Source organism: Genypterus blacodes, unplaced genomic scaffold (assembly GCF_046128005.1).
Source record: "Genypterus blacodes isolate CSIRO-AG114 ecotype Tasmania unplaced genomic scaffold, CSIRO-AGI_Gbla_v1 ptg000357l_1, whole genome shotgun sequence".
In the NCBI taxonomy this organism is placed as follows: domain Eukaryota; kingdom Metazoa; phylum Chordata; class Actinopteri; order Ophidiiformes; family Ophidiidae; genus Genypterus; species Genypterus blacodes.
Genome location: NW_027467141.1, coordinates 1 through 71,669, shown reverse-complemented (window position 1 = coordinate 71,669; position 71,669 = coordinate 1). Strand labels below are relative to the sequence as shown.

Sequence of the window (71,669 nt, the reverse complement as noted above, 5' to 3'; positions counted from 1 at the left end):
AATACATTCAGAGATCCTGAGCATGTACAGGTCCCACACGTCAACATTACAGACTTGTGGGTGGCACATACAGCCCCATACATGATGTATACGTGTGCTTTGCTTATATAACCTCAATTCTTACCTCTGTGTTGTAAAGAGCAGAGGCCTGACTCTCCCTCAGTTGCATATAGGCCTAGTAGATAAGCGTTGGGCCGTGTACGACGTTAGCATGCTGTGTCCAAGCGGTCATATGCCAGATGCCACTTATCTGTCATATTCATTACATATTTTTTGTGCCACATCTGAGAAAAGAACAGGTGTCTTCTCTGTCATGCTGCTAAAAGAGGGAGCCGGCTTTTGTTTGTATTTTTTGTTGGCGGAGCTTTCAGTATTATCAAGTTTCTCCTATTTGAAAGGAGTCTAAAGCTTGTGTGAATAGGGAAACGGCGCTTTAGTCCAGATAATACGCCGACACCTATCCAACGCCTTTTGTTGATGCATTTTTTAAATGAAGCACCTCAGGGGAGACATTTGGTTGGAGCAAAGCTGTTTAATCAGACAGACCTCATTAAGGGCAGCTGCTCAGTAAGCACTCGCCTCAGACCTGAGCTGTCCCCTGGTTGATCCTTCTAAGTATGCATATGGAGCCTCCAATGCAGTTAAGCGAGCGCCTGTGAATATACAGCCTCCTCTCGATCTCAGCGGGCAGATGCGGGAAAGAGCTGGCCCAGAGCAAATAGAGTCGACTAAAATAGCTGCTCGCCAGATGGCCTGATCGAACCTACGACAGCCTTCACACGGGGGCGAGACTCTGACCGACGCTCCTCGCCGAGCGGTAGACACGGCTACGGAGAAACGGGATCCTCTCCTAGAAATAAAAGGCTGAAGTTAAGTGATTCATCTTCAAGTAGAACTAAGCGGGCCCTGAAAGCAGCATTCAGCCACTGAGTCACGCTGTGGAGGGGGTGACCTCAGATCAGATGACGGGGGCTGGAGTCGTCGCGCATCCTCGCTCTGCGCCAAGGTGACACCGAACAAGAGCTCTCAAGGCCCCCTTGTCTGTCTGATTCATCCAGCCTCCCCTGCTCCTGCCCCCTCCCTGCGGTTGCCGGGTCCGTCCTCCCACACAGGCGGCGCATCTGCCTCTGCTATTGTCTGCCTCTCCGACTGTCTCTGCAGCGTTTTGTTCTGTCACTCTCTCTGTCAGATCATTTCCTTCTCTGTGGCTACAGTTACATCCACCCAGGAGAAAGCACTCAGAGGCTGCGTGTCTCTGCCAAGGCTCCTGTTTGGCGACGAGACCAAACAGTCAATCATTTAGATTGATCAACAGTGACTCAGAGTTATGTGCTGTCTGATAATATTGACAGAGGTTAAAGTAAGCCGGGCTCCTGACTGCTGAGTGATGTCTAAATATCCAAATCATTGACGGTGTCTCAGATAAAAATGACTGCAGCACCGACGCCAAAACCTCCACAAGCTCCTGAACCAACTGGACCTGAACCTCGGACATGCAGTGTAAATAAGCATCTTCCCAGGAGCGTGCGTGTCTCAGTCAGGCTTTGTGTGGTTCATCTGTGGTACATCTTGGTCCATATCTGAACGGGTTAGGGTCCGCGTCCGGGTTAGGGCTAGATTTCCCATGATCAGAACCATAACAGCTCAGGATCTATATGGATTCAGGGTACCACCGTCGGTTCTCTTAATCAAGTGGAGTTTATTTGTATAGCCAAATATCACATAGTCAGTAAAAGGAAGAAACCCTTAGGATTCCAAGATTCCACGAGAGATTCCCTCTCCACCGCAGCCACAGCCGTTAGAGAACAGACCGAGATACCAAAAACATTTACAGTGCTTTATAAATAAGCACAGGTTGTAGGATACTCACTTGTGATTGGTCCCTGTGTCCTCTCAGTCAGCCTCAGTTAGTAGCACATTCTTGCTAAAATGTAATGCTGCTGCTGTTGGCACATCAACCAGGAAGTGGCAGTCGGTAGCAAATAGTGATGGACAGCTCAGTTCTCCAGCTGTGTTATTGGTGAAACCTCTGGAAAAGGTTTGACAGACAGAGAGCGCCAGCGTTTGTTGTAAACGGTGTAAAAGTTGAAAGTGTCCTGAGCGCAGTGGTTTTACTGAACCAGCACAAGCAGAATCAAAGTCCAAACAGCTTGAAAGCTTCAGTGCACACAAGGAGGAAGTAGACAGACTTGTTTTTATTAGGAGACCACACAGGGGTTAGAGTTTTATTGTCTCCATCTTCTCGTACTTTGTACTGTTTTAAAACGGAAAACGCTGAATGAAAGATATTTTATGATTTGACTGGAGGAAATATTATAAAAGTAGAATTCCATTTTTCGGTGGGACATTCTTATCCATCAGATGATAATGATGTCATTCATTAGGGTTTTAGAAAGTCTATGTACTCCCTGAAAGTAGCAGCACCGCCATAAGAGTCTATCGTACATAGAAAACAAATGTACGAGACAAGAATGGATACAAACATCTGTGATACTATCTTGTGTTGAATGTGGTAAAAGTCTGTAAAGTAAAGTTTACTGGAGCAAAGTAGCAGCAGCAGCTCAGTATTCTTAGAGACACTGTGGTTACTCTCTGGCTCTGCCGATGGAGTGTAAAGATAGCCTCTTTCTCTGTCTGACTCTTCTTCAGTCTTTCTCTACGTCTGTCCCTCTCATCCCCCCTCACACACACACCTTCTATCTGTACCTGTCTGTGCGTCCTCCTCCCTCCATCTCCCTCCCCCAGTGTGACTCGGGTGGGGGGGCCTTCTCGATTTCCCTTCTGCCTAGAAAAATCAATATTGGGAGGCGGCCTGAAAGACCTTTCACAGGAGTATTACAGCACAGCCCGGTGCTCCGATAAGCCTCCTGTTACGTCCTCCCGGGACGGGGCTGGCCGGGCCTGCACTCCCCACCTGGGGGGGAAGGCATTCTCTGATGGCCGCAGGGAAGAGCGCCATAAAGGGCAAGACGTGGATCACAAGTCTATTGGTGTGGGCTATTAGTAACCCTAGAGCCTCTGACCTGTGACTAGGGTCCTGTGCTGATTCCCACACACACACTCATGACCAGAGTGGGAGGGGACTCCAAAGGCACACAAGAAAAGTGGACGAGTTTATGACGATAAAGAGCTTTGTCACGCTTTGCTCTCTGTTGTTGTTGTTGTTAATGTATGCTGCGACACAGTAGAGTGAGGAGCAGCATTCATGACGGCCTTTCACACTTTTTGCTTGTAATGACTCTGTTGTTGCCCGCCCGCCCGCCCACACACACACACACACACACACACACACCAGCACTGGCCCAAGCACACACACACACACTAACAAACCTGGACGCCCACGCAGTGCTCACACCCACATACCATTCTTGTCCGTGTGATTCACGATGACACAAATGTGAGAAAAATGTGTGCATGAACAAACAGCACATGGATTCGCCAGAGTGACACATGCTGACACATGTTGTCCCGGTGACGTCTGAGAAGCTTCAAAACACACTGCAGTAAACACTTAGAGCTTCAGGGGGATGATGATTAATTCACTTTGATTGGATTCATGAATCTTTCATTCTACTGTTTTTCTACTTTTTCACTAAATAAATAGTGACGATGGCTTAAAATGTGACAGAAAAGATGCAACAAGTCTGAAATCTGTGCTTTTATAGCTGAGATATCACAATAAAAATGATTAGAAATCAAATCTGGCCATAGGAAAGAAGACACAAGTAAATTTCTGTGTAATTTTATATCAAAAGTATTTAAAATAGATGTGTGTAATAAATAGATGCATGTATTTAAGTGTAGCTAACTCTTTATCTAGTTAGCTTTGATCAAACTAACTTAACTGTTACCAACAAATAAGTATCTTAAATCCGTATTCGTCTCATAATAAAGAATTTACATCTTTATAGATAGAGAGTTTAAGTCTTAAAAATAACTTAACTTCAGTAACTTTAATGGTTTGGGTGTTTTTAGATGTAGAAAGCAACCACAATCAAAAATCGTTAGCTTTGAATCTAGCTAACTGTTAGCTGCTAAGGTGACACTGCTTCCATACTTTGCTTGTAGTTTAACGATGCAGTGGTAAACTCACACACTAACACACACTGGAGAAGTTTAACTAAGTGTTTACTTCATCTCTGTTTCTGTATTTTCAATAATATGCGCAAAAAACATAGAAGATTTTGTACAAGGTCAACATTTCCAGGCAGGATTCACATATATAAAGAATCATTACCTCCTTTAAAATGGCTTAAATGTTAAGAGAGCCGTGCGTCCTTGGTGGAAGAATACTGGAGGAGGAGACAGAGTTGATATTTATCACTGCGACTAACAGGCCTTAATTCATTCAACCAAAGGTCAGTAGCTCAGATCACATGTATTCAATCAGCATCAGTCTCTTATCATGTACGTGGTATTCCACAAACATTTGCTCTTTGTGTGATTCCTTGTCTGGATGGTAGCGGTTGAGGAATTCCACCACAAAACGGCTGCATGAGTTGTCAGCACTTAAATCCCTGTTTAATGCTCTGCTCTCTGTCAGCCCGCAGCTTATGGGACATCCACAATTATCTAAACCAGATTTGGAGAAACGCTGAAGCACATACTGTATCACTGACCAAGGAGCAGAGTGAAAACAACAACCCATGCCCCCCCCACGCCGCCCCTTTCTTCCTTTTTTGAACAGATTCATGTACATAAGGGACAGATCCATCAGTTGCCCTTGCACAAGAGCCAACACACTGCAGTCCAAGTTCAGCTGGCCTACAATCACGTAAACAAGAGGGCTCTGTTTGCCAAATGGTCTTCCTGCAGCAGTGTGTGCAGCTGGGAGTTGTCTGGGTGAAGGGACGGGAGGGTGAAAGCTCCTGGATGTGAGGTAGAAACTGAGGAGGTTATGAGCCTCCGGGCCGTGTTTATGCTCGAGGGGGCGCAGAGGCCCGTCTGCCACTTCAGGCCGTTTACTGCACAGAACTAAGGCCCTCAGTCAGCAGCCAGCTGGGGATGGATCGCACATATTCATGTGGACTGATCCCTGGTGTTATCTCTGCTGAACAAAGCCAGGATTAATCCAGCCAATACCCGGATAAGGACTTATCAAGCGTTATCAAGGGGGAAAGAATAGACTTGTTGAGCATGAATGGTTCATCTATGCTGCTTTCTTCATACTTTTGGCCACTTTACAGTACTACACACTACTACAGGACAGACTGGATACTTACTCTGGGTTAGTCTGAGTGAAATGCTTGATCTTAGGTCTGATGAGTACGTGCAGGAAGGGTTGATCCAGGCTTTCAGCACAGCACTGAGATAATGCTGCTCACCACATCGAGACCATCGGGGAGACAACACACATAAACCACTCATATAATGTAAACACATCTCTGCAGGTAAAAGGGTTCAGGTCAAAGGTTTAGATACCTTAGTGGCCTGATGATGGCCAAAGGGTCAGAGGCCAACTGACTAAAGGGAGACAAGATTGCTCATCTCTGCAAGAAATAACATGACCCCAATAAGCTCAGGAAGAGGGTGAGCTATAAACAGAACAACCAGGTGCGTCTCCACAGATGTAACTGATGAAGTCGGCGGTCTTTCCTCCGTTCCTCGATGTGAGAGGAGGCGGATGGAGCTTCAGGGGTAAAGGGAGCCCTGTGCAAAGTGGAGCTGCCAGAATGAACACTGCTGTCATAAACCTGAAGGAAACATTACTCTGCTTTATTTTATGAGCTGTCAAAAGAAGCGAGAGAGAGAGAGAGAGAGAGAGAGAGAGAGAGAGAGAGAGAGAGAGGGAGAGAGAGAGGGAGAGAGAGACAATCATCTTCAGAATTTGAGTTTGTTCTCAGACTGCTGAAAGATTTCTGTCTACACCTGGTAGTTATTGCAAAACACTTCCAAGCAAATGGAGAAGACTTGATGCTTCAGTGATTTTACTCATTTCTATTGCATGAAGGTGTAGCGACGCGTGAAGTTTCACCTGAGATGTGTCAGTTCAAGTGCAGCAGGGACAAATCGCAACCTGAAGGAACGTTTTGATGTTAATATCGATGACGTCCTGTACAAAGTCTCCCTCCAGCTCGGCGCCATCAGCTTACATCCTGCACCAAACACTTGTGTCAGCAAATAATCAACCACATCCATGAAGATTTGAAGTGCTCGCATGTCACAATCAGCCAATCCACAGCATCCACACATCATTAACATGTTGTTAGTGGAAGAAATGTAAAGTCAGGGTTTCTTCAAATCCGATAATTCTCATTGCGTTGGAGCCTAACTGAGCCATTCTCAACTTCGGTTCTTAAGAAATCCACTTTAAATCCACTGTAACATAATTATGTCCAAGGGAAAATTTGGAAACCTTAATCGGCCAAAATCTCCCACAACGATCTTCTGTCCTTTGACAAAGCCTCTCCAATCTAATTTTGCATCACTGACCTATTCCTTTTTCTGTCCGCAGCTTTATTTCATTAATTCAATTGGATTATTATTGGATTGTATTTCGGAAATTGTGCCCTGGGATAATGTTTCACCTTCAGCAGCAGAGATGCTTTGCACCGTATTGTTTTCCAGGCATGTGTGTCTCAAAGCTCCCAGTATCAGGTTGCTATTAGTCCAAGTGCATCAGATTAACTCACCTGCTGCCCGACTCATTATTCAGTCCTATTCAGTCTCCTCTTGTAGTAATCTGTGTTCGGCTTGGTCAAGAACCAGACAACTGATAGACGGAGCTGCTGACACTAAACCTGAGCCTGTGACTAAAGTCTGGTTAGAGCCATGTCCATGTTCCTAGACCTCGTGTCAAATGACTTTATTGTGCAGTTGGGTGCTGTGCTGTGTAGAACACTGAGAGCTGATGACCTGTGTGTGTGTGTTTGTGTGTGTGTGTGTGTGTGGAGTCAATGCAACGATAACATGCCGGAATTAAACGATTTACAACTGCATAATTTACTGTGGCTTCTATTCACACTGATCTCCATCAGATTCTTTTATTAAAGCAAGAAAATAACACATTCTGTGCCTCAGTATGCGGTGAGATATCAGCACATCTGTGATCTGTGTCTTCATAAATACCTGCTCGGGGGAACCTGGAGAGGTTTTTTATGGCGGTGTTCTTTGGGGAGTAATGGAAGTTGTTATGGCCAAAGATCTGAGTTACCAGATTTTAAGAGGAAAACATTTTTCTTTCATTATCTCAGACACGTAACTCAGACACATGATCCTCATTCTGGGCAGCTTCATTGACGAGTTGTCTTTGGAGGATGCATTGATTTAGAGATGTGATGATTGATCAGTTGCACAGCTCGGAAAAATCTGTAGCACCGGGAGAGTAAAGTTGTCAAACGGAGAATTGATGTTTTGTGGAGAACAACTCTGGCCTTTCACCCGTTTGTGTGCTGTTGTGATTGACACACATTGATCCTCCCTCCTGTATGAAACGTGCTGGAGAGATACAGTTGCCTTAAGAAATCTGCAGAAGCTATCTTAGCTTAGCCTAGCTTAGCGGGGGATCCGGTGCCATCTTTGCATTTGCCATTTAGCAAAATAATCAGCGGAGTGGATTATAATCAACTAATCATGACATAATCACGACTCACTGACACTGATCTTTGAAGTAGCTGTGATGTTCTGCCTGTGATCCTGGAGCCCTCGTGTTGACCTGCTTTCTCTGTTTGATGGCATAAACCTACAGTTTGAAACTTGCAGCTCTCTCTCCCAGGGGCCTCCTGTAAGTGTAGCCATCTGACGTGTCTGCAGCTATTTGGCCAGGAGCAAAGTGTTAAGAGCGAGCACGCCCTGCGTTTGATTCCCCGCTAAGATAGGCCCGGTGGGATTCCTCCCTCCCACTGCTGCTCGACCGGTTCCTGTTGTCTGAAAAACAGAACCTCCACCAAGCAGATAAAAGAAACAAACCCAGGAACGGTTGGATACGTGTACTTTATTCATATCTCATATATGTTTGTTTACATTTATACAAAAATACAGAATACAGTAGCGTTTTGACCCAGAATACCAACCGGGCAATAATTACATTTTCTCTTTGGCACCCAGACGTATTTCCTGCCTAGAGCCATTTGATTTCTCCACTGAAGTGGAACAGATTGGATCAATGAAGTCAGAAAGTGCTGTTCAGCATGCAATTAACCTCATTTATGTAGGAACAGCATTTCAGAGCAGTCGTTCTCTTCACTAAAGCATGAAGTGCTTGGTCGCTGGCCTCCATGCATCCATCCAGACTGTGTTTGTGGCTCTGATATAGACAGGAAAATGGGAGACCGTGTTTTCTCGTTCACAGCTTAGACCTGTTGCAGCTCACGATATTCATAGACTATGTGTAAAAAAAGAAGAAGCAGTTTTTGACGTATACATTGTTAGTTTGTGGCTACGCTCGCCTGGTTCACCGTCTGAATACTGGGCACTGCACATTATAGAGAAGCTCAACCTAAAGTCCATTGAAGTGAAAGTCTCAGGTCTAAACTGCCACAGATCAAACGTCCCAATGCTGCTCAACAATGCACCTTTGACTGAATACATCTTGAACCCAGCAGTCCTTTACCACGCTGTGACTTTGTGGCGCTGCTGTCCAAAGGTTCTGTTTCCATGGAATAATACAATATGTTGCCAATGATAACACAGGGTGATAAAATCATCTTGCAGTTCAACACAATAAACAACACTTTACCACACCAAGAATGTCAGCTATTCATGCTGCAGGGTAACGTTGCTCTGAGCTATCTGAACTATAGGAACACCAATGTGGTATACTTCAAACACAGATTCATTTTTGTACAATAAATATTCTCTCGTCTCCTCATAGAAAAGTCCCACAGCGTCGTCCCTCACACACACACACACACACACATGAAACAAGCAGACTTACCAACTGAACTCTTTTCCTAAACGTACGCAACATGCGTACAGAAATGATTCTGGCGCGTCTTTGTCATACTGAAGTACTGCTTTTCCACTAAATTACCTTCTGAATTGCAAATGGACGCGTGTCAGCCTAAACTGTCTCGGTCTGCAGTTGATTGTCACTGATAGCAGGTTGAGTCCATTACCGGGCCAGACGCATCGATCCCGTCGGGCCGCTGTGGCGATCGTTTCTAACGTCTCTGCTTTGTGCTACCACACAAACATTTACACACGGAGTCACACTAACCTAACAAGGCACGAGACCAAGAATGCAAACGGTACAACGGAAGAGCACAGACATGTTAGGAACACTCGGAGCAGGAGAGACAGGAGGAGACGTTTGTGTCTGATGGCGGAGCGATGGCGGCCGCTGCGCCCGGCCCAGGCATCAGAGAGCAGAACACACTTCTGCTCACTGATCCTGGGTAAGAGCATCAGATTACTCTCCATTACTTATCTACTTCACAGACTTGCTGTATGTAGTGTGAAAGTCAGTTTAAACCGGTGGTATTCCTCTTCAAAGCCCGTAGATCAGATAAGATCTGCTACCTCTGCAGCGGTGCACCTACAGCTCCAGCTTATCAGATCTGAGAGTGATTAAATGGAGGGAGGGAGGAAGGGAGGGTTCAACGTTTCACTCTGCCAACCAGCCAACTGTAACTACATGCTGTGTATACTGTGTGTGTTGGCTGAACAGTGAGCCATGTGGACGTCTGTGTCAGCTGCTTCTTTACGAGTCACCTGCTGAAAGTTGCACCTTTTGTGCTACAGTTCTGCATGTGAAGTCTCCCTGGTGTGTTACGGCCAAACGTTAAGGCAAAACCTGCATGATATTGGCGTGTGGTGAACGGGGAGAGAGACGCTTCCTCAGGTGCGTTTGTGTCCAGCTTTTCACTTAGTGTGGTGTGGCGGAGAACACGAGGCGGGCCACGGTCTTGATGAACGCACTGAGCCGCTCTCTGTCTGTCTGTCTGTCTGTCTGTCTGTCTGTCTGTTCAAGCACAACACTGACGTCAGACAAAGGCAAGAATGAACCCGGTGTGTGAGGAGGCCGAGCTGTTGGAGCCGCTCCGGCACAGCAGAGCCGTCGGGGCTTGAGGTTGATTTGTAGCTCTTCTCGTTCCCCCCTCAAGAACTACTACTTCTCTACACATGTCCTACTTTTTTAAACTTTCCATCCGTGAAGGAAAGACCGTCGATAATGTGAAACGGTTCTGATCTCGTAAAGCAAATGCCAAACGTGACAGGAGAACTCAGCGGGAGAGAGGGAGGGAGGGAGGGAGGGAAGGAGGCCTGTGGTTGACCTGAGGCCTGTGGTTGACCTGTATGTGCTCTGATGACGGGTCTGACCCACTCATTCACTTTATGTATACCTGGATACACAGAAGTCATCCCTGATACTCATTAGTAGAATGTCAATGCTGAGTTTAATGTAAATTAGTCAAAGCAGCAGTTTGTTTATATACACGTTTCTCCTTGTGATGCATTCACACAACCACATTACCCAAGTCATACACCAATAACACCATCGTACAAGGAAAGAGCATTTGTTCAGGAATGTGTGTTTGGGTTTATGAAGGTCCCAAAGGGTTAACATGTGTCACGGTACAGGCTGTTGTCTAAATGTGAGCCATTAGCAAAGGTGCTCTTAAATGAAAACTCCAAACACATCAGCTCTATCAACAGCAGCAGCTCAGCGCCGCCACCAATAAATAAATACATCATTCACTCCCAGTGGGTATATGGCTAAACCAGATAATGTGACTAATATCTTAGAACTACAATGATCTACAATGTTAAATATTCTTCGAGAAAGCCCCAGAACAAGAGGAAACTGTGAGAATATGGTCAACCGGAGGTAGTAATTCATGCCTCAGTCCATACCAGAGATAACCAAATGTCAGTCTCTCTCTCTCTCTCTGCTTCGCTGTTGTAGGTGTGTGAGTGTCGGGGCCCGGAACGCGGGCGGATCGTAACGGCGTGCCGACGGGGGGGAAGCACTCCGGAGGCATACTTTTCCCAAAGAGTTAGTTTGGTTTACACAGCAGATTGCGGCGGATGGGGCTGTGTAAAGCCAGAGAGGTCCAGGAGGAGGGAGACGGACGGGGGTTCGTGTCACATTTTCTCTGCTGAATTTCACCGCCTTTTTCAAGAACACAGGGTTAATGCATGGGGAGGAGGCTCAATTTAACCAGAGATGTCTTCCCTCATGCCAGCGCCACATTGAATCTGGAGGGCAGTCAAAACAGGCCTTTCACCTCTGACGTCTCACTGCAGGGTTCAGCTGTGTGTTTGTTTTGATCACCTTTGGACACCAGGAGGAGAAAAGAGCAGAGGCCTGAGAGAGGGAGGGGGGAGAGAGGGGAGAGAGAGAGAGAGAGAGAGAGAGAGAGGAGGAGGGTTTTAGAGAGGCCAGGATTTCTCTGTGGTCGTGTAATTTGGTGCGGTTGTGTAGAACCTCACCGATTATGCTGAAGAACATTGAAGGGTGGACGCTTTACACTGTTTGGATCACGTTCAGCTTGTTCCTGTAATTGGACAGAGAGAGGATGTTACAGTGGTCCAACAGTGAACCCCATCAGCCATCCCTCATCTCCATAACGCAGTCTCATGTACGTGCGTCTCAATGTGGACATGAACGTGTCAAACACACGACGTCTTACTTCTCTGATATTTGAGCGTCTAGCGGAGGTGTCCCTTCTGTCCCTGTGAAGAGTCCACCTTCTCCAGGATTCTGTTGAAGATCCTCCTGGTTCCTTCGTGATCTGACCTGCGAGGGGGGACGAGTCCATATGTAAAGATCAGAGGAATCAAAGCAGCCCTCAGCAGAAATCACAATCGTGCCCCTGCATCTGTACAGCAGCTCCACGAGGTTAAAAGGCTTTGGGCCGCCGTCGTAAATTCCGCTGAACAAAGCGTTTGTCTTCTGACAATAAAAAGTGTGCTTTAACAGTCCTAACTCAGGAGCGTCTCAGCGGGGAGTGTCTCGCCCGGGGCGGCTGGTGTCAAAGGTCAACTCACCTTCCACACAAGAAGGAATATGACGGCTAGGAGCGGAATGAGGAGTAAGGAGAGAAGGCTTCGCTCCAGCACCTCAGGCAGGAACCTCTGATGTTCATTATCTGAGACAGAGCAGACACAAGCACTTCTGTTAACACGGCCGCCTCACTTAGACGGGGAAATGTTTGTCACAGATTCAGAGGCAAACGAGGCTTTCACACAAATAATGAGCTGAAGGAATGTGGACGAGTTTGGACGGACGATAAATAACACAGAGCAGCAGATGTCAGCTTTGATGTCAATTATTGGTATCAGGCTGATTGTTACGCTGATGAAGAGTGCAGATAAGCAGCCGGCCCAAATCAATGCTGTGTATTCAGCTCTGCCTCTGAAGTCAAACTCATTCATCATGCTTCCAGCTCTTGTGTCATGTCTATAGCTTTTATAATCATTATTGTGTTTTCACAAGCTGGTGGCGGCTCGAGGAGCTCGGTGGGCTCGCTGAGAGAAGAAAAGCTTTCTGAAGCAGGCGAGATAAGACATGAGGAAGAGGAATTTGCCCTGCAGTGTGTCAGTAATGATGTGAGGGTAGCTACAGGGAAACACTCGCTCCAGAATGTGGCACAATCCTGTGACTTGCACATTTCCATTTTAACACACCAGCTGGGCCTGTTGAGCAACGTGATGGCACTTACATGATTTGCAGTGTGGCGATGATGGGTCGCATTCTACTTCACTGGTGGTAAACGGTGATTCTGGGGGAGGAAGCAGGAGAGATGAGGGTGAGGAGTTTGGAGGTCACTGGAAGGGGGAGAAGCAGCAGATGAGATGAGGGAGGAGCGCCGCTGCCGCTGCCGCTCGGTGATGAAACCGTCTCATTGTCAGGTGTTAAAAAGTCGCCTCAACGCCGCCTCCCCCCCACCCACCCCATCGCCACACAAAAGATCCGATCCAACCACTGTGGCAAAGAAAAGCCAAAGCGCTTGGGAAGATTGGAAGATTGCTCTGTAATCAACACGTACACAATCGGGTTTCGGGCCTTTTCTTCCTTTCACATGCGCTACCTGGGGACATCTTCCCTCGCTGGGTGACTCAGCCTGCGTCTCAATGGACCGTCTACGCTCTGAGGCTGCTGGAGTTTTTTTTATCTCCCTAAGTTCTTGTGAAGAAATAATGGTTCCTGGATTAAAAGCTTCTCAAAAACTGCCACAAGAGATCTGTCCTAAATAGGGTCGCTTCACAATAGTCAAAGGCTGGCAGGGGCTTTAGGAGCAGGAGTGAGTTTGTGACTGGAATGTTGCTGGTTTGAATCTGTGGACCAGAGGGAGGAAACGTGACCCGCGCTCCTCAGCTGCACCTCCCGCTGTGAAAGCTGCTGCTCCTCCTCGTCTTCGCTGCTCCACTACAAATGTTGCTGCTTGTGTTGCTGGTGAAAAAGCATTTCCAGCGAGTGTTCTCAGGACTATTAAAAGCTCTTTAAGAAGTCATCAATCACCCCAGAATGCCTGTTTGGCAGATGTTCAGATGATCTTATTCTCCAAACCGTTTTGATCTTCTTTTTTTTTTCCAGCCTCAGACTTTGGGATCGTAACGTGCGGTGACATTACTCATGTGAGAACGCTTCAGAGCCAAACATGCGGTTGCAATAAAGGCGCCCCGGGCCGTCTGATCGACACCCTCAGCACTCGCCTCATTTAGCCTGCGGGAGGAGCCTTTGACCCTTTGACCCTTTGACCCCTGTCATGTTCACATATAAATATGAAACGGGTGGAAAGAAATCCAACACGATTCCAAAACATACTTTGACCTCCAGAGAAAGCTGGCCTGGTGTTTAGGTTTGTGCAGCGGCAGACAGAGATAAGCTGATGGCTGCACGTTATTGATCCCTGTGGGGACGTTCAGGCTGGACATGTGACCCAGCTGAGAGGAGCAGAGGAGTCTAACTCTGGCCTGTCTCAGCCTGTGGTGTCACCTTCATCACACGCTCCTCTGCCTCAGCACTCAAACAACACAAAGTACCTCCATCTGCACTTTGACTTGAGGAGCATTTGAATCCACAGTGAGCTTCAGGTGATTCATCTCGGGTCAGACTGAGTCACAGCAGGAGTGTTGGCCTGTTTGATCACCGGACTTGTTTCCGTGTTTTGCTTCTAACAATGGAGCGATGCGGTCATGTTCTGCTGAGTCTGTAATGATGTCATGATGTTTCCTGTCATGGGCGACTGAGGCCGAGGCACAGGAAGACAAAGAGCCTGATGGAACACTGACCTGGTGTATATTCTCCTGTTACTGTGTACGGAGCGGTGGGACAGAGCGGCGGATCGCAGTCGTCTGAGTCTTCTCTTTGCTGTGCAGCTATAAAGAAGTCTTTGACAAAGTCAAAGTACTGAGCTGTGGGCCATCGCTCCTTCCTGTAGTGGCACTGGAAATCACTCATGGCCGGCTCCTGTCAAAACAACAGCCGCACACACACACACACACACACACACACCGTCACATTCTGTTTCCATAGCGACTGTAGAGAGTGAAGCAGGTGGACGGTAGCTTGATGGACTCACCACTGTCCGGCCCATGGAGAACCGCAGCTCCTCCAGCATGACGATGAATATGCTAATATCTTTTCTATTGGATGAAATGTTGCCAAACTTATCTGATAAAACTTTTAAACCCTCCTCCAAGTAGTAAACGTTTAATTTTACCCAACACATTCCTCCCTGCAAGCAGAAAGAACACACACACACACACACACACACAGGACAGAATTAGTGTAAGAATAAAACAGACAGTTGAACAGCAAAACGCCCCGATCGCCGTGACAGTGAACGCATCGTGATGATGGCAGTGAACGCCTCATCGCGGCGACACTGCACCGCTCTGACAATTGGCCTGATTGTGTTTGTGCGGTTAATGTGAGGTCACTGGGGCCGATCTGTGACTCTCTCATGGCGACAGCTGACTCATCATGTGTGTTAATAAAGACACACGTGTGTGTGTAACGGTGTGAACGCTGCTTCAGGAAAAAGGTCGCCGGAATCAATCTGCTTATTCTTTGACAGAGCTTTAGAGGGGCGGAGTCATGATCAGACTGAAGGCGTCGGAGCTCACTTACCTCTTCTTTTGGAATGTATTGAACACTTATGATGTAATCTTTAGGAATATTTTGTTTCTGTTAAAAACAAAGAAAAGAGAGAAATGCAGAGAGAATTACACTCAAATCTTCACAGAGCAGCGAGACATGATGAAGCAGGATGAAGGCACTGGGACTTTCCTCATGAGAAAAAAAGACGTGTTGACTTTGGTGTGAGGCTTTTTAAAACATATCATCTCTTAAACACGCCACGGGCCTGACTGCTCCACACTGTGAGCGAAGGAGCTGCTCTCACCCGTGAAGCTCCAGTTAATCAGTTACCAACCTGTCAGTTAATGTTCTGCACAATTTCAAGACATTGCTACTTCCCTGCAGGCGCTTTGTTTTTGGAAAACTTCCAGCTCCTTCTCAGAGGGAATTATTGACTTTTCGCGTGGCTGGAATCATTGAATTTTGTAACATTTGCTTCTTTGGAAGTTCCCACTTTCCTTCCTTCCTTCCCACTCCCGTCTGTTCCCGTTCCATTTCCCTCTTGCACCAAAATTCCCTAAAACTGTTGATACAAGACCCCGAACTAAACTACACTGTCCTTCAAACAGAGGAGTCCGTGTTTCTGAGTGTTTTCTTCTACTTAGAACTCTTGTTGTCATAGTAGTGCTGTATGTCTTGTGTTCATACTGAATGTGTGGCCGTCCTGCAGGCCTCTTACCAGAGTAGAGAGTTTAGAGATGTCATCAGTCACTGGGTTGATGTCAAACGCACTTGAATGTATCCCAAGCGTGATGAACAGCAGCAAATGGACACAGACACGTATCCAAATCTGCAGGGATGACACAGGAGAACACGAGATGTTTTCAAATCCTCAATGACGCATTGACTTCCATGAAATAGCAACAGTGTAATCTGCGTCAAATGAAAGAATGTGACGCTGCAGTTCAGACACTCTGACGCACAGCAGCGGCTCTGTGTGAAACTTTGTTTCACTGTGAAATCTGTGGACATGAGGCAGCAGACGACGAACAAGCAGCAGCTGTGATCTGCCGCCTCTGCGTTGAGCCCGAACCACATGAAAGTGGACTGAAGTGCGCTGTTCCCCCACTCAATACCCCTTACAATACCTTACAGGCCACATGCATGCAGCGTACGGCGACATTAACACGCAGCGTTTAACAGATTTATTCACGCATAATCAAGTCAGGCGGCGTCCCGTGCTTCCATTTGAGCTCCAAACACCGAACACGTTACGCTGGAAACACGGGACTTGATTGCCAAATTTCTGCCTCCTTCGCAGTTTAATCACAGTTTTAACATAAACAAAGGAGTGAGTGAGTAAGAGAGCGAGGATAAACAACGTTACCAATGGACGACTTCATCAGCGAAGGAGGATGAATGAAGAAGTGGATAAATTAAAGAGTGACTCAACTCATGACCCAATCAGTGAACATGAGAACAAGCCCAGTCCTCTCCGCTCCGTCTCTCTCCTAAGTGATTGATGCGTCCGTTGGCTTTAAACCGGTTTATTTGGCACCGGGAATGAGAAGCTGTAACATGGGTCCATGATCACACAGGGAGTGAGACGCTGTCACATGGGTCCATGATCACACAGGGAGTGAGACGCTGTCACATGGGTCCATGATCACACAGGGAGTGAGAAGCTGTCACATGGGTCCATGATCACACAGGGAGTGAGACGCTGTCACATGGGTCCATGATCACACACAGACCTCACTGCACATTCACATCTCCTCACTATCAAAACTCCTCACATTACCTGAAACATTCCACCTTAAACAGCTTCAGCCTGTCTGTAACAATAAAGGATGTCGTTGTAGTTTAATTGTTTAACGGATGTTTTAAACTCTATTGGAGGCGCTCTGCTCTGTCACACGTTGAGCCGGTTAGGGTTAGTTACTCTTTTCCTCTCCGCCGCCCTGTTTTCAGTAAAGAAGGTCAGAATGAAAGAGCTTTGGCTGAGATGAAGCGTCTGGCCTTCTCCCTTATTGAAGCCGGTCTAATAGAGCCCACATTCATTTGGCTGACCTCCCACTGTACCTCTCCTATGTGCCAATCGCGGCTCGTTATGCAATTTTTACCCACAGTTCTCCTCGCAGCCGGACACAATACGATTCAGCAAACGTACAAAGCAAAACCCTCCCTTTGCTAATTAAAGCCCCAGACTGTTTCGCTAATGGGACTCAGTGAGGGGGATCAAACCGCTCGTCCTGAGGCGAACCTCCTCTAATCTCCGTCCACTGTGACCTGGCAACAGAGCAGATTGTGTCCAGTTTGTCCCGTAGAGGCTTTTTGCTGACACGGCGATGGAGCAGCTCTCATTCACACGCCCGTGCAGCCTCGGTGGAAATGTTCCCCCCCTCCTCATGTATTGAAATAGGTCGTTTTCCTGTTGCAACAGCACGCCTACGAGCTTTTCACGCCAAGTCTGCCTCCCACTTTCTCCCTACTGCAACGTGTTTGTCAAACCGGGCCACAACAGGAAGAGAGCCGAACAATGATCCATCAACAGCAGGAAAGGCTGAAGGAAAAGCGTCATGTAAAGGGCAGAGGAGACCTAATTCAGTTTCATTTGGCCTCTGCTGCTTATTGAAACTAATTGGAAGCAAACTGGTAGACAGGGACGATAAGGAAGCAGGGTTAGAGGACACGAGGGTGTGTGTGTGTGTGTGTGTGTGTGTGTGTGGAGTTCGGAAACATTCCTGTGGGACGTAGAATGGACCATGAGTTTAAATTGTTTCTCAAACTTTCTGTACAGATTGCGTAACCCTTTCAGTTCCATTCTGCATGGAGAACAGAACGGAGTAATCGTGTGTGAAAAGCAAATATTATCCCACGGCCCATTAGTGCTGAAATACTTAAGAACTTCCAGACGCCACGGGTCAGCAAAGATTAGCTCATATGTGTCGGTCTGAAGGTTCTGGTTGTTCTTAGATCTGATCTCATCCTGCTGCAAACCTTACAGCCATGAGCCACATCAGATCAGCCTCAGATCAGCCTCAGATCAGCCTCAGATCAGCCTCAGCGCTCTGAGGGTGGGCTGATGTGACCCATGTGGCTTCTCCCTGTGAGCTCACACACACACACACACACACACTCTGATCATACTGTTTGTGTCCAACTACAAAACCTCTCTAATGTCTCTCTGGGGGGAGATTGGATTGTTTTATTTTTGCCCTCAGAAACAGCTTCAGAAACATTCAACTAGTTTTGAAAGAAGTTTCAGTCAAGAGATTTTCAGTTTGTTATATAGAAGATAACAGACTTGGGACTGTGAGTGACTGCAGCTCGTTTGCACACAAAGCTTTAGCAGTAAACCAGCTGAGATTACTAAAACAACACAACAGTTCATGTGCGACACAATACGAGACCTGAGAGCAGGACAGTAAAATCAACGCAGCCAATAAAAGCAACATGCAACCGTGTTTATGTGAAAGCTTTGACCTCCGACAGTCCAGAAGCCAGGAAACATCTGCATCATAACAAACAAACCCAAAGTAGTGCATGAGTCACCGGCTGGTCCAGCGTCACCAACAGAACAGGAAGTGCAGCGCACGCTGAATAGAGACGCATCAGGTCTAGACACACATACAGGGGAGATTGGATACTTTCTGGTTCATGAAAGAAATCTATTAGTGGCACGACCTTTTCTAAACTCTACCATTTAAATAAGAAGGGGAAATGATTTAAAGGTAGCTGCTCCGGAGGCCACGGAGAGTTTGAGCACCGGTGTTTGAAGCCGAAGGGATCGCTGACCAGCAGATAATAGAAAGAATCTGGAGTCCAGTAGTGTGAAACCTGTTCAAACCCCGGTGGGAATGGGAATGTCACTTCACGGGCTTTTTGTTTATGTTGAAAGAGCGATTTGCTGTAAATGGTTTGCAGATGTGAGCCAGCTAAGCGGTCCAGTAGAGCCGGAGTCTAATAACTCCCTATTGTTTGACAAAGTGATTGAGAAGGTCACATTTTTCTCTGGAAGCTTGAAGATCTGAACAGTGGGACTGATTAGTGGAGTAAACCCCCCCGGGATTATGGAAACCAGGCCCCAGAGTGGTCCAGTCGAGTTCCTACCTTCTGTTTACTTCACTGGGATTGAGAACATCCTTAATCTGCTTCTGGTTAAACTTCAGAGGTTTGGGAGGACGAGCACAGAAACACCTGAGGGACCCAGAGCCTGACGGAGTGGAAGTTGTTAGACTAAAGACAGTTCAGACCTCAAATTACTGATGTTCCTTTACCACTGAAGCAACTCAATCCATGGTAATTCCTTTGACCTTGTTGTGAGAATGACGACTCATGCAAACATGAAACCTGCTGCCTGCCTGTAATCATGTGAGTTTATGAGACAGAATGAAGCCTGTGAGTTTGAGCTCAGGGTGCAAACGTCACACGTGTTCCTGAGCAGAGACGTCTATTACTCTGAAAGGCTGCGTGTGTGTGTCTGTGTGTGTGTGTGTGTGTGTGTGTGAAGTGATTTGACTCGCTGCCAAAGCTCAGCGTTAGAACACAATTATATTTCCCTCTAATAGACAGAGTGAAATCTAAATTCCTTGCAGTATATAAATGCACCCCAACCTCATTTTCCTGTTCTACCTGATTTGGGTTGAAATTATTTCACGGCTTTACATTTCAGCCGCTGTCTTTGATCTCTGCTGGCCGTGTATGTTTCAGGCACAGAGGAACTCTAATTGCTCCGCCGGCCACACGTTCAACCAACGCTGGCTAAACCCCCCCCCGTCTGACTTTATAAGGTGGATTTCACAGCATCCTATTTTGGAATCCTATCCCTTCTTGGAGGCATAAAGGTTTATAATGTAACATTTACATTACCGCCTGTGTCTGTATTGAAAACCCATGGCAGCTGGCACAAGGCCTTAGCTAAATTGCTAACAGAGAGGCTACAGTATATAAGCCAAAGCTATACCTCCCTCCGGTCCAACCAGGGCCACGTTACCTGGAGGCTCCATGAGGCCCAGGCTGCTTCTCTTTGGTTGATCATAGATACAGATTCATACTGCGTCACTCATGTGGACGCTTCTGCATTTGATACATTCATTAAACAATACATTTATGAAATCTATCAATCCAAACAGATCAATACACAACCGGAGGACAGACTGAAGTCCTCACAGTGTGATGCTGTCATGGTTTAATGTTGACATCAAAATGCTCCCTGTGCTTCTCTGGTGCTCAGAACGCTGCTATTCTAGAAACAAAGCACATCCAAACTGTGTCCAGACCAGATGATTGAGCCAATCAAAGGGAGCGCTGCTGCCGTGTGAAGCCTCTGAAGCCTCTGAAGCCTGTGAAGCCTCTGCAGCCTCTCATGCATCACTGTCAGGTACATTACAGCTCTCAAAGCCGCTCGGCCTGCTTCTCTTCGTCATGTTGATGCTGAGGATGATTATCCCCGTCTCATTTTCCACCACCACTTTGAACCTGAGGCATCATTAGCTGAACAGGCTCTCCAGACCGCCGGCCCTGTGGCCCTCTTCACCACTTAATCTTATTAGAGCCGAGCACAGGACCTTACGTGACATGAGTCTGCCATGGCAACGGGCGGCTTGTTTGGCAGAGGGAGCGTTTTTATTCTAATCTCCGGCCCAGATCATTGTTTCTATCTTAGCTTGGCTCCTGTGTGACAAAGCTGTGGTGATGAAGGCGAGCAGGATGAAGCTCAATCCATGGTCAACCAACTTTATGACATTTGTTGAAACCACTTTTCAATGGTTGTTCTGTCCACTCTACTTTTGCGTGGCGTCAGAGTTGTGTTGAAGCTGTGTGTGTGTTCAAGTTTATGACAGCTGTTTATTCTCTGCTGGTTGCTTGATTTGCATTCTCAGTGTTTGATAGTGTTTCATGCTTTACAGATCAGGAAGTGTCTCTCTCCTGTACTGTGATGATGATGAGGATGAAGATGAAACGACCTTTGTCAATATTTAACACATGAATGAATAAGGCAATGAGCAGTGTTTTGATTGAGCTCTGTATCAAACCTATAAAGATCCAGGATATGAGAGCAATAACAGCTGGATTAACACAATCTGCCTCTTTGTGGTCGGTCTTCTCTGAAGGCGTTGTCTGTCTGACACGTCAAACTCATAAAGCTCAAATCCCAGTGACATTAAAATGAGACTTGCTTTATTTATTCTATGACCTGCAGCCATGGAGGCAAAGAGAGCAAAGGGCTACGCTCTACAAAGGGAGCTGCTCTGGATGCTCTGCGAGCGACTGAGGCTCGCTTAGTTCACCTGTAAATCTGATTAGCATCTGAAAACGCTCGGGCTACCGTCTGATGAGGAGGAGCACTTACGCCCGCTGCCACTAACCAAATAGATTTCAGGATAATAGAAAGAGAGGAACTGCTGTGCAGAAGCTTAAGAGGTACTTGGTTAAAGATCACCATCATGATCGGGCCTGAGCCATGGATGTGCATTACCAAGGAGACAGAGGAGCCAGGAGGAGGCATGTGTGTCCTGTCTCCCCCCCCCCCCCCCCCCCTCTTTCTCTGTCTGTCTACCATGTGTTCGATTCTAATGAAATTAATTGAATTCGGCGTGAAATTTCACACAGGAGCCGATGTTCGACCCCCACCTAGGAGAGGAGAGGAGAGGAGGGACGTATAGATCTATAGAGATGCATATAGATCTTTACTCTTTACACATGCAGCTCACAAACAGCCTCACACACCAGCATGAACCCTGAATTCATCCTTGTAAACCAATAAAACTCTCTAAACAGCAACGTTACGTCTTCATCAAGTAGCAGTTTGTTTCTGTAAAGCAGCGAGCCGTAGCTTCTGACCTTTCATAGCAAACGGCTCAAAGCATGAATGTGTCTTTCTTCTTTAAACCAGGATGAGAGTCAATGTGACTCAACCTTTCACCTTTCCTTCCTTCGATAGAAACACAGATAGTGTCGAGTGTCCACCCAGGATAATGCTAAAGCTAGCTCACCAGTGTGTGTGTGGCTGTGTAAGACAGTTTGGCTGTGTTCTCATTCTAACCGGCTCTAAACACGTCCAGGAGTATTAACTCAGACTGAACGTTACGACCGAGTCGTTCCCGCTTGCTAGCTAACAGGAAACCAGAGAGATGGCCAAATGGACTGCGAGTCCGACGCTGTAACAGTTTACTACATTGGAAGTGAAACGTGTGCGAACCAAAAGGAGAGAGAGGCTCTAAAACCTGTCTGAATAATAAATAACCACCAAAATGCCACGACCAGCTGTGTTCAAAGCCGAGCTGCAGCCATTTAACAACATAGTATCAAAGTCCTGGGGATTTTATGAGGGTAAACATGTAGTTGAAGCAACCGTGCACACTGAGGTAAAACAATCCAGGTCCATGTGAAAGCTTCTCAGCTCACAGTCGGGGCGGATTTGTGTGTTTTGGCTCCGCAGGACGTCTTCATCACATATTTGTGTGTAGAGATGTGTCGTTAGAGCCGGAGCGTGGCGAGCCAACGATGACATCACCAGCGCCTGATTTAAGAGCTGCGGGCTTCGGCTAGTTTGACTTATTGGACTGAAAACATTTTTGTGACAGCGAAATTGGACGGTTCAACAACACTCAAGGACGTGGAAACCTCAACTCGCCCGCACATGTGAAAGGCATAGAAGCGTGGAGAGAAGAAACACGCCGCAGCCCATTAAAGTGACGGCGTCTGTAAAGGAGGTGTGTGGATTTACTGCGCCGTTGTAATCAGGAGCTCACATAGGCGCCCAGTGCGAAACGTGATCCCACCGCTGAGCGCTGATTTGAAAGAGAGAGAGAGAGGATGCGGACCGCGATCCCAGTCCTGGCTCCGCTTTACGAGCCCCTTGATACAGACAAACTCTCTGAGCCAACAAATAACCCAAGGTCGCTCTGGTCTGCTCTAATAGGATCATCAGAATCCCTCACAGATGTTCTGCTTAAGATCTGAACAATAACACAAAGCAGCAGCAGCAGCAGCATCCTCCTCTCCCTCTCCCTCTCACGCCCCACACCTTTAACTGCACAGATCCTCTTCTCTTTCAGGCCCCAGCACACTGAAGGTGACTGTGTTTGATGTTAACGGCCTCCTCCTCCTCCTCCTCCTCCTCCTCCTCCTCCATGTTAACAACCTCATGGGGCTTCACTCTGTGCTGTCTGTCTGCATCGATCACCAAGCAGCTGAGAGGAGAGCGGTGAAAGCATTTGTATCGATGTAAATCTTATCTATAGCCTCACTCTCTTACATACATCCAGATATGATAACCTTCACTCTTTAAGTCGCCCAGAAAGCGGATTATAAAATGTCTTAAGTGACTGATTACATTAACAGAAAGTAGTTGAAAAGTAGAAAATAGGGAAGAGAGATTTTACAACATAATCTAACATCTACATGCCTTTATCTGTATTTCCTGAGGGCGATGTCATTATAATCAGGCCGGCACACTGCTATGTTTAAGTCTGAGGCTGAGTCAAGCGGGCGAGCCACAGATCAGGACGCTTTCTATAAACGGGAGACCGCCGCCGCCTCTGCCTCTGCCGCTGCCGCGCCGCATCAGAAGGGAGCTTGGCTTTCGATGACTCTGCGCTTGTAAAAATATCCAGAGGTCGTGAAGGTGAAATGCGCCCCGAGCTCAGTAATTATGTGAATTTCAGTCAGCGTGCCTTTGATGCGGCGCTCAGGCAGACGGCGATGATTGAATTACACATCTACAGAGGTCAAGGCTAATCCAGAAATCATGTCATGCAATTTGACTCAGATGTCATCTCCTCTGGGCGACGGCCTGAGTCCAGCCAGAGGAAAAACAGCCGTTAAAGGAAATCACACAAAATTGTATTAAACGTAATGAGACCCTTTGTAGATCTCAGCTTTTAGTTTGAAGTCCCGGCTCCACTCGGCTCCTTTCATGATCAGGCTCAGCCGTTGCGACTTCTTTGCTATTTTGTTTGCGTCATTGAATTGCTCGGACGTTTTCCTTATTTGAGAGGATTTACAAGTGTTTATAATTAGGGACATAAATATAGAAACTCTATTTAAATATAAAAGAAAAAGATTCAGTGTCTTGAGGATCTCAAAGTGTTCAGTCAGACTGCAGCTGCACATTCTGCTGCTGAGTCTAAGTCACATGGTTCCCCTTCAGAGAAGCTTGAGTCTTTACATTTCAATATTTATAAGATCGCTGTGCAGATTTACAGCAAAATAGTTTTGAAATGATTTTTGTACGAAACCCAGATTATAACTAAAATCAGTGTATTTGCTTTTATAATCTGAGACGCTTTTATCAGATTTATTGACTTTAATCAAAGTAAAATGCTGGATTAAAATGGAATAATTGTATGGAATGTCCTGGTTGGTCTCTTGTAGCCGCTGTGTGTGTGTGTGTGTGTGTGTGTGTGTGTGTGTGTGTGGGTTTGTGTGTGTGTGTGTGTGTGTGGGTGTGTGTGTGTGTGCGTGTGAGAGAGTGAGAGTGAGAGTAAAGAGAGCAAAAGCTGCATTGTTGGATTAACAGAAAATGACTCGTTGATTCCTTGAGAGCTGGTAAACTTTCTGCACACTGTCACTTTGGTGAACCCTTGCTGCTGTGCACACACACACACGCACACACACACACACACCTTCTGGTGGAGGTCCTGCACCTCATCCATCCCTCCCGTTCACGTGACTCGCTGCACTCGTACTCGTGCATGCAGACGAGCCTGAACCGCCGGCTGCACCTCCAGATGAAACGGCTTCACCATAATTCCAGAGTGACAGATCCCAGCGTGTTTCACTGCATGCTTCAGAGGCTGGGGAGCGCTGTTTCAACCCCCCCCTAGTCCCACACACACACACACACTGGAGACTTTATAAACCTTTACGCTAAGCACTGCGACGTCCCGGCAGCTTTATCTGCCACACGCAGATTCCCTGTTACATGCTCTTAAGAAGGCACGGCGTCTTTGATGGACCGGTCCCTGAGCAGATCTATAGAAAAGCCTTGATTTGTCGCCTTTGCATCAAAAACTGTCCTGCTCCTTTTCACAGAAGCATGTAAGTATAAATGTCATTGATCTCTCCGTCTCTCTCGGTATTCTACCACAAACTATTCTCCTGTGTCTCTGTCGGCGCTCTCCTCTTCACTGCTCTCCTGGTATGTTGAGCCAGAGGCGAGGAAGAGACAGAAAGTATCTAAAGCTGAACATCCTCTGCAATCTCTCTCCTTCTTGAACGCAGGTGAAACTATGTATCTTCACACACACACACTGCCACACCAAAGACCTCTGAAGAAGCCTAAGAATGCTGAACTGTGACGCCTTTGCTGTCTAAAACACGTTAATGACATTTTTCTCTCCTTCATCTCTTTGTGAGGTTGCGTCACAGAACGTGAGAAGATAAACATCAGTCGGTGAGCCGTTCTAATGAATTTCATGCTTTTGTCCATTGCGCGCGAGGCTGCAGATCAGTCGACTGAAGGTCAATCGTCACACAGCCGCGCCCTGTGAACACGCCGGTTTGAAACACTTGTCGATCCTTCATGGATGTTGTGGTGAAACATAAGGGAACATTACAGCTCCATTATCATGAGGCAGCGGTCATTAGATGGAATATAAATGTAATCTGAGGAACATTCATCACTTGATGTTCCTAGAAGCGTTTCCCATTCACACACGCAAACAAATTGGCGTCAATCATCGCTGACATCCAGTTTGCATGCGATGAAAACAATTAACTAGGAGGAACGAATCAAACTCTCTGATGGTTTGAAGTTAGAGACGCCTCTTCAGGTTTACTGGACGGCCCCCGGGAGAAAGCATCTCCTGGGTGAGCTCCATCAGATTCTTATCAGATTCTTTCTTATTTCCTGCCCTCTTTACTATCAAACCTGCCTGATCTCAGCCCCCATCACGGGAGAGCTCAAGTCTGAGGCACGAGTCCTCGCCAAGAGACGCCACCATGCAACACAACAGCCTCAGCCTTCTGCCTTCACTTCACCATCAAGAATCCATAAGTCTGTCCTCTCACTCAGGCCTGTCTGTCCTCTCACTCAGGCCTGTCTGTCCTCTGACGCAGGCCTGTCTGTCCTCTGACGCAGGCCTGTCTGTCCTCTCACTCAGTCTGTCCTCTCACTCAGGCCTGTCTGTCCTCTCACTCAGGCCTGTCTGTCCTCTGACGCAGGCCTGTCTGTCCTCTGACGCAGGCCTGTCTGTCCTCTCACTCAGTCTGTCCTCTCACTCAGGCCTGTCTGTCCTCTCACTCAGGCCTGTCTGTCCTCTGACGCAGGCCTGTCTGTCCTCTCACTCAGGCCTGTCTGTCCTCTGACGCAGGCCTGTCTGTCCTCTGACGCAGGCCTGTCTGTCCTCTCACTCAGGCCTGTCTGTCCTCTCACTCAGGCCTGTCTGTCCTCTGGCCTGTGGACTGGAGGACGTCTGCGTTCAGCTAAATCCTCCTGTCCGTCACAAAGCGGCGCTCTTAACCGCTTCACGTCTGAACGGGACCTGGAACCCTCACCCAAACACTTAACAAATCACTCAACCACAGCCACTAAACGAATCCGGAGCCTGGCTCACAACACCCTGTAACTCTGCAGAGCAGTAAATATAGAGTTTCAGCTCTCCAGTAAAGACGCTGGCGGGCGACCGGCCAACAACAACAACAACTCTGTAAACCTTAACAACCTCAAGACTCAGATCATCATGGAGGGTCGCTGCTGAGAGGCCTCAGGATGGAGCGCCCCCTACTGGTGTCCACATGGCCTGTGAAGGTGTGAATGTCTAGACTCTAACTCTCCCCCCCTCTCTCTCTCTGTCTTCTCCCTCTCTCTCCTCTCTCTCTCTCTCTGTCTTCTCCCTCTCTCTCCTCTCTCTCTCTCTGTCTTCTCCCTCTCTCTCTCTATGTTTCTCTCTCTCTCTCTCTATGTTTCACTCTCTCTCTCTCTATGTTTCACTCTCTCTCTCTATGTTTCACTCTCTCTCTCTCTATGTTTCACTCTCTCTCTCTCTATGTTTCACTCTCTCTCTTCTCTCTCTCTCTGTCTCTTTTTTCTTTTGCAGTTTGTTGTTATTGAAGCAGATATTGTTCATGACATGGTGCAGACAGGTGTAGGATATTTTGGAGATCATTTTTTGTATAGAAAGAGGGGAAAGAGGAGAGAGAGAGAGATGGAGAGAAGGGAGGAAGGTTGTGATATCCCTACTATTGTTGTTGAACTTTATACATAGACCCTGAGGTAGAGTACAAGTGGGCTGGAGTTAGAATGATGTCATAGGGTACATACAGAACTTACAGGATGATGTCAAACAGCAATGTAGGCTAGAACACATCGCATCATAGGTTGTGATAGAGAGAGAGAGAGAGAGAGAGAGAGATAGGGGAGAAACAAACAGGAAAGGAAAGAACCAGAGAGATGGCGTCCCACCCCCAAACCTCACCCAACCCCACAGTCACACACCCCCGCATTCACACACACCCGTCCTGGACTGCCTGAAATGCAAAATAAAATGATAAAATAAAAAGGAACTGCTCTGTGTTCTGGTAATCAGTCACTTGTCTGGCATGGCCTGCAGATCTGTGAGATAAGAGAAGAAAGGTTGACATCTCCGATAGAATTTCTCTCTCTCTCTCTCTCTCTCTCTCTCTCTCTGTCTCCCTCTCTCTCTCTCTCTGTCTCTCTCTCTCTCTGTCTCTCTCTCTCTGTCTCTCTCTCTCTCTGTCTCTCTCTCTCTCTCTCTCTGTCTCTCTCTCTCTCTCTCTCTCTCTCTGTCTCTCTCTCTCTGTCTCTCTCTCTCTCTGTCTCTCTCTCTCTGTCTCTCTCTCTCTCTGTCTCTCTCTCTCTCTCTCCAGTGCCATTGTGTGTGTACAAACAGGTCTTCCTTGGCTTCTAACAACTAATAACTGTAATTAGAGCTGATTTATGACAGACATCAGACGTCTTAACGGCCTCTTCATGGTGACAGATCTGTGGCACGGTTCGATACTTAGTAACTCAGTTATCAGTATCAGTGCAGCAGCTCAACCTGTACAGAGGAGCTCACACTCTGCATGAGAGTGTGTGTGAGTGTGTGTGAGTGCAGCAGCAAACACACGATGAAAGGTTCCTGTTAATGCAGCCGGACACAGCAGCAACATATAACTTCATTATAAGAGAGCGGGACAAGGAAGCGGTGGAAATGCCCTCCCTTCCTCCACACACACACACACACACACACACACACACACACACACACACACACACACAGAAGCAGAACGCCATCTTACTGCAGATCCAGTTTGATCTGACACATCTGTGTATAACGGATCAGAACGAAAGTCTTCAGTCAGACAGGAGAGGTGTGAAGCTGCTGAAGCTGGCCTGGATTCACACGCTATAGTTAAACTTAAATGTGTGTGTGCTGGTTGTGTGTGTCAGGGGGGCCCGGTGATGCTGTGAGGTCTCACTCAGGTCCGCTGTTCCATCGCACTGATATTTGTGTCAGTAAAGAGTCTGAGAGGTGCGCAGGGTCGCGGGTTCGAGTCCCTAATGAGCAGGCTGAGAAGCTGGTTGATGCGTTTCAGCGCAGCAATGACGCGAAAACGAACCAACATCAAACGATGTTCATCAGCTGCAGGATCAGGGTCAGGATCAGCTGATTCTTGTTTAGGCTCAGTATTCTTCATCAATGTAACTCTGCTCCGTCGCTAAGAGACGTGGCTTTGATTGGGACGTAAACGCAAACATCAAATTCATTCCCAGTTGCGTGATTATTGCGTAACTTTCCTGGCTCCCGGTTTGCTGTCAGACTGGCGCCGGAAACTTCAACCCGACCGATGTGAAGCTGCCCGGCCGCTCTGCTGCAGATGCGGCGGGACGCGGAGCTCCGGACAGGTGGAGACACGCAGGACAACCGCGACACACACACACACGCACACACACACACACTCAGGACAAACAGGCAAACCCGTTCAGTATTTCTTTCCTTCTTTAAACTCGTTTCTCACGCACACATCAGCGTCACACTCTGGTTAAGTCAAGCAAACGCACAGAAGCTTGACGGTGTGAGGGTTCGAGTCCCGGTACCGGCGCGTCACGGCTGAAAGAGAGAGGATGTTTGGTTAAAGTGAAAGAAAAGTCCGTCACTTACTTTTGACTTCTTCATATGGAACGGCAGGAGTTAATCCAGTGTGCGCGAAAGCCTATTTGATCTTACTTCTACGGGGAGGAAAGGGGTTATCATCCTCCGTGCACATGTCCAATGCCTGTGCGTCAGGAGTATCCAAGCACGGCTGCCAGAAGAAAAACCCAAAAGAAGAAGAGGAGGAAGAGGAGGAAGGGGCGGGAGGGAGGGGGGGGATTCAAACACTCAACCTGTGCAGGCTAGGCGAGTGGCGTGTTGCGTCTGAGCCCGTGTGTGTGCGGCGGCATGTTATAGATCCAGACTGTGCAGAGCAGAGCAGCACAGAGCAGCACAGAGCGCAGAGGGAGGGAGCTAAGCCTTTATAATGATGCGTAGAGCAGCGCCCCCACGGCCCCCCCGCTGTGAGGGAGCGAGGGAGCGAGGGAGCGAGGGAGGACTCCACTTCACTCCTCCGCTCCGGAGGCGCTGCAGTCAGACGGAGATAAGGCGCGGAAACAGCTTTGGACTTCAGTGTGACTGAGAGAAGGAGGCGACATGAAACACACACACACACACACAGACACACACAGCTGAGAGACAGACAGGCAGACAGACAGGCATGCAGACAAAACGAACATTTGATGTTGAAGAGCATGAGACAAATCTCTCTCTCTCTCTCTCACACACACACACACACACACACACACACACACACACACACTCTCTCTCATTGTGCAACACATGCCCTTTAAACGTGTTTGTTTCCCTGAAGCCTTCATGTCTGGATTAGTTCAGTTGGCTGAATAAATAAAAGGTAAATCAGTTTTGGACTTGCGGTTGTGATTCACAGAAGAGTTTCAAACGTTTCACTCCATGAAACTATGTGTGTCATGTCAGTGTGTGTGTGTGTGTGTGCGTGTGCGTGTGTGTGTGTGTGTGTGTCACCCCCAGCAGCACCTTTCCCGGGGTGAAGGGGGTGAAACATGAGGGGTAGAATCACCTAAAGCCTCGTACCTTCAAGGGGTCTAGAGAAGGAGGCTCAGGGGAGGCTGGGGTCAGGGGTGAAGGGTGAGGGGTCGGGCTGGGGCGAAGGGTTGAGACAGATGGAAGAAGTTACGGGAGGGTGTGTGAGTGTGTGTCTGTGGTGTGTTTGTGTGGAGCTGCGGTGTGAAGACGTGATGAGCTCCTCTTCACCTTCACCGGGCCACCTCAAGAGAAGGAGCGAGTTGGCATCGAGCTTCCTGAGCCTGTGTTTGCTCCTGCTCGGCTCTACACGACCTCCTCCAGAGGGAGCAGAGCAGCAGAGGGAGCGGCTGACTGAAGGCGGACACACACTTAGATCACAGGGACTTCAATCACTTCAATCAGGAACGTTCTCTTTAAAATACTCATTACGGAAGTTTGACACTTTGAACTGTAGAGAGAAAGAAGTCGTTAATGTAAAATGTAAGTAAGATGATTGCAAAATTCCCCTTGGAGTGAAACCTCCCTGTGATCCATGTGAGGCCTCTCAACTCCACGAAACATCAAACCTCCCCTTCACAGAATTCATTTGTTGTTTTCGGCTCTGACACAAATGCTAAGATGTTCCCAAACAAAAAATGAATTTCAACTCCTGCGGGTTCAAGCTCAGAAAAAAAGAGAGAGAGAGAGAGAGAGAGAGAGAGAGAGAGAGAGAGAGAGAGAGAGAGAGAGAGAGAGAGAGAGAGAGAGAGAGAGAGAGAGAGAGAGAGAGAGAGAGAGAGAGAGAGAGAGAGAGAGAGAGAGAGAGAGAGAGAGAGAGCAACATAATGGCAACTTTCAGCGTCATGAGACTTTGATGAGTCACGTCCCGGGACATTTTCCTGAGGCCTCTGAAGAGCGGCGGCAGATAACATCTTTCTCAGGCTTGTCACCGTGTGCGTTCCTGCTGCAGGTGCTCTCGGGCAAAATGTGACACTCGCATATGATTAATCAACCCAGAGCGTAGATACGCAGAGGGAATAACGGAGTGAAGCGGCGCTCCGACTGTACAAACATCTGTCTGACACGCCGAGATGCTCGGGAGCAACATCCTGACAGGAGCTGGATTGATTATTGTCTCGTGTGTGTGTGTGTGAAGGTGGACAAAACGTTTGACCTCCTACCAAATCAATGAAGCTCCAAGGGGGAGATGAAAGCTCTCCAGTCCTTCTGTTCAAACCTCTCCATGTGGACCAGAGCCGCCCAGCAGGTGGTCTGGACCTCAACCAGCCAGAAGCAGCTCACGTGGCTCCGCTGCTGAGGTGGTGAAAGCTCTGGCTCTGCCCCCGACACCTTCACACCTACTGAGCGGCTCAGTGCCACCTTCTCTCCTTCTCCTTCTTCTTCTCCTCCCCTGCCTTCATCCTAGCTTTCCTGCATTGTTTACATGTTTGGACACACACGGAGCGTTGACACGTGTTGCTCAACAGGTTGGGAAAAACATTCACGCACGCAGAAATGAAAGTCTCAGCACATCGTTGAGGGATGGTTTGCTTTGACTAGGGAGACGTCAGCAGCTAGAAGAGGACGATTAAGTAGGCAGAGTCAAAGTTTCATGCCTGAGTGAAAACAGAATGATGACAGAAAGTCTGAGACAGGACGTCGGTGCAGTTTACATGTGTGTGTGTGTGCGCTTTGTAATTTATCTAAAGTCCTCAAACTGTCATCACCTGGCTGTTAGCTGCTCTTTACAGAAGTATGAGGTGTGTGTGTGTGTGTGTGTGTGTGTGTGTGTTGGTTGCTGTGTGATTATCTGGGCGCCCGAGGAGTAAATGTTCCTGAAAACTGAAGAGTTATGTTTGAAAACCAAATGCAAATTCAGAGATTTACCAAAACAGACAATCCACAACAAGAAGCCACGCCCACTTTCACAGAGCAGGCTGCAGGTTCGCGCGTGGCGTTCTTCTCACAACGACTGAACGAGCTCAGGACCCCAGAGAGACGTGAACGTGGGAGCCGTTATTGGTGTAATGGCGTTCACTGCTAACTCCGCCTCCCTCCTGACCACATGTGCACTGTGTCCAGGTATTAACCCCTCATGTGCACCTAAACTGAGCCCTAAGCCCACAGGCTGCATCCTGATGGAGCGGGAATGTAAACGTTCCTCTTTCCCCCCTGAGATGTTCCTGATAAACCAAACCAAAGTGCCACCGACTCCTCTCTCATTTGTGAATAGATCTGGAATTTACAGGCAGCGTCTCACCTTCTCACCTCTGCCACTTATCTTCCCCGGGCGTACGGCCACATGACACAGTACATTGACTTGAACCCTAAGAGCCCTGATACCCCGATAAGACACATCTGCAGGATTAACCCACTTAGCTGCATTCTGGAGCCCCTCTGCTGCCAGCATGACAGAGAGGAGCAGCAGACATTCAGACGACACCACGCTCTCTCTGGACAGCGGGTGAGGAGGAGGAGGAGGAGGAGGAAGTTCCTGTGTCTCCCTCTTGCTGCTCCCAGGAAGCAGAAACAGAAACATGGTGATACAGATCTGCCCTATCTCTTCTTCTGGATGGGTCATTTCATGTGCAGAGTCTATCAGGGCTCTAGCATCGCTCCCTGGTAATGGCTGATGACCGACACGAGTATGTTGCCACGGCTCATTTACCGGGGCAACCAGCGGGGGGGGGGCTGATGTGTGCTCTCAGACGGGCCTGCTCCTTCAGCCACATGCCCAATAAGTCACAGCTCAGCAGGGCTACCAAGCAGCTGGACACAATCCTCCAACTGGACAAACTTCTGCCTTCAACCATGGAGGAACTCTCCTCCTCCAGTCCTCCAGTGACATCACAGCATTCTGTCACCTCACTAAGAACCTCAGCAGCCACTGTACCAGCCAAGGAGAGGCGCTGGTCTTTACTTGTGTGGCTCATTTCTCCAGCTTCAGAGCTCGGAGGGTTCACAGCTCTGCAGCCGTCCGCCTCCATGCTGAATCTGAAGGGCTCAGCCAGTGAGGCTCAGCCAGGGAGGCTCAGCCAGGCAGGCACACCTTGGTATTCACTCTCATTCTAACATGGAACAGTTCCAGAATGTTCGTTTGCAATTAGGTGACCAACATTAAGTTGTCAAACAGGAAGCGGCACACCAGAGCCAGAGAACGCGAGCAGCAGCAGGAGTGTGTGTGTGTGTGTGTGTGTGTGTGTGTGTGTGTGTGTGTGTGTGTGTGTGTGTGTGTGTGTGTGTGTGTGTGTGTGTGTGTGGAGATTAACCTCACTAGCTGCAGGCCCTGGGCTCCTGTTAAGCAACAACGCATTCCAACTTTGCATTGTCATGCAAAACTATAATTGCCCCCCCAGAGGGTCTCAATAAGGATTGGGGCCTAATTAGAGGACCGGCTATCTCCCTCACAATAGATAATAGAGGTCCTGTTTGCTGCCCATGGGCTGGCTTTCACTGGAGCAGAGTTATGATGAGACAAAGGTCTGTTTAAGAGGGGTGGGGGGCAATTATGATGTAATTTCTCTTTAAGCCAAAGTGGTGCTGGCTCTGTGTCTGATGCCCACCTGTCTGACCTCCCCACCTGCAGGGAAGGGAGCCAGTTAGTCAAGGCTCTAGTGAGTGAAAGGTGGCCCATTTGAATTCCTTGAATATTTAGGGAGGGAGAAAATGGAAGGAGCTCCATTCATGAGCTCGCTGCTCGCTGCTGAGCCGAGCTGTTAAACCAAACCAGTTGGACTCTGTGGGGGGTCCAAGCTAGAAAAGCAACACGGATGTCGAAATTCTCTCAATCAGATAAAGACTTTGCACATTTTTACTCAATCTTCATGGAATTCTGTCACTTGAGCTCATTTGTGCCGATGGACATCTGATCACTGTTTAAGGAGGGAGAACGATGAGGTCGTTTCATTTATACTAAATAAAAGCTGCACTAGATGTGCTCTCTCTCTCTCTCTCTCTCTCTCTCTCTCCCCCCCCTCTCTCTCTCTCTCTCTCTCTCTCTCTCTCTCTCTCTCTCCCTCTCTCTCTCTCTCTCTCTCTCTCTCTCTCTCTCTCTCTCTTGTTGGCATTAGTAGAGAGATCTGGCAGATGAATCCCCCCTCGATGAGCCTGTTTACTTTAAACGAAGGTGAAAGGTTCTCAGATTGGAGCTTTTGGCCACGCTGAGAAATAAAATCCCAAACATGAAACCTGCCTCTTCTGTCATCATGCTGTCATCTTAGAACGTCTTGACATTAATTTACAGAAGATTTAAACCAGGCAGAGGAGGTAACAGCAGCAGGGTTTGTGAAAGCACAGCGGCTTCACCCAGTGTGTGTTTGTACGGAGCAGAGGAGCGTGTAAAGAGAAGACAGACAGACAGCAACAGGATTCTCTGCTGATGGCAAAGCGAGGTCACACAGATAACTGGAACTGAATGAGACGTCTGTAATTATCCTGTTTGCCTTGGCTCATGAAAAAAAAAAAAAAAATTAGTGGCGCCAATGTGGCAGTGAGCTAACAATCAAGATAACAAAGACTTAACTCCGAAACTGATGCTGCAACTTTGCTCTGTGGGGTTCAGAGAGAGGAAACAAGACGAGATGATCTGCAATCTATGGACGGATGTTTTGGTCCCTGCCTGATGAGGGGGGGGATTCATGTCCATGTGTCCGCTTAAGCACCATCACTTCTTTACAAACCAATCAAGTGAAAGCCAAAGCAAAGAGAGAAAACTATTGATTCTCATTCAGAGCAGCAGAAACATGCAAAGTAAACAAACATGATCTGGAACGGCACAGACACTCTAAGCATGCGAGAGTCACTGTTGGAAGAGCATCAATACAAACATCCATTGTGTGTGTGTGTGTGCGTGCGTGCGTGCGTGCGTGCGTGCGTGCGTGCGTGCGTGCGTGCGTGCGTGCGTGCGTGCGTGCGTGCGTGCGTGCGTGCGTGCGTGCGTGCGTGCGTGCGTGTGTGTGTGCGTGCATGCGTGCGTGCGTGCATGCGTGGTAATCCACTGTTGCCTAAGGTTATTTGGATAATGTTCAGATTGCTTTCTATCACCTCATGATGGTAGATCTGGCAAATTTCCACTTGACCAACATCGACAGTTTGTAAAGAAAGTATGATCATCCCACACAGACACACACAGAGTCAATCAGACAGACAGACAGACAGACAGACAGACAGACAGACAGTGAACCAGGAACAGAATGAGGAAATTCATTTGTTTGTTTTGGCGTTTGGGTACTATGATATCTGAGTGAAGTTTGAACCTTCACATTCCTGTCCAGGGTGTTAACTGCCTCTCGCCCACCGATTCAACTGAATTTAACATTGATAGAAGCGTAACATTCCCTGATGACACCTGGCAACAGCAGCAAGGAAAAACATTTAATAGGAAGAAACCTCAGACAGGCAGGCGGGTGGGCAGACAGGCAGGCGGGCGGGCAGACAGACAGACAGACCCTCTTTCTATATAAAAAATGATCTCCAAAATATCCTACACCTGTCTGCACGATGTCATGTACAATATCTGCTTCAATAACAACAAACTGCAAAAGAATAGACAGAAAGGGGGGGGGGGAGGGACACAGCAACAACATGGACAGTACAAGTGTAAACATGACTAATGATATCAATACTAATCATCTCTAATGGTTCCAGAACAACCTGTGAGATGAGAGAGGGAGAGACGAGGAAAGTGCGTGAAACGCTGTGATGATGCAATGACATGGATATGCAGACAGGGAGAGGAGAGGAGCCCAGTGCATCATGGGAAGTCCTCCAGCAGTCTAGGCCTATCATATTTTGAAGGAAAAGACTTCCTTGAGCTGTCTCTCTCTCTTTTGAGATGCAAGGTTGCCACTCAGCTGCCGTGTTTGGAGAGGCAGTAGCTCAGTGGGTAGTGCTTCCGCTTTGGAACCGGAGGCTCGCTGGTTCGAGCCCCTGCCGAGGAGCCCCTGAGCAAGGCACCGAACCCTCAATTGCTCCCCCCTCTGCGAAGGGTGGTAATGTAATGTAAGTCGCTTTGGATAAAAGCGTCTGCCAAATGATGGTAATGTAATGTGTTTCTAAGATTAAGATGCTTTATTCTTTATGCATGTAATTCACGGCAATCTCATGCAATTGATATTTGTCTCCCCCTACATATCACACACACACAAACACTACAGAGGGGGTGCAGCCAATCTATGGTGCCCGTGGAGCAGTAGGGGTTCGGGGGCCTTGCCCAGGGGCACCTCAGCAGTGCCCTGGAGGCAAACTGGCAACTCATCAGCTACCAGTCCACCTACTTGGTCCATACGGGACTGAGTTATTACAGGTTGGAGATAAATATAATCTATCGTCTGTCAATCATTTCCAGCTCACATGCGCTGCAGAAACAGTGCAAAGTCTCTCTAAAGGGAGATGACTGCATGAGAACACCAGGAGCAGAAACTACATGGGCAACAACATCCACCTCTCTCTCTCTCACACACACACACACACACACACACACACATGTTATGAAAGGTGCCTAACCTTCCATGGCCTTTCACACACATCCCCAGTAAAGCCACAGTGGGCGAGGTGAGGTGGGTACGTGTGTCCTGAGGCGACCTGTGTGATGGTACAGCGAGGACATGAACCCTTCATGGGCAGATAAGCTTATTAGCCACTTGTTGTTACTGGCTGAGCTGGGATTGATGCTGGTGATTAACATGCAAACTGATTTGTTTTTGTCAAACGTGCATAACCACACGTCTGGTCACGGCTGTCAACGCTGTTGTGTGTGTTGCGTCTGTGGTTCCATTGATCCAACTGTCTGTCAGTGTGTGTGTGTTTGTGTGTGTGTGTGTGTGTCCTGCTGCAGCAGCTTTTCATTTGAAATGAAACATTACCTCACTCCTAATTGGAGCTCTCATATTGGGGCGGGGGGGATTCTCCTGCTTTGAGTTGAGGTCAGAGGTCAGCAGAAGGATAAAGGATAGGCTCTTATAGAGGCTCTAACATGTGTGGATTCATGAGTCTAATGCAAGTTCAGCTCTCGTATTATTGCTGTTTTATTTTTGTTTTGTTGTTGACTTCCACCTGATCTCTCAGTCCCATGTGAGATCAGTCGTGTCTGCATCCTCCCATCAGGTTCCCTCCCTTAATGAGACCACTCATTGATTTGTACTAAAATGGGTCGTATTCTAATAATATTAATAATAAATGTAAAGATAATTTAACAGAGAGGTTCCTTAAAATGAAACTGATACAATAAATGAACAGAATAAATTAAAAGTCAGATTAAAAGTGAACTGAGCAGCAGTTTGAGGTAAATTTCTCTCCACATGAAGCAGATTATCAACAAAAAAGGTCAACTAGCTTGGTGGCTCTCTGATCCAGAGCCTCTGGAGCGCCGAAGCCGTGGAACCCGACGAGTAACGAGCTGCAGTGTGAGATTAGGTCACTTTCTATTTTCTACAAGAGGTGAACTCCATGGCCCAGCAGTTGGATTTCCTCCAACAAGGGATCATGAGTGCTCTGCTACCTGGCCCAGCGCTCCACACCTCCTGGGCAGCCTGCCACTCACACACACTTAGACAACACATCTTTCAGTGGGAATGAAATCAATCCAAATGCTAAGGATGCTCAAATTTAAAACAATAAGAACAATAAGAAGGTTAAGATAGGAAAACAATATAGTAAAAGGGAGACGTAAAAGCAGGTATGTTAAATGGTTAAATGTAAATAAATGAATCATGTGGAGTAATATCAGATCCTAAGGTGCATTTTGCTGCCCTCAGATCGTCATGGCGACTGTTGGGCTGTTGCAGAGCCTGGGGGCAAAGTGACTAAAGGCTGCATCTTAACGAGACAAAAGACAGCAGCAGTGGCAAAGAGGCTGATAGAAAACACACTTGGCCTGGATTTAGTTTGGAACAGGAACAGTTAAGCTGAGACAGGATGCGAACACACAGCGAACACGGTGACCTCGTTGAACCCGCCTCTCCTGGTTTATCCCTGCCGGCTCACTGTGCTGCTCCAGGAATGAGGCTGCAAACCAGCACAGGCTTCATCTTCACTTCCAAACACACACACACACACACACACACACACACACAGCTTTTAGCAGTGATTACAGCACATCTGGCCTTACTCGTCTTGTTGTAATTACTTTTGTTTCACATTATGATGCTGCCTCCGGTGGTCACAGATGGTCTTACAGTCGGTATCAGGAGGAGAAGGAGGAACAGGCAGGGATAAGGCAGACAAAGTGTGTCCAAAGGTCATCAAGGGTCACAGAAACAGGCAGACAGAACAAAGAGGATGGACCCATCAGAACATGTGGTGACGGAGACGTTCTGGCCATGAGGCTGATTACAGAACAGGAATGCGATTGAGGTCCTTGTTGTTTTTGAAGTTTAAAGTGCTGCTGAGACGAGAGGATGCACTCACTTCCCTTTACAGCTACCAATGCTAGGTCAAGGTCAGAGGTCCAGTTCGTTCCTGTGACAAATAATTTGGCAAAGTCAGGGGGAAACCCAGGACTGCGATGCTTTCAAGTCTGTAAAACCTTATTTGACAGAAAGCTACTTTCTGGGAAGCCGACCTGTAAAATCAGAGCTGATATTCAACGTCCATCAATCAGGCTGATCGCTGAAGAAGACGTTTTCACTCTCAATACCTTAAAGTTCTGAAGGTGTGTTAAGCCACAGCTGAGAGGTAAAGACTGTGTAGCAATATGTATTTTGGACTGAAAATGCAATTGTGTAATCTTTATATGTGTGTGTAGAGTAGCTGGTGTGTTGGGTTTGGATTGAAACTATGGAGTGTTAAACTGAAACATCAGCATGTCAGCATGTCATCTCACTCAGACGAGCTCAGATAATGTGCATGATGATGTTGGATGTGTGTGTGAAGCTGTCAGCTGGGACTGGTTTGGTGGGAGCCATATATGACTGTTTAACCCCTGGAGGGGTGGGGATGAGTTGTTATGTTCTCTGTTGTATGTTGTTATGTTCTCTGTGTGGTTTCTTTATCTAACTGGGTCCTTCAGCAAAGCAAAGAATAACAAGTGTGTGGAGGTTCTCAGTCATCAGGTCATGTATGTCCAAGGATGAGAGTTGAAACGTCTTCAAGCCTTTACCAGCAAGTCCAGTTGCCTCAGATTAGCTATTCCTTGGAAAGAATAATAAATAATGTTCCTGCAAGGCCAAAAATATGCCTGTTTTCCCTCAACTCTTATCAGTTGGCCACGAGTCCACGAGCTGGACTTCATGTCTCTGTACCACTATAAGAACATTGGAAATGGAAGTTATTTGCCAATAATCTCTTTGTCTAGAAGAGAAAGCCGCTCAGTCTAAATGCATTTCAAAGAATTAGTGGGGCAAAGTGCAGAGATTGGAGATGTAACAACAACAACAACAACAACAACAACAACAACAACAACAACAACACATTTCAGGCAGATGTTCACATTTTATACCTTTGGAAATTCTTCTCCCCCAAACTTTCTGAGACCTAATTGAGACCGACCGACTTGGAGCCTTACCAGAAGTGACGTGACCCAATTAAGAGGAACATCTAGCAGCTTCACGCCTGAAGGCTAATTCAATATAGTGTACCTTAAGAGTAAAGCTCTATAAAGTAGCTTAGGTAAGAGGAAACAAACCTGCAGCAGGTTTTGCTGTGATCACTAATCTGTTGGCTCTGCTTCAGAATCAGAATCAGAATCAGAATAGCTTTATTCGCCAATTAAGTTTACACTTGTATTCAGTAATATATTAAATTGAAGTTCCTAAGCCAGATTCTGTGCCCAGTCTGTGACACCAAATGCTGCAGTATTTCCCCCCCGCTTAACAGTGGCTTAACATTGGAACACACATTTCATGCTGATACATGAAATGTGTCTTTGCTGACTGGCCATGGGTCAAATGAAACGATACAATGTTAGCTCCAGCATGTGTTAGCCTAGCATAGCACAAACGCTGGGAGCAGGGGGAAACAGCTAGCCTAGCTTAGTCCCAGTCTTGCTCCCAATGACTCCAAAGGTTTTTTTCTTAAGAAAACTGCATTGAAGCCAAACTCCTGGTATTGATCGCTACAGTAAATCAGTTGTTTGCCCAGTTTGAAACATTGTCAGTAGCTGTTTTGTCTGATGTGTTGATGTAAAATGATCCAAACAGCAGAATATTTCCCACAGCATGTTGCTAATGCAAAACAGTTGCAGCCTCAGAATGTGCTTTAAGATAAGATGTGGCACTTTCTTACACAAGATAAGATATAAAGCAGCTGCTAGTTTATAAATCACTCAATAATGTCTGAAACACAGACTGTAAACCCAGGCAGGCCCTCAGATCTTTAGGGAGCAGTCAGCTGTTGGAGCACAGGAAGCTGCTTTGACTCACTAGGCTGTGCATCACAGTGCTGATTGACAGCTTTGGCTTCTTCATCCAAACCCTTGAGGTCTTTGGTGGTAAACATGAGAGATGAGACTCTCCTGCCTCACGTTCAGACGGCTGTGGCTCTACGTGCCTTTGCGAGTTGATGAACGCTTACATCTGTTCATACAACTCAATCCAGATTAGGATTTGTAATCCAGTTACATGTGTGCCAAGGCAGGACGCGCCTCCTAAATGTATATCTGTCCTGTTCTTTGACCCAGTGACAGCCTTTTGTTGACGTGGAACTTCTCTTTGCCACATGGCTTTGACACATGGGACTGTGTGTGTGTGTGTGTGTGTGTGTGTGTGTGTGTGTGTGGCCCATCCCCTAAAGGCTGCTCATGCTTTCCTGTACAGATTGGTTATAAATGATCCCAGCCTAGTTTCATGTTGTGGTCGTGTGGCAGATTAAACTTCATATTAAACCATAATGCTGGTTTCTTCTCTTCTTCCCGTCATGCCTCCTGCCATCTTGTCCCCCTTCTTTCCTCCCATTGTTGTTGTGGTTTTCTTTGACTGTCTGAAGGGACGATCCCTAAAGAGTCACTCACTCAACTCTCCAGTGTGTTTGTGTCCAAGTCTGTGATGTCTCAACATAATCACATTTCTTCCCTTCACATCTGCTCGCTCCAGATTGTGCCTCTCCCTCTGTGTCGCTCTGACACACCTTCACTCAATAACCACACATCCAGAAGGTCAGACATCCATCAAAGAGTAAATCAGGAAGTCATGCTAGTGGATAAACTTTGCTCTGCATGGATAGACTCAGGAGTGAACCTTTGACCTTTGACCTGCAAGATTATCTACCTGCAGAGTGGTACACACACACATTCGGGCACACACACACACACACACACACACACACAGGCACACCTTTTCCAAACTGTGTGATGGGTTAATCTCAAATCCCCGTTGATGCTAATCCCCACATGAACAGATGGTTTTCACTGTGGACAAGAACTTGAACTTATCTTGAATTGATCTCCCCCTCAAAGCTGGTTACTTGTGTGACAATAGGTATTACTGCAACCTTGTGTAAATGCAGAAGAATGCAAACATTGACACGTTAATTAAGCCACTTAACCTTCACCCCCAGCAGGATTTACCATGTGATGACTCAGCTGCTCACGATCACACTCAAAGGTCTGAGGACATAATTCAGAAAAGGTGCTCTAGTTGGGTCACAAGAAGCTGCTTCTTTGCCACCTGGCCCCATCAATCACTCATCAATCACTCATGCACATAAGAGGGAGTTGTGCTAATTCAATCTGCCACATTAGACTTGTGAATGGATCCAGACGTGGCTGATCTGACTGCATGTGCAGTGCAGGGAGATGATTTGATTTGAGTTTGATCACTGTCACACACACACACACACATGCACACGCACACGCACACGCACACGCACACACACACACACACGCACCGGACACACCAGAGTAGAACTCATTCACACATTGGAGCAGCTTAGGGTTTCCTCTTCTCGTCCCTGGCTTGAGAAGGAAACTCAAAGTGTCTCAGTGTGGCTGGAGCTGGAGAGCAGCTGTGTGTGTGTGTGTGTGTGTGTGTGTGTGTGTGTGTGTGTGTGTGTGTGTGTGTCTCTTCAGACTCAGATGCAGTAGGTTGGCGTGGACGCAAAGAAGCGAAAAAAAATGAAACTATTTCAGTTATCTACTCAGAAAATCACTCCCTAATTTGTGTGTGTGTGTGTGTGTGTGTGTGTGTGTGTGTGTGTGTGTGTGTGTGTGTGTGTGTGTGTGTGTGTGCACTTACCACACCCTTGGCCCTCTTGGTGCATCTGGGTTGAACTCAGTCTGTAATCTGACATAAACAGAGCCGACTTGTTACACTGTCTTCCCCCTTCGGCGTACAGAGGAAACATGAAGTACAACATAATCCTCCCAAACCTGAGGGGGAAATGAGAAGGGAGATGATGGCTCATCGAAATGATCGGCCTGAAGTTACGCAAACCACATGGGCGACCCCGGGCGACCTGGGAGAGCCATGCAGCTTTCTCTCTTTGGAATATGTGTATTGAGGGGGCGATGATGCAGTTAGGAGACATTATGGTTATGATCATGACTTTATGGAGGCTGATTTTATACACAGAGGGGGAGAAAAGACAAAACAGAAAAAGGAAGAATAAAGATGAAACCTAGGAGAAGGGATGCACACTTGGACATGGTTCATAAGGAGAGGAAGAAAGGTCGAGCGGAGCTGCTGACCTGCACACAGGGGTCGTAGAGGTGATGAATGCATGCGGAACTTCAAAGCTTTTTGTTTTATTATTGCTCCAATTCATTTAGGATGTGTCTTTTGCTTTGTTTGGCAGTTAGAAGGAGCCGTTGTAGTGAGAGGCCGGTGTGTGCGACCACATCAATACAACGTCTGATGCCAGATTACATTGCAAGGCAAATATTGAATACTGAAAAAGCAAAACAATCCCCGGCACTAAAGTGTGAGGTTAAAGGTTAAAAAGCCTCTCAAAGGTAAAGGCACGGTCAGCTCCTTTAAACACCCAATCCTTCATACATATCGATGATTAACCATTTAAACTTGCCCTCCATTCAAATAAACAAGCGTGTTTGGGCCGGTCGGCCCTCGTCAGGGTGTTGTGCCAAGACAAACACAATATGACACACACACACACTAACACATTGTATCATATAACTTCCACTGTCACATGTTTGATAGATGAACACATTTCAGCATGTTTGTCAGGCTTCTCAGCAGCTACTGTGTGTGTGTGTGGGTGAGAGGGTGTGTGTGTGTGTTTATGAATCAGACCTACATTTCAGCTGGCATTCAGGTTGGGAAATTGTTTTCACACAACTTTTGACCTACTTCTCACATCAGAGTTGTGTATCTGTTTATGCTGAGCCTTAACTTCCAGTAGAGCAGAGAAATTGTGCAAATTTACTAAGTGTTTCCAAATAAGCAAATATGATTGAGCATCTGGAGGGAACACACCCCCTCCCACACACGCACGTACGCACACACACACACACACACACACACACACACACACACACACACACACACACACACACACACACACACACACACACACAAACCTGTGCCTTTACATTCCATAGGGATTCATAGAATCGATGCAATCGCACTAACAAACCCAGCTGACCCAGAAGAGGTTGATTTGATTGCTTTGACTTTAAGTCATACTTTCACAGGCACACACACACACACACACACACACACACACACACACACACACACACACACACACACACACACACACACACACAGCCTCTCAGTCAAAGAAACCTTTTAGAAGTATATAACTAAATAAATGCTTCCTAAATGAGTGTGACAAGAGGACAAAAAGGCTTGTGTTCATATATTTTAGTGACAACCAGATAGTGTCTTATGTTGGGACTAAATTAAACTACAGTACAAAAATTAGTAAAATTACACTTCATTCTTAAAAGTAAAAGTATCACCTTGCATAATTCATTGTTAAATTCTATACAGAGACCAAAGTCATCATGAAATACATAAAGTGGTAACCTTGGTTGATTAAAAAGCTCTTTTAAAGACGTCACATAGTAATGTTAGTTGCTGAAAGTAACGCTGTGAAGCCTTTCTGCACGTTACTGTGCGTGCTGAGGTAGTTCTGATCCTGCTGCACTGTGAAAATATCTAGGAAATGATGTGAAGAAGAACGCTGTGAGGCTTCACTGACTCAGCAGCTCAGCTTTAAGATTAGTTAAAGGAAAGAGAAGCGTTTCGTAGTAATTTCCCGAGCTTGTTGGCTGTGGATTTTTACAATGGATTTCCCTCAGAGCTGCATGTCACCTGTGGTAAAGTTGGCCGGGCTGGTGCCATGTCGGTTCCGTTCTGTGTGGATTGACGGACCGATCTCATGGAGATGAACACGTGCAGCCGAGTTGCCCCCCCAAGAGAAGCTTAAAGCCACAGCTGGCCCACATCAGGCCGTTTCTGCACGCCATGCATGCCACCTTAATTACCTATGTTTACTTTAACATCAAAAACGTCTTTCATATAATTACATACAAGCCATAAAATAATATCATGTAATACACACCGTGCAGCTGTATGTTATTCCTGAGGATGTAATTGCAATGTTTAACTCTGTCACAAGCAGGAGCTACTGTTAAGTGCTGTGGGGCTAACAGGCTGGCGTAAACACCTCAGGGGCAAGTCACGACTCGACTAGATGGCTGCTCCCCGCTTGGCGCCCTTGTAGGAGGGGAGGAAGGGCAGGTACTGGAAGCAGCGAAACCGATTCAAGATAGCGTTGCAGAACGGGATGTCGTAGCAGGATTGGTCCCCCGTGTTCTTGCCTGCCACCTGCACTTTGTCCCTCCAGCTCTTAATGCCCCTCTCTTTGTCAGTGCCTGAAAATGAAAGAGAGGCGTAGACGTTAACGTGAGCGGTTGGAGGGTTGGTTGATTTATTGCTGTTGACGCAAGGTTGGCGCCCGCCCGTACCTGGAATGGTGTTGTCCAGGACGAAGCCGAAAAATCCTCCGATGAACATGTGTGTGGTGAAGAGCACGACGATCACCTGGTCCAGCTCTTTGACTCCTTAGAGAGATGAGAAGATGGAAGAAAATGTCACTGCTACTCCACCTGCTCCAGTGTGTGAAGCAGTGATGATGTCACTGTAAGTCACGGGTGGAGGGTGAGGTTGAGGTTCAGCAGAGGCCTGATCTGCAGGACAGTATGATGGCAGAACTACACCAGGTTTCTTGTTCCTCACATGTGAAGGGTTCTGTCTGACTTCCTTCTTGGTTCAGATTGAATTCTTTCTTTTACTTCATTCAACTTTCTATTATTTGCTTGCACAAGTGACGAATACTTCAAACTCCTAGATGAACCACGAGCTCAGTTTCATAAACAAGTGAGTCATTTTGTTGCTTGTTAGTATTGTCTATTCTGCCTCTTTCTCACACATTGCTCTCCAAGTTGGCCACAAACCTGACAGCTTTATATCCTAATGTAGCAGCTGAGGAAATGTCAGAACCCCGGGCAAACACACACACTCACACACGCACACGCACACGCACACACACCAGGGGTCACCCACGTCTGCTGACAGGATTACTCAGAACGTTTAGGAACGACTTTGGTGAAACTGTGTGTCGGGGTGGGGCATGGCCTGAGGAAGAACCTGTTACAAAACTCACACACCGACTCTCAACAACACAGTCTCCAGCCTGAGACACAGTTGCTGTTATGTTGCTGAAGGTAGCCTGCTCGTCTGACAGTGAACCTGTCAGCGGGAGAGTGATGACGGGATCACAGACAGGCCGACCCCACAACTGGAGCCAGGCTGCTCCCCGTTACATTCCTCTAAATGGCCGTCTGCTCTCCTCCATTGAGTCTTATTGGCCTCTGATGCCCCCAGCTGATTTACTGCAGCTTAAATTTCCTCTGTAAACAAAACAGGAGCACCTCTATGCAGTTCCTGACATTTCTGCATCTGGCCTCCTGGTGCTGCGTGATGTCACGAGCCTCGCCAGCCCATCATAAAGCCTGGCCTCCGTCATCGCCAGGGGCCACTGTGGCACAGTTGTGCATCGGTGCCTCTCATGCCGCATGCGGTTAGCGCCGGCACTTGATGCTTACAAAGAGAGCCATTGAACCGAGCGGAAGTGTTTGGATGCCGGCGATTAACTAAACTACGTCTTCAGGCCGTAAACTAATTAATGAAGACGTATTGAAGTAAATGGAGGACGACAAACCAGGCGGACTCGGTTTGATTCTTAAACTGTCTCTCTCTTTCTCTCTCTCACTCACACACACACACACACACACACACACACACACACACACACACACACCAGAGAAACGGCAGTAATAAAGTCCAAGACACCCACTGAGTTGATTCTGGACGATTTTCCGGCTAAAGGCGTTGAGATAAGCAGCCTGTTGTTTACAAAGAGCCTCCGTTTGTGTCAGCTGAGCGCTGAGTGGAGATCTGGGGGGACTGTGTGTGTGTGTGTGTGTGTGTGTGTGTGTGTGTGTGTGTGTGTGTGTGTGTGTGCGTGTGTGTGTGTGTGTGTGTGCGTGTGTGCGTGTGTGTGTGTGTGTGCTCCATCCGAGCTGGGCAGATTACAGCCAGTGACATGGATGCTTGCCAAGAGGATTGGGACGTAAGCAGCCTAGACCAGAGAAACCCAGACGACACCTCATGCCCACCGCTGAGTCGGGATTAGCAGTTTTCCCTGGGAGAGCCACTCAACGTCACATGACTCAGGGGATCAAGGTCTTATGTCTGCGGGGGGCAAGAGCCGTTTCATCTCGCAGATTGCTCTTTTGATGGCACTTCAAAAAAATATAGAGGCTGCTCAATCAATGCCCCATCGAACAGCGATGAGGCGGCAGCTGGATCTAATTAACGAGATCAGAGAGCGGGCAAGTGAGAGGGCGAGTGAGTGAGTGAGTGAGTGAGCGGGCAACCGTTCCCCTCTCGCCTCTGCACATCTGATGGGCCGAGCGGTCATGGCTGGATCCTCTCAACTGGATTCTACCTATTGATTTTATGTCTCAGTGTGTGTGTGTGTGTGTGTGTGTGTGTGTGTGTGTGTGTGTGTGCCTGTAATATTCACCTCGCATAAAGCAAAGCAAAGTACTGTGGCGAATTTCCAGTGAAGTCGCGTCCCAATGCTCACAAATATTGATCAGATTGTAAAACTTTGTCACTGCAGTTTGGACCCTGTTGTGTGATTTATCGGTGTGTGTGTTTCCATGCAGTGTTCATCCTCACTGCGGTTAAAGGCAGAGCACAGTGAAACCGTTTACAAGCTAAGAATCAGCAGAACTCAGTATCGTATGAGGCAAGCATGCACACGCCGTCAAAGTAAACTTCCATTCATTTCAGTTTGCATTTTGTTGTCAGTACTTGTACTCTTGTGCAATTACAGTACAGTAAGATCTAATCTAATCTAATTCAGATGTAGACATGATGTTTGAGGAGCCAATTTATTACTATAATTGCAGTATAATCAAAGTATAATCTCACTCACGATGTCAACATAATGAGTGAGAGGTAAACTCCTTCAACTTGGCTGCCGTCTTTGCCAATCATAAACCCAACATGTGCGACTTCAGACCGAGGGAAGACGGCAAGAACGCTACCTGGAAAAGAAGTCTTTCTTATTTTGTCTGAGGTTTTCTTTGTATAAGAATGAACTTTCCCCTCGCTGTCCATTCCCCAAGCAGCTGTCAAATATGATCAAATCAGGTTTGACGAGCGATCCATTCTCACATGGCTCAAGAGCTGAAACATTATCAATGTATAATTAAACACCAAACCCGACCTTACACCATTAAAGAGAACAGGAGGGGGCGGGGCAGAGTGAAACCTATATCATCTTCTCATCGCTATGATCAACCCAAATGTTTATCGTCAGACCTCCTGGACTTGGGAACGCCGTGTCCGGAGCTTAGGCTGGACAAATCACTGTGGCTAAGTAACGGGCGACCTCAGGTAGGAGAGTGAGAGGCGTGTGTCACTCCTGCTGTTAAGGAGTTCATGCCTGGATGTGTCACTTTGGATGTGATAACTTATTCACCAGTGATTCACATCCACTTCTACTCTTGCTTGGAGCACCACAGTGCACACTGAGTAATACGAACACTGGTGAGGCCTGCAACATACAATTTGTATGTCTGCAAGACAGACAGAACCTTGACGTGTGTGTGTGTGTGTGTGTGTGCGTGTGTTTGTGATTATCACCGGTGTCGATGATGCCGGGGTTGGAGTGGAACCACGTGGGTAGGACCAGGCCGCTGAAGGTGGAGAAGCCCAGAATGAGAAGGTTCCTGGACGAGTTCAGGTCCACGTACTGACAGGGAGAGAGAGGGAGGGGGAGGGGGAGAGAGAGGGAGGGGGAGGGGGAGGGGGAGGGGGAGATGGAGATAACATAACGCTTGTGTTGTTGTGAAAGAGGATGGGCGGGGCAAAGCTGCGGACCAGACACAGTTACGATGCCAAGTGCTGATTGGTGGATGAATGGCTTGTAGTAATAGAAGTAATTGATATGTTTATATGTCTCACCTGCTCTAATGAATCCTGTCACCACTCTTCATCTTAACACATTAAATAAGTACACAACCATGAGAAATCCCCCAAAGGAAACCCAGTGTGACACTATGATGATATCAGCAGGTGTTGTTGGTGTTGTTGATGGACCTACAGAGTAGCAGCAGTGTATTATCTGCAGTACCACGTGTACACGTAGACCTGCTGACCTGCTGGCTTGTTTATCTGTTGGGACTCTTGCCGCGTTCCACTTCCAGAGATTGATATGAGCTATAAAAGGAGCATCGTGGGCCAATAAGTCTCCGGGGAATCCATTAACGACCAGCTAAGAATGCACAAGGCTCCTCCAGGTTTCCTAATTGATCCCCATGGAAGCAAGAAGCAAGTTGTTAATTATTTGCCAATTCCGAAGGTGTCCTGGTTCTACAAACACCGTCAATCCTTCTCCGTGTCGTTGCTCTGATATACCGCCAACTGTTTTTGTGCCGTGCACTGGCATCTGTTCTCCATATCTTATCCCAGCCTTGCATCCTCAACTCCGCCCCCACCGGTCATCTCCTTTGACCCCATTACCAGCAGATACAGTAGTTTGTCAGGATTGTAACCTTTATGTTGACTTCAGCTCACACAAGGTTTAACTCGGTGTGGCTCGCAGACATAAAGGCTCGTAGACGAAAATGTGATTAAGCAACATCGACCTCATATGCTGATGATGATGATGATGATGATGATGATGTGAGTGGGGGTGTTTCTGTTCTTCTGGCCCCAGTTAGGATCAAAGGCAGGAGGTGTATTTACCTGGAGGTTGGATATTCCCACTGCTGCAATCATTCCAAACATAACAAGAAACATCCCTCCAATAACGGGGTCAGGAATGGTGATAAAGACGGCTCCAAACTTCCCGAAGATTCCCAGGATGATCATCAGGATGCCGGTCGTCTGGATGACCAGCCTGCTGCCGACCTGCCATGAAACGGGCATCGGGTTACCCAAACGTGCCACAGCTGGCCATCATCACATATAATCTGACCTCCTCCTCCAAATAGCAAGCTTTAGAAAAAGAACGTTCAGGTCAGCATGGCCAAAACTATAAAACATGGACTATTAGCGTCTGCTCTCTGTCTCTATGCCAGCTGGGCTTCTCTGGGACAGGCATGAGAAATTGCACATTTATATTATTACCATACATCAAAATGCACATAAACCTATGTGGTACTGACGGTATATACTGTACATGTTCTATGTACTGATTTGTACAGGATGGATGCACTATATATTCAATCTGTATAATAACACTCTGTTCCTCCAGGTCTTCAGTCGCTCCTGGTTATTCTGAGAGCTTCTCATGCACTTTGAGCCCAGTAACCAACAGTTAATCTAGCTAATCAGGTAATCTTGTTATTCAAATCTTTATCTTCTATATATGGATGCTTGTCTGCACATTTTCTATCATGAGAAGAAGCAGGTGGTCATTTAACTAGCTATGGTTGAAGATCAGAGCAAATGCCGTGATAATCTGTCATACATGACAGCTGCTGTTCTGTCTGAAACCAGATGTTGAAATTCCATCCATTTGTCTACCACTAATCGCAATAATACATGTTTAGGAGTCCTGATGTTTGAAATAATGGATGAGCCAAAGGCACGGAGCCCTGACCTCATGATGGATGAGTAGTGGGGTCTAAACCTCAGGCACCAGCTCCTTTCAGGGCCCAGCATGGTTTTGTTTCAGGACTGGCATGGATATGAACATGTGCCAGGGATAAAGGAGGGATATGAGTGATCCTGATGTGTTCATCAAGGTGCTTCTTTGTTTGTTACACGAATTAGCACAGAAGTCATAAATCATCTGTGTTGTGATTGAAAGAGGAGGATGTGTGGAGATACCTTGGTGATCCCGAGTGCTGCGATGTTCTGGCTGTAGGAGGTGGTGCCGTTCCCTGTGCCCCAGAGTGCAGCCAGGATGCAGCCCAGTCCCTCCACAGCGATGCCACGGTTGATGGCGTGAGTAGGCGGCGGAGGAGCACCGGACAAGCGGGCACAGGCGTAGTAATCTCCGATGGATTCCATGGTAGACGCTAAGACGCCCGCGATCATACCCAAAACTGAAGACACACTCACTGTGGGTAGACCCCACTGACCTGGGGAAGAGCACACACATTAGACCTCAGCTTGTACACACACACACACACACCCTTACAGAGGTCATGGAGCAGTGAAGTCTGATGAGGTGCAAAACATCTGAAAACATGAGTACAGGTGTTCAAAGGAAATGTTGGCAACATGCAGCAAAACTCAGGTGTGGTTTAAGAACTTTCATTGTGGTGCAGTGTGGCGTGAATTTACCAGTCCATTCCAAGACGTGTCCATTTTGATTGGTTAACCTCTTTTTAATGGAATTTAACGACAAATCCCCTGGCTTAAGTAAAGACTTGTCAGTTTGAAACGCTCAGCGCTGACTCACAGAATGTCTCAGAATGACATCACTGATGCACCACTGTGTAAAACCTTAACTTAGTGTTTACTTTGGATTTTAAAGGAACTGGTTTTGAATCTTTCAAACTTTTTATGCTGACTTTGCATGTTGCTCTATTGTGTACGTGTGTGTGGGGTATGTCGGGCCCAATGCATGCTGGGATGGGCTCCAGGCCCTCGACACCTGCTGACACTGATAATAAACGGCAGAAACATCACTCGTACGGTTTCTCTCCTTTCTTTTTCCATCACACTGAGGCATCAAGTCAGGTTTGTCACATTCAATGCCTCAAAGGGATTGACAGGCCCAGGCAACAGATGGTTCCCCACCCAGCCTGGGGGTCTGTGGGGAAGAGAGATTCCCTCTTTCCTCCAACATCCAGGTGTGCAACAGGAGCCGGAAAATCAAATACACGTGATCGATATGAAGCAAGAGACAAATGGGTTGCGACGTTTGTGTGCATCATCTTCAATCTGCTCCTGCTCCTTTTAAGTTTTTTTAACCAAGAATTGTCTGTTTGCGAGTGAGCAGATGAAAGGGATCGTGAGCTCGTCCATGCACTGTCGCCCCCTAATGGCCGGAGTCGGTAGTGCAGCCACAGGTGGTCAAGCGATGTTTGGCAGCGAGACATGAGGCTGTCCGCACTCTCGCCACGATGCTGTCCGCACCCTCCCTACGGCAACAGTGTGCGTTAGCAGAGAGGGCAATCACAGAGTGAAAGTGAGCGGAGACGGCTGCTGCAAATTGGAAGAGAAAATGTTGGTTTAGTCGCTCTAATGCAGTCCAGAGCAACACGCTGAGCAGAGCTAACCAGTAACAGGCCACTCTGTCATACTTACATGGAAACCGTGCGTGTGTGTGTGTGTGCGTGGGGGGGTAATGTCAGACTCATACCTCCACCCAGGCAGAGTCGTCTTCCACTTATCAATCTGTTTCTCATTGGTGAGAAGGTTATTGACGAGACAAACAGACTTGATTCTACTGTCAAAATGTAACTGTTGTTGTAGCGCCACCATCAGGTGTTTCTGCATAAGTAGTGAGGTTACATGTGTGCCAAGTTAGGTCACAGTAGACCGATGCGCTCATGAGATGCAGCAGTTGAACCAGCGCCACCATCAGGCCAACTAAACGGGGTTCTTCCCTGAATTACGTTCCAACCTACCAACTAAGTGTGCAGAGCAGACGAGCGCTCACCTCCTTGGCAGAGGTATGAACACACACTGGATCAGACCGGCGCTGTCTGTCTGCAGGCACTTTCCTGGCACAGCGCGCTAACAGCTTCACTGCGGCGGCTTTCTGAGGCGTCTGTTACGCTGACAGACGTGTGTTGTGTAATGTTGCTTGTTGCAGCAGGAGCGATTTTCCCTTGGGGACAATGTGGTTGATTTGAATGTATTTAACATTCAGTTATTGTAGAGGAGGAAGGTGACTTTGGTTAATCCAGGCAGGTGTTAACAGGTCCGCCGTGTCCCAGGTGACTTCTCAGAATTATGGCTTGGATCCAGCCACTGTTCAAATCCCTCAAACACACACTCAAAACAATTAACCACATTCCACCTCATCCTATAGCTAACCACTTGACCATGGAGGTTTGTGTGGCCTCTTAGACACGCTGCTTGATTATTGCATCGAGAAATCAAAGCATTTACGACCAATTTCTGGTGAAAGCTGATATTTTCATTCTGAGAATCAACCCGTCCTTACACGCCCCCTGCTGGTTGCACCTTCAGCGAGATCATTACAACCTGTAGAGAAGGACTCACAATGTGATTGATATTTTGGCACTTTGGCTCTTCTCTATTGCTTTTTGGATGAGGTTCAGGACAAAGAAGGAAGCCAAGATGCATAAGGTTATGTTGAAAAAGAAAATTTGAACCTGAGATGTGGACAAAGTCCCACAGGCAGCAGCATATGAATCAGGCAGGAATTAAGATTGTTGACACCAAAGAACTTAAGGGATTTGACAAATTTAGATGCGTTCTTTACCCGGGAAAGCTGCCAGGTCTCACACATTAATGCAGGGATTAGAGGGATTTGCATGAATTGCTGTTAGACACCAGAATCATGAGGGGAGCAGCCAAGTTTCACGTCACAGCTTGCGCATCTTCACCACCTGCAGGATCTTCTCTCTCCTGACGTTATCAGTCGTTTGACATTCCCAGCCGCTCCACTACAGCAGCTGTCACCATGTTGTTGCTGCTTCCCATTGTCCCATTGTCATTTCAGAAACAGAACCATTGGAAGGGTTGGGGCGAATTCAAGTACACCGGCTAGGATGTCCCATGTAGGAGGACCTTGAATTTCCCAGAACCCCCTGTTGTTCTGCTCGTTGTTTGTTGGTGTTTACATGTGCAAACCTATGTAGTCTCAAAGGAAGTGGTCCCTGAGAGGAGACGCCGCCAGACTAGACCAGTTTCTGCCAGTGTTGCTCTTTGTGTTCTAGTCCCTTGTTGCGATCTAGTCTCGTCTTTTGTGCCTCAGCCTCGTCCTGCTTGATCATCGTGTTTACGTCTCTGGAAATCTGTGCATGAACCTTTTCAGATCCTGAACATTCTGATGTCTTAAGTCCTTTTTGGACGGGTTGGGTCAGAACTTGTTGCTGTTGGCACTGAGACTTATCCTGACATGACGAACTGAGATTTCGTAAACGATTAGTATCCTGGTATCAGTGTCCACTTTTTCAGAAGTGAAATTCATGTTAACTTCTTGCGTTTCTGATAACATCTTGGCTTTGGAAGCGTTTAAAATAGCTGAAGGGCTGTTTGATTTGTGAATATGAAGAATGGGGGGAAAAGAGATTTTCCCTCCAGAGTAACCATACAAACCTGCTGCACAGGTAAAGCAGCCAAGTCACAGTTCTCAGGGTTTATTTTCCCCAACTTGACGATTGAACGGAACATCTGTCATCAAAATCCCATTGCAGAAACTGATATACAGACAGAAAGTTAAATAATAATTGTGCTTGACTCAAAGTGCTACAGACTCCCGTTGGCACATCATCAAAGCTGGGTTGTATAATACTCGCTGTCAGATTAGCGTCAGAATGTTTGGTTTGAAGGTTGTCATGGCAAGAAGCTGACAGGCAAAAGGGGTAAATTGGGTGATTTGTGACATTAGACAATGCCAGAAACTTTTGAAAGGTGTGATATTTCCTTGCAGGAGCGATGCAGAGTGCAGGCTGACGTGTAAAAGGCTTGGCAGGAGTTTGGCTTGTTGTTAAAACCGCTCAGCGTCTCTGGGAGCTGTAGGATCCAGCACAGCAACTACTAAAGGCTTAGTACGGTACATATGAACACAATGATCTGAATCAGAGTGTTTCCATACTGACCTGGATACGGCACATGGAACCACGGCGCGCTCGCCACAGCATCCAAGTTGATGTCCGTCCTGGCTGCGAAACCGTACTGATCGGACTTTGAGGGCAGAACGTCAAAGACGGTCAACAAGAAGCAGACCAGCCAGCCTCCGCACATCCCGAACAAAGCCTGCGGTTTGGGAGAGACAGAAGCAAACACTGCAGTTCATTGTCACAATACCAAAACCCTCATTGCAGGGATTTGGCTCAGTAAGAAGGTTCCTACAGGCAGGAGCCAGTGTTCCTTTCAAAGCCTGAAGCCCCTGAAGCTACACAACAGAGCAGCATCTCCTCCACACTGCTGACACAAGACGTCGCCTGGCAGTCAGCAGAGTCAAATCAATAACTTCAAACCAGTAAGACAGTCGATTTCCAACGACACCTGTCAGACGAACACCCTCAATCTTTCCCTGATCCTTCTTTTAATGACGAAACTGGTTCTTTTGACGGTTTTAATATTCACCATTGAGCGGATTATGAGCACGGCGCTGTTTGTACTGCATCTACCACACACGCGCTCCTGCATGTGTGTGTGTGTGTGTGTGTGTGTAGATGTGTAGATGTGTAGGTGTGGGTTACATGGGAACATGAATGCTTTTATCTCACATAGCGCACACGGTGGCCTCAGGGCAGGAACACATGCCAAATGAATGCCTCTTTAATATAAGTATGTTTCCTGCTTTGATGTTGCATTAAGAGTCAAAGAGGAAGAGTCACAACCCAGTGCCACCATTTATATACTTATGGGTCCTGATTGACAGATGATTCATGAGCTGGATGAATAGGACTTGGCAGGAAAACTTGTATACAATGAAGAGTTGCCAGCTAGGTGTGTGTGTGTGTGTGTGTGTGCGTGTGTGCGTGGCAGATGTTTCAAATATTTGACATAAATCAACACATCTGAACCTATCAAACCTCATCAAGATGCAGTCTGCTGAGCTGCTGTGTGTGTGTGTGTGTGCGTGCGTGTGTGTGTGTGTGTGTGTGTGTGTGTGTGTGTGTGTGTGTGTGGAGTACAGATGGGTTAGGAGCTGAACTGGCCCCATCAATAAACCAGGATGTAAGTGATTGACAGCCAACGTACAACGCTATGCAAGTTATGCATGAAAGCTCCTCCCCCCCTACCTCAAGACATGGCACACACTTGAAAGCATCAGACGCACCCTGCTGGCCCAAGCTAGGAATCGATAAAGGTTAATACAACACAGGCCGGGCGTGGGCTTGTCACCACGGGCGACGGTGGGGAATCGCTCCTGACAGGCGGTAATTGCAGCCACGATTACGTCCAGATGCAGACGCAGCAGCTGACAGGGGGGTTTAGAGATCGGGCGCACATCCTCCCTCAGTGTGCTGTGACTGGGCTTGTGTTTGCTCCAGGCAAAGAAACAAAGCTTTCATCTCCTCATTTTTCCTTTTTCAACGCTTATTGACCTCCTGAGACCCGGACATTTATTTTGTGTCCATTTGTAATAGATGAGTGGGACCTTATTAGTATAAAACAGAGGTGGTCTTTATCGCCCTAGGGAGGGCAGCAAACAACGTCCACACATGAGGACAACAGGTGAGTTGAGCACAATGATGTTTAAGGTGTAGTGAAGGATGATGTAATGTCCACATACGAGGACGCAGGGTCTCAGGAGGTTAAAGACCAAGTGTTCCCTGCAGGACACTACTATACCCAAACTACTGTAAAGGAGCATGTCGCCGCTCTCGGAGCTTTTATTATCGCCTTTATTTGGTGTGTGTGTGATATTTTCCAGGCCTCTATCCCTTCTTTCATTCATAACGCATTAGGACCATTGACAAGCTGCGGTTGTGTGACACATTGAAGGAAAGGCAGGATCCTCACCGAGAAGAGCTTGAAGAGTGGATACGTGAACACCTTCCACTTCTTGTCCTTGTAGGCGATCATCGGAACGTCGACTTTGCTGAGATACTGGGAGAAGAGGAGGATCAGACAGACCGTGCTGTGGGAAAACAGGAGACAAGACAAAAAGTGTCACTCTCAGTTATTTCCCCCCGGGCCCGGCCACTCCCTCGCGTCCATTAGCATAATTGTACCTCTGCATGGCATGCGTCCATATATCACGGCTAAGGAGAAGGCAGAGCAAGTGGAAACCTGTCACGTTAGAATGGGAGGCCAGCCTGCGGAACACTTGCTCTCATGTGAGGGATAACAGGTTAGAAGTGTAGCAGAGGCGGCCATTACAGTGTTGTTGCCCTTCATGCTGTGCGTCAAACGCTTCCTGCTGTGAGGGGAACGCCGGCAGCGGCCGGGCGAGTCTCCTTTCAGGCTGCCCGCTGTTCCACATGCAGACGTTGGAATTCGCTGAACGCTGGAATCTACCTCATAATGTCATACGTGCAGTTTAATGTTACACATCTGAGGGAGGAGAGTGCGACGACGTTTCCAGGGGTTTGTGGGGCGGAGGGGGTCGTGAGCAGCTGCTCGTGTCGCCTCACAGGTCGGGCCGTGACTGCAAACATGGTGAAACAAGGCACCAAAGCCCTCTGCTCCCTGGCCAGGTGTGCTGCAGGAGCCATTAATGGGCAAAGAAACAAATTACAAGGGGACACAGAAGAATGTAAAGGTCTAATGCTCTGTAGCGCTGAGCTGATTTATCTGTTAAGTCGCTGAGGGGCCGGCCCACATGTTGCTGTGGCATTAGACGCCATTTACCTGGCAGACGTTTCAAATATTTGACATAAATCAACACATCTGAACCTAATAAACCTCATGAAGGTGCAGTCTGCTGTGTGTGTGTGTGTGTGTGTGTGTGTGTGTGTGTGTGTGTGTGTGTGTGTGTGTGTGTGTGTGTGTGTGTGTGCGTGTGTGTGTGTGTGTGTGTGTGTCTGTGTGTGTCTGTGTGTGTCTAAACCTGTGGAGTAAACGGGGAATAAAAAGACACGGAGCCAAAAACTCAAAGTCAGAATTGCGAGTGGGTTGAATTTAAACGACGGTGCATATCGTAGACGTAGACGCTCGCACCCCTGAAGGAGTTCTGTGAGTGATTGACAACAAGAGTAGTGTGTGGAGTGATTGACAGGGTTATGCTGCCTTCATGACTTCCCCCCATGCAGTGAAGAATTTACTCTTTCAGTTCCCCCCCAGGGTCTCCAGCAGAAAACCCTCCCAAGGTGTTTGACCCCCACTGAAACAGAGACTCATGAAGCAATATACTCATACTTCTACTATATACTGTATATTTATGTATCTATGTGTGTGTGTGTGTGTGTGTGTGTGTGTGTGCCCCCTGTGGCCTCCAATGTAAGGAGTTTTGCCCTAAGAGCTCATAAATGTGTGGAGCAACACGTTGTGCGGTGAAGTTTGTTTTATGCTGAATCTTATCTCTGCTGATATGAAACCATGGCTGCGGTTTGGCAGTGTGACTGTTGCAGTCAGCAAGTGTTAGGAGGAGGGCTTTACTGTAACAATCCTGCAGCTTCCCTCAGATGTGGTGTGATGGGGTTTAGATCTAGAAGGTTCTGTACGATACTGAGGCGACATGTTGGTCCACTCACAGGGCAGCGATCCCCCAGTGACCTCCAGACTTCTTCCCCGCCTCGATGAACAGCGACAGGCCGATGAGGTTGATGGTGGGTGCGATGGCGAGCGGGCCGATGTACTTAAGCACGAGGCCGACCAGCCCGGAGAAGCCCAAGAAGAGCTGCAGCAGGGAGGAGACCAGGATGGCTCCTTGGATCTGAGGGGCACAAGCACAGGAAGTCAAGGGGAGCACAAGGGTACAAGTTCCCTGCTTGGTGCTCAGCTGTCTGTGTGGAGTTGGTGAGAGGGTTATTTAATCATATATACTCTTTAAACCTTTCAGAACATTGACTGGCTTCTTCTGTTTAATGCAGTTTGGAGCGTTTGGCATCCGACTATCAGCAACCCTACTGTGTTGCCCAACATGTTTTCAACCCACAGCATCTTCCAGTTAAATAAGCTTGTTGACTTCTGAATGATAATAGAGGGGGAGGTTAGGGAGGGATTCCAGAGAATCTTCACTTGCAGTAATCGCTCCGCTCCAGACATCGTGATGATAGAAACCTATCATCCCGCTCTTTTGGCCGCATGTCTGGGTCTGATGCACATGTTGCCAGAGGCAGAGCAGACTTGCGCAAGAGCCACAGAGCGCCAGAAGACCTGACAGAAGAATCAAACTGCTGACGTGTCTCCAGTTACATTCACAGCCAAACCTGCAGGAGCAGTGAGGATCACAAACAGCATCACGCCTCCATCAGTGTGAACAAACATGTACACACACACACACACACACACACACACACACAGCAGAACGTCAGAACCTGTCACACAAACACGTGACCCGCCTGTGTTCCATACCTCACGCATGCGGGACATCCAGATCTGGTCTGAGGTTTGGGTGTGCAGGGCGTCGGTGGCGTTGTGGCTCTGCAGGGACAGCATCGCCGGCGTGGGCGGGACCGGGCACTGCCACTTGGGCAGGGCGAGAATGGCCAGAGTGGGAGTGATGAAGCTGAAGGTCCCGCCCTGGAGGATCGGTAACCTGCCGGTCGCCATGGTGACAGGGTTATTAGAGGTCACGCAGAGGTCACACATCCAGCCTAATGAGGTTATTGCTTTAGTAAACATCTCATTATTCTATTGTCAAACTGAAGGAAATATACAGTTTGAATCCTTTATGATAAAGATCTGGACGCTCCTTTCACACAATTGGATTCACTTTAACCTCTTCAATTCCCAAATATAAAAGCTTACATGAGGCCACATGAGAGTGAAAACCTGCAGAAGCTTCCAAAGGACAACAGCACTCATTTTACTAAGCCGTCTGATAGGAGAGATGAGAGGAGGAGCTGTGCCGAGGCTGACTGGAGGCTCAAGCAGGTTAACCAGAGGCCAGCAGAGTGATAACGCTCATTTACCAAAGGTGAGGCTGTTAAATTACCTCAGCTGGCGGTGAGGGGAGGTGTGAGCATTATCTGATCCTTTAGGGTTCTATAGATTCTAGCGTCTAGACTCTTACTCTTATTTACAATTAGAGCAAATGAGTCCATGAAGGATATAAAGCAGAGCGATAAGACGGCGGTACAATGATCTGGGATTGAGAGGAACGTCAGGATGGAACATGTGCAGCACTCGTCTCTGTGCCTGAGCCGTCATGTGATGAGCACACAGCAGGACGTGAAGGTCACGAGATGATCGCTGACGTCCTGTGACCAGAGCAGGACAATCAATTACTGCAGAGACCAAGAGACTCTTTGTTTGCTCCTTTGTTTGGTTTGGACACCAAAGGTACATTTGATGTTTATGGTCCTTCAGGGTTTGTGCTTCATCCTTGTGATTGATTCTATTGTTATTGGCTGCTATTGTGGATATTGATCTCTCTGATTATTCTTTGTGTAGTTATTCTAGTAGTTTCTAGGGACTTGTTGTTTCCTTGATCACTGGGTGGGATTAGTTCTTCTCCAGCCCTGAGTGGATCCTGATCATTGGGGGACTAAACTAAAGTCAACCTGCTCCAGGACGAGGCAACCTGCCAGCAACCAGGAAACCCTCACAGAGGAAAGTGAAGAGATAGAAGCCATGAAAAACTCATGGAGGGTGTGTGTTTCTTTGAAGAGTGTTTATTTTTAAAGATATCCTAACATTCTTATCCTGGGCATTGAGTTTGGTCCTGCAGTAAATTTGGAGCCGGACTGATGTGGTGACCTGGATGTCTGAGAGGTCACGGTCTTGACTTGGCCCCGGATGATTTTCCTGGTGACTCCCTTTGCCCTTGCGGCTCCGGTTTCACCCTGTCTATCTGTCTGTGTGTGTGTGTGTGTGTGTGTGTGTGTGTGTGTGTGTAGGTGGCTTCCTTCCCGGCATTCCCCGGCTCACGTTATTCCTGATTGGAAAGGACAGGCAGGGAGTGTCTTGCCTGTGGCATCTGGAGTTTCACCTCCGGTTCTCTCCTGATTCATGCTCCTTCACCTCACCCGTCCGGCTCACACACACACCTGCGTCCCATCGGCCCTTCAGCTCAGCAGAACATCTCCTCCAGCTCTCCATCACCTCCTCACCGTGTCCTTCTTTCCCAGCATTCCTGCGCTTCTTGTTTCCTGTATTGATTCTTGTGTTTGAGACCAAATCTGTCTTTGACCTTCAGTTTAAGCCTTTTGTGCTGTTGCCCAATACTTCACCTGATCTCTGCCTGCCTCGACAGCGTGAGTTTGCCCAAGCCTGCACGAGCCTGCCTGTGTGTGTGTGTGTGTGTGTGTGTGTGTGTGTGTGCTTGAACTCAACCTGTCTACAGTTTGGATTGAAGCCTGTTACTTCCACACAACTGCGTCTCATTCCAGCCTGTGCCTTTCCTGACTATAACATTAGAATGGGGACACAAGCATGTACACGTGTCTTACACACTCTCTGTGTGTGTGGGTCTGTGTGTGTGTGTTACCTGGTACCGACAGCCGTCTGCAGCAGGGTGCATAGCCCCGACACAAAGAAGATGGTTGAGATGAGCTGGCTTTTGGCGATGTTGTTGTCCTTTATACAAAGAGGTTCTGCCAGAATCAGGGGCACTGCGATGATGCCGCCAAATGCCAGGATGTAATGCTGCAGAGACAACACACACACACACACACACACACACAGAACATTCCTCAGCCTCCACACCACAACTGATGGGCTTTCATAATGTTTATGTGTAATGTAAACCTTATCCATGTATTCAAAGTTTGTTTTCCCAAATTCCACCAGAGGGAGGCGCTACAGACTGGATTCCTAGTATGTATGGTTGAGTAGTAACCCTGGTGATGATTTATTGATGTGCACATGTGATGACGCTGCCCCACATGTGGCTGTGGTCCCAGCATGGGGTCACTGCCCGTCCCGTGACCTTTGACCCTGAGATGACGTCGCTCAGAGGAGGCTATACTTTGCGTTCCTGCTCTGTTACACATCAACCAGAGGAGCTACACGCATCTTTCCATTTAGCAGGAATCCCAGCAGGTCAGGGCAGCGCTGCAGCTCCACAAATCATCGAGGAGACGAGAGCGGAGAGACAACAAAGACGATAAGATGCTTCCACTGCACATTCACATCTGAAGCCCAACACACAAGTCCACCCACATAATGAGACACAAAGACCTACAACCTCACAGGACAGAGAAATGTTTAGAATGTCAGCCCATATTGTAGAGACTGAGTTTATCATCTGGTTTATCTCTCACTAACGGAACACTAACGGTGACCAGCGCCAGAGATCCTGTCAGGAGAAGTCAGATAGAGAGATAGAGAGAGGAATGTTCCATGACAGGAATGTTACAAAATCATAAAAGCTGCAGGACAAAGAGAGGGAGGGACCGCAGCAAAGATCAGCGTGTGGAGCCCAGGACGGATGTGACCAAGGATGCTTGCTTACTGAGCGATCGTCGATGGAACAGTCCGATGCCTGACCGCATCCTTCTGAACGGCGACTCATTGTTTGAGACCCATCAGTCACACTAAGAACATCTGATCCATGACACCTCAGAGTTCAGCCACTCTGCAGATCTTCCTTGTAATTGTATTTCAGCGGAGCAGAAGAGGCCTGAATCTTTATATTGATGTAAAGTGTTCTGCTGTCTTTTGTGGGCCTGCTGTGATGGCTCATGTTTGCATCTTCTGCCAGCATCTACTGTGGCTTTACTTCCACAGTCTGAAGGTCTCTGCACTTCAGGTGATTTCCTGTAACTGCGCTCTGTTATTCTGGAGTCAGGCTGAAACCTAAAACCCTGCACCACCTTCACTGAGCCAGAAAGTTTCAGCGCCTACAGGCGTGAGGACGGTTGGATGGATCAGTCAGTCAGTATCAAAGCCTGAATTAAACACAAACACAAGAGCCTCACACTCAAATGTATTTCATGTGGAACACCAGCAGACTGTTCTGATCTCACAGACTCATCAGTGTGAGAAGGTCAGAGATGTTTCAAACAAACGCCTCCAGCTCCTCCTTGTTGTCACGGTGACTAAGGCTGCTGTGGCTTTTGGGCAAACGTACCTGGAAGCCCAGCAGAATGCAGAGGTACCAGGGCGGCCGGTCGTTGAGGGAATAAACCAGATCTTCTCCTTGGTCCAGTGTTTCCTCCAGCGTCTCTGTGTGTGGCTCCCTCATGTCCACCGTCAGCTCCGGCTGCTCATCGCCGTCTTTGCCCTTTGGAAGGAATCGAAGCAATTCGTCAGTTTAATGGCCCCCATTAATCTGAGCGACATGAAATAAAAAGCAATATTATCTTTTATAGCTCGATTCCCCCGGTGCTGTTTGGACACCTGGGCCGTGACCTGAGAGGCCACACATCACACCTTCAACAGAACAAACCTGCAACAACATACAAGCCACCACTCTGCCAGCATACCAGGGAGGCTTAAAGTGCGAGACAGAACGCTTTAGATCTTCTCTGTTATAGAGAGCTTCAGGGTTGGCTCAGGTCAGATGAAAGATTGAATGTTGAGGCGTGTGGAACACCTATGTAGGGTGAACAACATGAGAGCTCCCTACAAACTCAACCTTTCTGAACATTTATCACCACATATGGGCTCCAACATCTTCCCTTTCATTCCTCCAGATGGAAGAACCTGATGCAGACCAGCTCACAGGACCAAGTGGCGACTATAAGCTCTCCTGCAAATCATTCAACTCTTCTAGGAACCTGCAGGAACCTTTTCAAGAACTTCAGACAAGTTTGCAACGCAAGTGACCAATCGGGATAAGGGGGGGGGGGGGCTTTTCAGGAGCAGGCCTTAGAGAGACGGTACCTAAAATTATGTGTTTTCACTCAGTGTGCACAAAATTAGAAAATGTGTTTATCTGGTATGAGATGGCTCCTTTAATAATCAGAACCCAACAACTCAATAAAAGGACACAGAGGGACAGAGAAGACCAGAAGAAGGAGAAGCAGAAGAAGAAGGAGAAGCAGAAGAAGAAGCAGAAGAAGAGCCGCCCTTCAGGACAGTTTAAAATGTTACGCATACCTACAAACCTTTTCCAGGGCCAACATGAATTCCACATATGTTGTGAATTTGTTCTTACAGCAGGATGAGACAGAGTTTGATGGTTTGGACTCACAGTCCACAGTCCAAAGATGACTATGGGACCAAACATAGATAATAAGATCTTACAGCTTCTGTGTTTGGCCTGAAAGGAAAAGCACCATAAACGTTTCCACTCCTAATGAATGGAGTCTTAATAACAAGTACAGCTGGCCGACGCCCTAAATGTGTCTGAGCTTCACCTCCAAACGAAGTGAAACCTGAAGCCTGTTTGTTTTTCTTTGATTTCCTACAATGTTAAAATAATAACGTGATCAAAAGAGTGAAGCTGCAGTGTGGTCCTGCCTCTCCTCCCAGCATGAAGGATGTGTGTTTGATTCCTGGGGAGTGTAAACCTTCTGGCGTTCCTCCCGACATCCAAACACACACACACACACACACACACACACACACACACACACACACGCACATGCACACACACACACACACATGAAGGCAGGCCAGCTGCTGTACCAACTCACAGGCAATTAATGTAACAGACAAGCAACAAGTCACCTCAAAGCAATGCATGCTGGGACCTGAACTGGAGGAGGAGGAGGAGGAGGAGGATGAGGAGGAGGAGGAGGGAAGCCTGATTTTGACCAATTGTAATCATTGTATTGGAATCTACAGATCATCTGTAAACACAAACTGAATGTATCTAAACCTGTTCATTGTTTATTCTCTGTAATCTCAATCAATCAAACTGATTTGTTAACATTTTGATAAATCTGAATAAATCACTAACTCACCAGTGTTCTTGTTTGTGTGTATGAACTCTTAACATCCTTGGCTGGTTTGTGTGAGGATGACAGCTGATGAAGCCTCAGCTGATGAAGGCTCAGCTGAGAGGACGCAGCCTTGGTCACCTTGTTTATGTTGGGATTCAGATGTGAATCTTAGATCGTGGACAGGACTGATGCTTTAACACCAGAAGATGAAGACTCTAAGACTGCTAATGTCTGTTTGTGCTCTTCATGCTGTGTGTGTGTGTGTGTGTGTGTGTGTGTGTGTGTGTGTGTGTGTGTGTGTGTGTGTGTGTGTGTGTTTGTGTGTGTGTGTGTGTGTGTGTGTGCGTGTGTGTGTGTGTGTTTGGTCAGCTCATCAACATCAAACAACAGACCCCCCCCCCCCCACACACACACACACACACTGTCGCATCTATGCTAAAGAAGGTCAAAGGTCAGGGCATCTCCATCTGCAGCACATTTCTTCGCTGGCTCGTGTTTCCAGGCTCCCATCAGGCGCCGTTTCCAGGGCTGCTCGCCACGGCAACCACGCGGCCGCCTGCCTCTGTCACTTTGTGGACGTTTACTTCCCTCTAGTGGTCAAAGTCCAGTAACTGCTGCTCACAGGTCTTCATCCTTTACTAAAGCAGTGATGATGATGATGATGATGATGATGATGATGATGATGCATGTGAGAGCGTAGATAACACTGATGAGAGCTCAGTGTGTGTGTGTGTGTGTGTGTGTGTGTGTGTGTGTGTGTGTGTGTGTGTGTGTGTGTGTGTGTGTGTGTGTGTGTGTGTGTGTGTTTCCCCCTCGTGTTCTCCCTCAGAGCGGTTGATGAACAACTCTATTGTTTCAGCTTGATTTCCAAAACTCTGTGCGCGGCTGTGTTGTTGCCATGACGTCCCTGCGGCCTCTTGCATCATGACTGTCCCAGCTGTGTTCACACACCTCACACTGACACATTCTACTCCTCCAAACAAACAGAGCCAGAGTTCTTCTTCTTCACGCTGTCCCCATCTGCAACGCTCACAACGTAAATCAAGCTAGCTGCTCCAAAGCGACGCTAAGCTCCACTAAACTGATACTTCAAGTCCCATTCCCACTTTTCCCACCAGGTTTTGATTCCATTTCTCCATAATCGCCTATCCAACCTGACCTCCTCAGCACAGCGAACAGGATCCGGCCCCTAAACGCCACATAGTTTCCCTATGTTTCACATTTTAGGCCATTTATCTGTCAGCCAGATAAAGGTCATCAGTGTGGTGATGAAAGGTCGTCTGTACCGCGGTCACACAAACACCACATGAGACACAGGAGCCCAGGAAGGAAGCAGAGGCCGCATGTAAACCTGAAGTCAGCTTTTGTTTTTGATACCTGAACCTGCGCTGGTCCCCGTCTGCACTCAGAGTTTAGTTACCCTGAGAAACAAAAGCTTTCTTGTCTCAACCACAAGAGAAAAATGTCTCTCCCTCGCTGTGCAGTCACACAAACACCAAACCAGCAAGAACATGGGGAAATATAACAGAAACCCTCAGTGAGAGTCACTTCAGAAATTCAGTTTCAGAATTAAATGAATCCCGTTATTAAAGTTTTATGTCAGGAAACGATCAAACAGAACATTTTGTGACCGATGGACAAATCCTTCTGCTCAATGTTGGCATCTGCTGGCAGAAGTTGGAATTGCAGCAGTTTGATTCCAAGTGTGTTTCCTCCAGCCAACATCTGATCCGTCTAGATGCAGTTGTTGATTGACCTTTGAACCTTTTCTCTCTATTCCTCTTCCTCCCCATAGTGTATCATCATCTATGTGTGTGTGTGTGTGTGTGTGTACCCATCTATGGACCCATGTCTCTCTGCCCCTCTGTCATGTGTCCTATGTGCATCAGTCTGATCCATCACAGATGATTGATTGATTGATGAGTCACAGTTCAGAGCACGTGATGAATGAAGCAGCTGCTGCTAAATGAGTCTGAGTGGCTTTAATATAAACGAAAACTGAAGCTTTAGATCCAAAAACAAGTGCGAATATCCTGAGAGAACTGAGCCCGAGTAAGAAAACTGAGCCTGTATAAGAGAACTGAGCCCGAGTAAAATAACTGAGCCCAAGTAAGAGAACTAAGCCTGAGTAAGAGAACTGAGCCCGAGTAAGAGAACTGAGCCCGAGTAAGAGAACTGAGCCTGTATAAGAGAACTGAGCCCGAGTAAGAGAACTGAGCCTGTATAAGAGAACTGAGCCTGTATAAGAGAACTGAGCTGTATAAGAGAACTGAGCCCGAGTAAAAGAACTGAGCCCAAGTAAGAGAACTGAGCCTGAGTAAGAGAACTGAGCCCGAGTAAGAGAACTGAGCCTGTATAAGAGAACTGAGCCCGAGTAAGAGAACTGAGCCTGTATAAGAGAACTGAGCCCGAGTAAGAGAACTGAGCCCAGGTAAGAGAACTGAGCCTGTATAAGAGAACTGAGCACTGGTGGACATCACTGGTGGATCAGAACATCAGTGTGGACAGGATGACATTGACCTCCTTCTCCACTGTGACTGGAACTGATTTCAAAGGAAAGCTCAGATGAAAAAGCTCCTCATGCAATACAGAATACTTCAATCACCATCAAAGCCCAAATTATGAATTATGAGAACTTAATCTCCGGGCAAAAGTCAGCAGATCTGGATTCATTTATCAAATGTATTTATCAAATATCCACACTGGGCTCAGCAGGTTTTTGATCTCTGAGGTCAGGCTCAGCTTCAGAGTCGTGGACGTCAGGCCGCAGACAAAGCAGCGTATCTGTTATTAACGAGCCAGCGAGCTTTGGCTTGTTTCCTCCCACAGATGTTGATAGACTCGCGTTTGTTCGCACAGCTGCAGCGCCGCTTTGTTTGCTTTGTATTCACAACGGATTCTTCCGTAAACTTGGACGGACTGATGTTACGGACGGGGTGTGTGTGTGTGTGTGTGTGTGTGTGTGTAGCAAAACAGGGCCCTGGACTCAGCTGTGTACCCCCCCCCCATGCAGCCGGACCGCTCCTTCTTCTTCTTCTCTGAACTTTATCCAGCTTCTGCTTCTCCGTTGACATTTTTATCAAAGAACATTTACAGTTTCAGCTATGAGCTCTTTTATCCGTCTTGATTCTACACATTGGACTCACAGTCCGCTGCGCACACACACACACACACACACACACACACACACACACCCACCTTTGTTGAACACATGCAACACTCTGGCCAGCTCACATTCCTCAGTGTCTTACTCTCACTCAGCCCTGAGGAAACTTAGTGCTTAGAAGTCTTTAGTATTTACATTCAATCATTTCCATGCAAAACCTGCTTCTTTGTCCTCACACGCAGACGTCCAAGCGCACACAATGCTGTCTGTATCACACAACCCTAGTGAGCATGAATATGAGGGCTGACTCACCGTGAAGGCAGGGTTGAGGGTTCCCTGCTCCTTGAGTCCCAGCTCGGTCCTCTGCTCCGTGGAGAGATGCATCCCGCTCGACGCTGAAGTCACTCTGCTGCTGCTGCTGCTGCACGCTGAGGCTCCTGAGGGCCGAACACACACACACACACACACACACACACACACGCACGCACGCACGGGGGGCGAGAGCAGGACTCGGGGTGAGCGTGGACTTCAGACGACAATGTGCACGGGCCACGTTGCGTCACCAAGGCAACAGAGTCTGACTGCCCAAAGTTATTTTCTAATCTCTCCTGTGGCTCTGCGATGTTTCTTCGGGCAGGCAGCTGAGGGAATGCAAGCTTAAGTCGCCCTGACTTCAGGTCATGTGCCTGCTGTTGTGACGATGGATCCTATGAGAGGAGACGGAGACATTTGTCACACGAGTCTTTGATTGGTCACGCTGGTGGAGATGATTCTCTCCTGTCAGATGCTGCAGGGACACACTTCCTACCCTCTCACTGTGGATTCTGGATCAAACACACTTATGACCTTTATCCTTTATCAAACTGTGTCTGATGTCCTATCATCTTTGCTCTCCTACACATGTTTGATGTGTTTAGTATCCTGTATGTGTTTCTCTCCTTTGAGTCCAGGGGGAGAGGAGCAGCCTGCGTCTGTCCCCCGTCTCTGCCTGATGGAGTGAGACATGGAGACGAGCAGCAGGTGCAGAAACATGACAACATCAGACAAACGGGGCTCGCCGCCTTCATCCCCTCCAATACTTTTCCTGTTTGATTCTTTTGTCTGTGGACGCATCATTCCAGAAAATGTGCAAACAGATGTGAGGTTTGGGCCTCATCTGGTCACGTGAACACGTGTGGACCCGTGAGCGTTTCCCCCCTCTCTGATCGTCTCTCCCACCCTGATTAGTGCCACTTGTCCCTGGATCTCTGTCTCTCTGTGACACTTTGTGTGTAGCGGTCCAGCAGTCGGCCTTGGCCCTCGTGTGTCTGGGTTGTTTGAGCTTTGCTTCGGTCCCCGCTCCTTCTCCTTCTCCTTCTCCTTCTCCTGCTCCTTCTCCTTCTCCTTCTCCTTCTCCTTCTCCTTCTCCTTCTCCTTCTCCTTGCCTGATCTCTGACTGATCCCCTGTGTTCTGAACCCTTTTGGTTCCTGTAGTTGATCTCTTTCCTGGTGACTTCAGTCACTACTCCACCTTAACTCTGTGCTCTATGAAGCTAAATGGAGGTCAAAGCTCCGTGACCTCTAAGTCTCGTGTCCTGACTTGTGTCTGCACTGAGAATACAATGTTCCTTGTTTTCTAAATGGACAATTCATTGCATCAGGCAATGACAAAGCATTGACAAAGGCGCAGTACAGTTCATGTGAATTCACTGTATAATCACAATAACACAGCATGATGAAGCATTATCCTGTGCAGGACGGAGGCCTTGGGGCCAGAGGTCAGCTGGTCACGTGTCTGAATGATGGTCTGATCTACATGGGAACAAAACACACACATGAACATGTTAGCTTATTGGGAAATTGGTATTCATGCAGAAACACTTGACTGTGTTGTTGTTGTTGTTGTTGTTGTTGTGTTTGCTGAGCTGTGATCCAACATGAGGTTCAGGCAGGTTTGCAGCACCAGCAGACTGAAGTGATCAGACAGCTGCAGACCCTCCTCCTCCTCCTCCTCCTCCTCCTCCTCCTCCTCCTCCTCCGCATGTTTAACTCATTTAGAGGTAGAAGCAGTATTTAGAAGTAATGCATAATGTGTAATCTTGGTTGTGTAGCCTTGATTGTTGTTACTGAAGTTACATACGCCCACATTGTGTTCAATCAAAGCACAGAACACTGTGGGCAGAGCCGAGTCCAGTCAGACAGAGTGAGGACACCACAGAGACACACTGAGGTTTTGTCTCTCGTCTAAGCTGTCTTGTGTTTTCTGATTCTGTCGTTTATCAACTTTATCACTTTTCCAGGTTGTCAGACTTTCGACTGAACTGTTCTTCCACCCTGCCTGAGGAAGAATCTGCCTTTGTGTCCCAGCCAGTGTAAAGTTTCAGATGTAAATCATCTCCAGAAGTTCTCCTGTCCTCGTCTGATCCAGAGGCACGTGACCCAGCTCTCTACCTGTTTCCGTGCATGTTTGGGGATTGGACCAGACTCTGGATGGAAACATAAACACAAACGCTGTCTTTAACATCACGTGCACTGGGCTTCATACTTAATGATTAACATCTTGCTGTGCAGAGAACATTCATTCATTCCTACGTTACGGCACGTGAGGCAGCAGACAGGAGACGGGGATCTCATCAGGAATCATCACAGCCTCACAGGTTCTCCCAGTCAACCATGTAATCACCTGTGAGGGGGAAGTGCAGCTTCAGTGAGGGAGGGGGGGGGGGGCGACCTCCACATATAGGTCACAGGAAACTCACCCGCAACGTCCAGGAAGAGGACGAAGGCCCGTTTGTCTTTGTGTACAAAGCTGGAGCAGCACACCTCTACCTCTGGTGACCATGGGGCGGAGCCTGTTATTCACCCACACACATCCTGGTGTCTGTCAGGCAGCTTCACCCGGGGAAGAGGAACCAGAAGCTTTAAGTCCTTCAGTGTCCCAAACTCAACCTGGAGCCCGACCTCATCACGCAGCACTTACTCTGTAACTGTAACCATCGCTAGCACGCAGAGTGATGTTCTGAGCGTGGAACATGAAGGTTTCAGTACGACAACACCATTCTTCTTCTGGAGAACAAAGCTGCAGCGTCACACCTGGACCTTCCTGTTCTGTGAAGCTTCTCTCATTCTCATCCTCACACAACCTCAACCTTGAATAAAGCTTCTTGCTCTGTTCTGAGTCCGGCCCACGTGCGACCCGTGTCTGTGGGAATGGATTGTGTCCCGTCAGGATGGAGCTGTGACCTAACAGCTCAGAACCCTGACGACGTGATGACACTCACACGCTAACAGAAGCTCTTTCATTTGGTCTGGACCTCCAGGCAGCGCCGGAGTCAAAGGAGATGCAGAAGCTTTAGGGTCTGCTGCCGGTCGCGTAGCAAATGCCGCCTCGCCCGAGTCGCCGTTACCAAGCCAACACGCCGCACATCAAAGGCCCGAGCAGACGTCCTTTGTTTTCCTTATTTATCTCTTTGGTCTCTGCACCTTCTCACACACTCACAAACTCACACACTCGGTCACGCTCTGTGGGCTCATCTACATACTTCCTTCCCTCCTGAGTGCTGCCTCTTGTCCGGGCCCTTCAGGCGCCGTAAAGCAGGTGTTTCAGGGGATTGGACACGGCGCAGCTCGCACTCAAACGTTCCTTTGTACCTTCAGCTATTTACGGTCCGGGCGACTCTTTCACATGACGTACGTCACGTTCTGTAACTTTGGTGCCAGGACAGCGATTATCTGTGACTCTGTCTCTCATTCTCAACCAAATGTTTCTGTTTGTTGCTACACACACACACACACACACACACACACACACACACACACACACACACACACACACACACACCTGGCCTGATGTGATCTGCCTAAGCTTCTGTCTGTTCATGTGAAGTTCAGGCAGTGACGAATGAGAAACGCGAGCAAAGCGTTACGATGATTGATCAGAGCCTGGTTCCTGTCTGTGATGGATCATGAACTCCTCTGACAAATGGAGTCCTCCCTGCTGACCCGTGACCTCTCTGCAGCCATTAGGTGGCGCTCTTACACTCATTGGATGAGATTTGAGTGTCACTGCTTTTCAGGTGTCATGACTCTAAACTCAAAGGGCACCGGGTCAGAGTTCATACCCCCACCAAGGCCCAACGCTCCTCCACTTCCACGTCCTAATCTCAGTCACCTTTGACCTGTAAGCTCTCGACCCAACATGAACTCACAGCAGGACGCCGTCCTCACAGGATCCTCAACCATCATTGCTGAGTCCCACACACATTACAGTACACAGTGTTCCTGTGTTGACTTCCTGTCTGTGTGTGTCACAAGGCTCAAAGGTCACAAGACAGAATCACAAACTAAAACAGGTGTAAACTCTCTTTGGACCACTAGATGGCAGTGTAAGATAAGAATATGAATCATGAACTGGATTCAAAGCTCTGAGCGTCATCGCCTGTGATCCAAACTCACGTGGGGTCAAAGGTTCACAGAGACCTTCACCTCCACGTAAACACACCAACACACACACACACACGTCTGATCACCTGAGACCAGTCACATGATCTGACATAATAGCACACT

General features: G+C 47.6%; 2 protein-coding genes across 2 annotated transcripts; both read right to left on the bottom strand.

Moving 5' to 3' along the window:
• Positions 1-7,913: 7,913 nt before the first annotated feature.
• Positions 7,914-29,406, bottom strand: kitlga (kit ligand a). Its single transcript, XM_076138277.1, has 10 exons — positions 29,083-29,406; positions 15,708-15,818; positions 15,020-15,076; positions 14,469-14,624; positions 14,179-14,356; positions 12,606-12,665; positions 11,932-12,032; positions 11,574-11,680; positions 11,374-11,438; positions 7,914-11,248 (listed from the first exon to the last, which is right to left on the bottom strand). The coding sequence occupies exons 1-9, from the start codon at positions 29,095-29,097 to the stop codon at positions 11,408-11,410; spliced, it is 816 nt and encodes a 271-aa protein (XP_075994392.1). The 5' UTR covers positions 29,098-29,406; the 3' UTR covers positions 7,914-11,248; positions 11,374-11,407.
• Positions 29,407-43,858: 14,452 nt separating this feature from the next.
• On the bottom strand, positions 43,859-67,508 carry LOC142988955 (solute carrier family 23 member 2). The gene is made up of 12 exons (XM_076138278.1): positions 67,437-67,508; positions 62,260-62,412; positions 60,676-60,833; positions 58,599-58,782; positions 57,776-57,957; positions 56,103-56,220; positions 54,227-54,383; positions 50,310-50,563; positions 49,221-49,385; positions 48,117-48,225; positions 44,864-44,959; positions 43,859-44,770 (listed from the first exon to the last, which is right to left on the bottom strand). The coding sequence occupies exons 1-12, from the start codon at positions 67,506-67,508 to the stop codon at positions 44,586-44,588; spliced, it is 1,833 nt and encodes a 610-aa protein (XP_075994393.1). The 3' UTR covers positions 43,859-44,585.
• Positions 67,509-71,669: the final 4,161 nt, after the last annotated feature.

Bases quoted from the DNA above. Each gene is read 5' to 3' on its own strand.
- LOC142988955 (XM_076138278.1), bottom strand. From the start codon at position 67,508: ATGCATCTCTCCACGGAGCAGAGGACCGAGCTGGGACTCAAGGAGCAG. The intron at 62,413-67,436 runs GTGAGTCAGCCC...TTCCTTCCAAAG, and splicing joins CCCTCAACCCTGCCTTCACG to GGCAAAGACGGCGATGAGCA. The intron at 57,958-58,598 runs GTATGGAACACA...TGTGCCCCTCAG, and splicing joins GGATGTCCCGCATGCGTGAG to ATCCAAGGAGCCATCCTGGT.
- kitlga (XM_076138277.1), bottom strand. The intron at 14,357-14,468 runs GTGAGTCCATCA...TTGTTTTGACAG, and splicing joins TCTCCATGGGCCGGACAGTG to GAGCCGGCCATGAGTGATTT. The intron at 12,666-14,178 runs GTCAGTGTTCCA...TTCCTCCCCCAG, and splicing joins AACAGGAGAATATACACCAG to AATCACCGTTTACCACCAGT.